At 32.6% G+C, this 72089-nt stretch overlaps 7 protein-coding genes and 1 long non-coding RNA gene across 14 annotated transcripts in view; 1 reads left to right on the plus strand and 7 right to left on the minus strand.

The window, feature by feature from the left end:
* Nucleotides 1-1011: 1011 nt before the first annotated feature.
* On the minus strand, nucleotides 1012-2357 carry LOC140978918 (NAC transcription factor 29-like). The gene is made up of 3 exons (XM_073444155.1): nucleotides 2183-2357; nucleotides 1769-2073; nucleotides 1012-1671 (listed from the first exon to the last, which is right to left on the minus strand). Exons 1-3 carry the CDS (start codon nucleotides 2355-2357, stop codon nucleotides 1012-1014), a joined length of 1140 nt encoding a protein of 379 aa, XP_073300256.1.
* Nucleotides 2358-12570: 10213 nt separating this feature from the next.
* Nucleotides 12571-14123, minus strand: LOC140978781 (protein PHYTOCHROME KINASE SUBSTRATE 2). Its single transcript, XM_073444004.1, has one exon. It carries the CDS (start codon nucleotides 13933-13935, stop codon nucleotides 12667-12669), a length of 1269 nt encoding a protein of 422 aa, XP_073300105.1. The 5' UTR covers nucleotides 13936-14123; the 3' UTR covers nucleotides 12571-12666.
* Nucleotides 14124-27348: 13225 nt separating this feature from the next.
* Nucleotides 27349-30999, plus strand: LOC140978966 (probable hexosyltransferase MUCI70). Of its 7 annotated transcripts, XM_073444266.1 has the most exons (8): nucleotides 27349-27473; nucleotides 28033-28292; nucleotides 28623-28709; nucleotides 29005-29354; nucleotides 29597-29808; nucleotides 29925-30181; nucleotides 30269-30447; nucleotides 30531-30991. In XM_073444266.1, the coding sequence occupies exons 2-8, from the start codon at nucleotides 28073-28075 to the stop codon at nucleotides 30579-30581; spliced, it is 1356 nt and encodes a 451-aa protein (XP_073300367.1). In that variant the 5' UTR covers nucleotides 27349-27473; nucleotides 28033-28072; the 3' UTR covers nucleotides 30582-30991. The 7 variants fall into 7 exon arrangements, with proteins under 7 accessions (XP_073300367.1, XP_073300366.1, XP_073300364.1 ...); XM_073444265.1 differs by having other exon boundaries at nucleotides 29925-30447; nucleotides 30531-30994; XM_073444263.1 differs by having other exon boundaries at nucleotides 30269-30994.
* Nucleotides 31000-31316: 317 nt separating this feature from the next.
* On the minus strand, nucleotides 31317-37274 carry LOC140978965 (cullin-3A-like). Its single transcript, XM_073444258.1, has 2 exons — nucleotides 36751-37274; nucleotides 31317-33496 (listed from the first exon to the last, which is right to left on the minus strand). The coding sequence occupies exons 1-2, from the start codon at nucleotides 36912-36914 to the stop codon at nucleotides 31456-31458; spliced, it is 2205 nt and encodes a 734-aa protein (XP_073300359.1). The 5' UTR covers nucleotides 36915-37274; the 3' UTR covers nucleotides 31317-31455.
* An 895-nt stretch (nucleotides 37275-38169) lies between these two features.
* On the minus strand, nucleotides 38170-39168 carry LOC140978968 (probable glutathione S-transferase). The gene is made up of 2 exons (XM_073444268.1): nucleotides 38772-39168; nucleotides 38170-38695 (listed from the first exon to the last, which is right to left on the minus strand). The coding sequence occupies exons 1-2, from the start codon at nucleotides 39081-39083 to the stop codon at nucleotides 38351-38353; spliced, it is 657 nt and encodes a 218-aa protein (XP_073300369.1). The 5' UTR covers nucleotides 39084-39168; the 3' UTR covers nucleotides 38170-38350.
* An 18748-nt stretch (nucleotides 39169-57916) lies between these two features.
* LOC140978969 (probable glutathione S-transferase) lies at nucleotides 57917-58966 on the minus strand. Its single transcript, XM_073444269.1, has 2 exons — nucleotides 58575-58966; nucleotides 57917-58394 (listed from the first exon to the last, which is right to left on the minus strand). The coding sequence occupies exons 1-2, from the start codon at nucleotides 58884-58886 to the stop codon at nucleotides 58056-58058; spliced, it is 651 nt and encodes a 216-aa protein (XP_073300370.1). The 5' UTR covers nucleotides 58887-58966; the 3' UTR covers nucleotides 57917-58055.
* Nucleotides 58967-65076: 6110 nt separating this feature from the next.
* Nucleotides 65077-66554, minus strand: LOC140978967 (probable glutathione S-transferase). Its single transcript, XM_073444267.1, has 2 exons — nucleotides 66233-66554; nucleotides 65077-65645 (listed from the first exon to the last, which is right to left on the minus strand). Exons 1-2 carry the CDS (start codon nucleotides 66542-66544, stop codon nucleotides 65289-65291), a joined length of 669 nt encoding a protein of 222 aa, XP_073300368.1. The 5' UTR covers nucleotides 66545-66554; the 3' UTR covers nucleotides 65077-65288.
* A 5184-nt stretch (nucleotides 66555-71738) lies between these two features.
* LOC140978926 (uncharacterized) overlaps nucleotides 71739-72089 on the minus strand; it is a 1979-nt gene continuing 1628 nt past the window's right edge. The window contains exons 2-3 of the long non-coding RNA XR_012175661.1: nucleotides 71962-72089; nucleotides 71739-71860 (exon numbers count right to left, since the gene is read on the minus strand). The exon at nucleotides 71962-72089 is cut by the window's right edge and continues 72 nt beyond it. This is a non-coding gene — a long non-coding RNA (uncharacterized lncRNA). The remainder of the gene's footprint in view (nucleotides 71861-71961) is intronic.

Here is a 72089-nt window from a genome sequence, read left to right on the forward strand (position 1 = left end):
ATGACGAGGATAATTTCAACAACTGGTAGAAGTGAGTGGTGAAATTTATTCAGGAGTCCATTTACGAATTGCGACCCTATTACATAGGGAGGTATTTGTTCTATCTTGGGAGTTTTGCCCGAGCTTTCTACTTGTCAATTTATCTTCAAATCCTGTTTATGTTATGATTTCCATTGATCCGACCTTTTTTCATGATTTTATCATGATTACCAGATACCTCACTTGAGACCTGCCGAGTACAAGAGATCTAGATTATCCAGAAACTGAAGGTTGTCAGCCGTGCTTAAGGTGGAGTACTATTGGCTGGTGGTGCTGTGAGGGAAAGGCAGGCTTTTGCTTCTCCAGTCTTTGACCCTTCCATGCATTACAATGACAGCGGTCTGCGCAAACGATTTTTGCTGTGGTTCTATGGTTTATAAGGATCATTAGAGCTTTCTTGGTGTGGGAGAAAAAGATAGTGAAGAAGGTTTTGAAGATACAGAATGCGAAGGAAAAGCTTTCATCCAAGACCTGAAGTTTCCACTTGGGCCTGAGATCATTTTTGGGCACTCTTTTAGCCAAGGAGTTGTGGGATTGTATATTAAGGCTGAAACTATATATTTTTGTATTTTGTTCAGATTCTATGAGATACAAGTCTTGTTTTTTGGGGCTTTATCATCATTTTTTGAAAGGCATGCATGTCAAAAATAAGTGTTCTATGGGGCCAAAAAATTCACATACTAGATTTCTGAGGGGATCATTTATTTTAAAGGCGAACCTATTGAAAGACGACTGAATTACCATTTATCTTTTTAAATAGAATAATTTTTAAGTTAAATATTTATATGGAGCTACAGCCTCGTAATTTTTAACCTGTCAAAAATAATTTGTGATCCTACACGATTCAGATTTCAGTTGTTTTGCATCACTACAAGGTATCGGTACCAAAAAAATGTGGAAAACTAAAAAGAAATGATAAATTTAGAAACAAATGACAGAACCATGCAATGTACTAGTACTAGCTACCACGAGTCAACCGTTACAATTGTTAGTAGAATAGTTAGCAGACAATTCACTAGGACAAGGAGAAGAATCCCACAGCAAATTAGACCTCCATGCATCACCTAAACTCGATGGAAAACTATAGCTAAATCCCATATTCACATCAAATTGTTCCACATGAGTTTGCATCAACTCTTCACCTTGGCCAAGATTTCCTTGTGCATCCTCGGCAAACACAGCTGAGATGTGGTGGCATTGCTCACTCAACGTGCTAAAATCTGTTATATCTGAGCCCGTATCAAAATATTCAAGCATGGATCTCGAGATATTCTCCAGCAGCAAGGAATTTGAAGTGTCATTAATGGTACATTGTGAGACTGGATCAGATGTATCTCCATGAAAAATTGATGCTTGATTTGGTTTGTATTCCATTTGATCATAAACTAGTTTGCATGGTTGAGGAATAGAGAAACTAGCAACGGATAACTGTTGAACGTCACTGCCGGAGAAACTGAATCCAACGGGTGAATATTTTGTTTTATCTGAACATGTCACATTGCTGGAACTGAACTCAATCTTGTTTACAAGAACAGGGTTTGTATCCGATACTGGAGACGCCCAAGAATTAGAGATAGCCCTTTGTGTATTCGAGTTAGCTTTCTTGAAAATCCGACATATTGCCCATGCTTCCTGAAAAAACTAATAAACATATACGTACATCACAATTTTTTTTCATTATTGTCGTGAGAAAAAGATGAACAGCTGGTACAAAGTTTAAGGTTCTTACATTTGCGGGAATGTTTAGTTTGTCCAAATATCTTGTGGATAAAGCTGAGTCTGAGACCGAAGGTAACCGAAACTCATGCATCATCCAATCAGTTTTGATCCCTTTAGCCGCTCTGCCTTTGTAGAAGACAAGGGATTTTTTCAAGCCGATGCATTTCGATCCTTCGGAGGAGTAGATTGGCCTGTCTGTGCCCGTGGCTTTCCAAAATCCAGCGCCGGTAACACGGTTAGGACGCGTACTGTTCCTGTATTTTCTGTCCCTAGGACAGTAGAAGTACCATTCTTTTTCTCCGGTCGCCGCCAACTCTATATATACACAATATTCTTACACAAATCAAATCTAACATCGAAGGTCGACCTAGCACATGCAGGTGAAGAGATATCAAGAATGTGGTCATGTATTTCTTGAACTTACTTGGAAGATCCCATGGATCAAACTTATAGATATCGAGTTGCTTTATAAGCTCGATGGAGAGCGGTTTCTGTTGGATCTTCTTTTTCAGATAAAACCCTACAAGTTCTTCATCAGTTGGATGAAATCTAAACCCTGGCAGCAAAAAATCATCCATTTCGCCATTTCTCTGCGCCATGTTCTTCAAAAATATATGTAGATTCTGAAGCAAATTTGCAGGACAAGAACCTTAAAAAATCTTGTGCATATATGTACACTTTTTAAGTTCAAACCTAATCTAAATGCGAGAGTATTATGCAGTATATGAAGCCCCGGCTTGCATCCCAAGAACCGAAGGATCAGCCGACATTTCTGGTAGAGTTTAAGGAGCTTGTTTCTCTAAAATTGCTCAACTAATATATAAGCTTAAAAAAACTGACTAAATCCCTTAAGAACAACTACCAAGAAAATCACAAGTCAAGAAAATATATTTATTTCAGTTAAATGGGATTCTTGCTAAATTGACTCTTATATAGAAAGTTTATATATAGTTGGAGATTTGACTGGCAAAACTCCTAATCTATGTATATGGATCTGGCAAAAACGAATCTGGCGAATCCGAAATCCGACCCGTCTTCTTTTCATCCCAAATTATGTTCAAAATTGAAGTCTAAATCTTGGAATCCAAAGGAATTTAAAAATAACCAGCCCTTATTAGAATGCAATAATGATTTCCATATGTCAAAGTTTGAGTTTTATTAAATATATTTTAAAGTCAAGACAAAGCAAGCTTCTTAACATATGTTTCGATTTAATATTTCAAATTTTATATGAAAATGTGGACCAAAACCAACTCCCAATGCAAAAGCTCAAAACTATATTCCAATAATTATTAAATCAATATTTTCCCATAATTAAGAATATAATTAATTAATATTTGGTGGAATCAGTCTAAGGATCCACAAATGCCTCTTCTATTCCATTCCCAAGCTTCTATTCCACTGACTTGTCAGATTTAAACAATATGTTTATTCGAATTAAAATAATTGATGAAAGATATATTTGTACATGAATAATTCTATAGATACAACCAAAATATCGTATAACAATATTTACCACAATTATATCGTGATATTTTGCTATTATATGGTGAGATTTTGTTTTTATTTAGTGAGATTTTATATTGAATTTATTGTGAAATTTTGATAAATAGAATTTTTGTATTGAACAGGGTTGGCCAGAAATAACTTCTGAAGGGAATAGTTAAAATCACTAATAATGTATTTTGGTTTTTCTTTTTTTTTTGTTTTAATAATGTAATTTGTCAATACTTGTTTCCATATAATGAGTTTTTAGTCCGAAACCACAAAACTCATCGAATGCTGTTTATTTAGCACTGATGCTCTCATGCGTAGCGATAATAAATATATATTATACACATTAAAATAAATCTAAACCAAAACGAAGGGAAAATAAAACAAAATGACACTCAATATTTTAAAATGAGAGAAAATATTGTCATTTTCTTTTACTTTTATTTATATAGATTTTAATGTATTTATTATATGTTTTATTCTCCATGTATGAGTCATGTAAGAGAGTATCAGTGTTAAATAAGTAATATTTGGTTGATTTAGTGGTTTCAGATGAAAAATGACTAAAACAATTAAATATAAGTTATTAGATTAAAATCACACATTTGACAAGTTACAATATTAAAACTAAATACAGATCCAGCTAATTTGTCGTTTTTATTATTAGTTTGGGAGTACGTCTCTTGTGAGACGATCTCACGAATTTTTATCTGTGAGACAGATCAATCATACCGATATTCACAATAAAAAGTAATAATCTTAGCATAAAAAGTAATATTTTTTCATGGATGACCCAAATAAGAGATTCAACCACCGAATCCATAAGACCGTCTCACAAGAGTTTTTGTGTTAGTTTTTTGTGTAATCTTATTTTAACTTAGCTAGCTTGTTTGGATAGGAATGTGAATTTCTTTTTGTCGTTTATCAATTGAAACATTATCAAAATTATTAGCTTTCTAGCGATACTATCACTTGAATAAAGTAACATAAATATCTCCTGTTTGGAAAAAAAAAAAAGAAAAAAGCATGGATTTGATATATGTAAAAACAAAAAAAACTCCCATCTCATTCCAATGTTTTAATAACAAGGAATAGTAGTCTAGCTATTTATCTCTGAGATGGTCTCACGATTTTTATTTGTAAGATATATCAATCATGCTCATGTTTGGCATGAAAAGCAATATTGTTTCATAGGTGACCTAAATATAATATTATTCTTATAAAATTGACTCGCAAGATCGTAATATGAATACCTTTACGCTTTGCAGAGATATAAGGTGCCATATTAGGATTCTATTTTTTAGTACTATGGCCAAAATGAACTCCTGCCCTCAGCATCTCTTCCAATGTGATGTTCCAAAATCTTCTTATCATTTCCCCTCCCCCCTTTCAAAAAAAGACGAGGAACTCTGAACTGAAATAAATAATTGTTCCGATGGAACCTTTTCTTCTACCATACATAGATTGGCCGTAGATAGACGAGCAAACCATTATTCTTTTCTATTCCTTCTATTTTATTTTTATTATCAAATCAAATGACTGCACTAAATACAGTATAGTCATCCACTTTTAGGAATCATTAAATCCTATAAACGAACGTTATTTATTAGAAATGAATTTTCTAGAATTTGACTCCGAACCACTGAAAGATGCATTTTCACACTTGAAAGATAGCCCAAAAGTTCAAGGGAATGGTTGGATAATTGGTTTATATAAATCCTTTTTGGATGAAACCACAGCGAAAAATGTCATTGCCAAAAAGTTACAAGGTAACATTTTCATTTATTCATAAAATGAGACGTCCCTTTTGAACCAAAATGGATCTTCTTTGATACCTAACATAATGCATGTTAGATTCCTTCACCAACCACAGGTTCGTCTGAAAGTAGTTAACCTTAACAAAGACGTTCACAAGACGTTCTATTTTTACATAGAAATAGATTCGTTCAAGAAGAACTTCACAAGATGTTGATCGTAAATGAGAAGATCGGTTACGTAGAAAGATGAAAATGGACGTGAGCTTTTATGTTAATTTTATTTATTCATCTATTTGAGTGTCAAAATTAAGTTATATATGTAATTATTTATATATAAAATATTGACTTTTAAAGTGGACTCCTTAAAGCACTTGCATGATAAATATTATAATATGAATATAAATCTAGTATTATGTAGCCTGTTTTCAAATCTGAGGCTTGGTTTTCCTCAAATCTTCTTGCTTGTCGGAAAGAAACAATGCAAATTTCCTAAATCCCATGATAAAGTTTGAATTTCTTGTAAACCACCTCAAATTAGTTCAATTAATAAACCAATTAAGAGATATTATTTAATATAGTTATAGTACTAAAATAAATGCTGTGTTTAATTGATTTACTCCGAGTCAAATGCAAAGTCGGGACTAAATTAAAATTAATATAACCAACTCCAAAAACCTAACCCTCATTTGAAGCCTTTGATATCTCTTAGTCTTTGACCTTGGGTTTGCTTCCCAAACATGTGATGTGAAAAACTGTGTCCAAATTCTTCCTATATATTCTTACCATTATTAACTAAATAATAATTCATAGATACATTTTGTGTGTACATGTAAAGATTTTCAAAATTATATATATCATTGTATCATATAAATAAGGATTCTCAGTTATGAATAAAATAGTTAGTAGTTTATTCTGAACTCATATTTCTCTCATCTCCTATATATTCTAATTAAATTTAGAATGAGTCTCATGTGAGACCGTCTCACGGATCCTAATCTGTGAGACGGGTCAACCCTACCCATATTCATAACAAAAAGTAATACTCTTAGCATAAAAAGTAATACTTTTTATGAATGACCCAAATAAAAGATCCGTCTCACAAATACGACCCGTGAGACCGTCTCACACAAGTTTTTGTCTTAAATTTATAACATATTATCAGCGCGAATGTTTTTCTTTTAAGTTGTTCTCTTGAAGATCGCTACTCGTTATTAAATATTTTTAATATTATATCAATTTATGCTCTTGGCGTAGCAGAATCTTTTAATATTTTGTTGATGTTCCTGAAGTGACACGACACAATTTTACACTGATACTTAGCAAGATCTAAGATTGATCTATCAAGTCAAGAATATTGATTTGAAAATTAGAAATCTAGTCAGATCTGTGATTTATGATATAAAGAATGTCTATATTCCTGAAGAATATTAGACTTAGAATTTAAAATTCTAATATCGATCTATCATCTATCAATATTTCTGAAAAACATTGATATAATATGTAAGATTATGAATTTGCTGAAAAATATTGATCTTACATAAAAACATTCATCAATATTCATGATGAATTTGGAAATCGAATATAAGATTTGTCAATATTCCTGATTAATATTATTGTAATATCAAATGTTTCTCTTTCTTGAAGAACATTGATTTGACATCAGTACAAGAAAAAAGACAAACGACAACAGTTACAATAGTTAAAACCCGTTGTCGTAGCCATTTTAAAAACTTTGTTAAAGCCCCTGTGGTTAAAGGGTGCGCTCAAAGACAACGGTTTTTATCAGTTGTTGTAGACACATTTTGCGACGGTTTTTGAAAACCCGTCGCCACGAAAATTAGCGACGGATTTGTGTAAACCGTCGCCAAATATTGGCGACAGTTAGTTCATTAAGACCGTCGCTAATTGTAGCGATGGTTATTTTTTGATTTCCGTCGCTAAAATTTCCAGTAAAATAAAAAAATTACTTTTAATGATGTAATGAATTTTAAAAAAATTATAATTTGAATAGGCTAACAATATTCAAGATCTTAATAAAAACATAAAAATTTATAAAAAAATAAAGGGAAAAAATTTACTTGAAAGCGAAACGGAAATCGTGTACAAAAATTTCAAGTGTTTTGAAATGGTGTGTTAAAATGGATCGAAAGGGGGGGTATTTATAGATACTTTGCAACGGTTTTTGTATAAACTGTCGCTAGTAGCGACGGTTTAGCGAGGAACCGTCACAATTTTAAATTTTGCGACAGTTTTTTTTAAACCGTCGCTATAGGTAGCGACGGGTTTGATAAAACAGTCGCTAAATTTAAAACATGCGACGAATTAAATTAAACCGTCGCTAAATAAAGCGACGGATGTTGTACCGTCGCTACCTTTAGCGACGGTTTATTAAAAACCGTCGCTGTTTTTAAATTATTCGCCAAATTCGTCGCTAAATACGTTATAAATCACTTCTTTCAACAACAGTTTTCTAAAACTGTTATCAATTGTAAAAAAAAAATGCTAATAGACAACAGTTCTATAAACCGTTGTCTTTGACCATAAAAACGCTCAAAGACAACGGTTTTATAGAACCGTTGTCATTGACCCTAAAAATCGTTATCTTTGACCCCCAAAAGACAACGGTTTTATGACGGTTTTCATAAAACCGTTGTCTTTTGCTTAAGAAACGCATCTACGACAGCGGTTTTCACTAAAACCGTTGTCGTATGCTTTTTAACAACGGTTTTAGTGAAAACCGTTGTCGTAGGTGCGTTGTTGATTTTCAATTTTCTTGTAGTGCATCCAAGATATGTCAGTATTCTTGATGAATATCGTTATATATGTAGATTTTTTATAATATCAAATGTTTCTCTTTCTTGAAGAACATTGATTTGACATCCAAGATATGTCAGTATTCTTGATGAATATCGTTATATATGTAGAGTTTTTATATGATGAACACCTACCATTGACACTTATTTGAACACCAGAGGAGGTAGTAGTGATTTGTGGGTTGTGGCGGAGATAGGAGGTGGAGGAGCTCAATGTTACATGTAGCTTAAAAGACAAGAAGTTCAAAGACTCAAAAGAGAAGAAAAGCGATTCACATTCAAATTTAGTTTATAAACTTTTTTTAAAAAAAAATTAAAAAGTTAAAATAAATAAATAAAAATGAGGGTGCCAGTTCAGCTGATGTGTAGGGGATCAATTTCGTGTGTATGTATAATATATGAGTAAGTCTCTTGTGAGACGGTCTCACGAATCTTTATCTGTGAGACGGGTCAATTCTACCGATATTCACAATAAAAAAGTAATACTCTTAGTATAAAAAGTAATATTTTTTCATGGATGACCCAAATAAGAGATCCGTCTCACAAAATACGACCCGTGAGACTGTCTCACACAAGTTTTTGCCATAATATATATAACCCAAAATCGATAATTTTCCTAAAATACAAACCGATAATTTGCCTAAAAATATATGTACGAAATATTTATTTTGAATAATTCACCGGCCAACATAAATTTTTCTCATAATTTTTTATTAAAACATAAACTGATATTTGTTAACATGCCTAAAGAGTACCTACCACACAAATATATAATAGTAAAAGATGCACATATAATGCATGTGTTATTAGCATTTTTAATTTGATCNTATATATATATATATATATATCCACCGTGGATACTTATGTTAGTACCGATGAGATGTCACTCACCTATTGAATAAACAATTTTGATATATTTTATTAATTCAATAAGTGAGTATCACCTCATTATACGAGTATGATGAGTTTGCAGTTTTGAATATCCACCGTGGATACTTATGTTAGTACCGATGAAATATCACTCACCTATTGGATATACAATTTTGATATATTTTATTAATTCAATATATAAATATCACATTATATGAGTAGAATGAATGTGCAGTATATCAACAAGCAAGTTTAAAGTTATATCGGCCCATTTCTTAGCCCATCTATTTGGACACAAATTGGGTCACCCACTTCGCAAGAGGAGATCAGGAAGACAAGTTACTATAAAGACGAGACTGTAACCAATAGATCGTCGAATGTTTTGTTTTTTAAAATAACTCAATTTTATGTATTAAACTATAATAGGAGAGTTCTATTTTTCCCCCGAAAAAAAAAAGAAATACACACAGTAGATGACATGGCACCCCCATGACATTGAGTGGCATAAGTGCTGCATGGATATGAGTCAAAATTGGAGTCATGGGAACCTAGTATGAATAACTGCAATTTTTGTGTTTTTGCATGTTATGGTTAGAAAATGAAGAGGAGGAGGCGATTTACATGTTTATTTCGCGATCGAATTAATTACATCGTCGATCGCTAATTAGAGACGGCTTATAAATAATAGGAATAGATTTGTTTAGCTACTGAGTTGAATAAATTGGTCGCTAATTAAACGAAGATCAAGTTAAATAATATATCAGTCTCTAAGTCACCTAAATTCTTGGTCCCTACTATGAAATTACTTTTAAAAACAGGTTACTTTATTATGAACTGAAATTAAATTTAATTAACGGATACCAAAATAAATAGATATGAAATTATTAACGATCGATCGCTTATTTTTTGACCGAATTAATTTCCGGTCACTATTTCTCTCGTTAAATTCCGTGTTTTTGAATATTGCCAATAACTAGAATCATATGCTATGATGCAAAGATAGTGATGATATACCGTACCGTACCGAAATTATATACCATATATCGTATAGATAATTACGGTATAATAAAATTTTATATCGATACCATACCGATATTTTCGGTGTACTGAAAATTTCGGTACATATAACTAGTATATCGATTATACCGAAATTGTACGATATATCGAAATTTCGATACGGTATTGATATATATCGTTTTATACCGAAAAAACCTTACTTTTTTAAAATTTTATAAATTTATTATTTAAAAAAATTAGATATTTTTTCGGTTTCATACTGTTACCGTATCGAAAAATTCGGTATCGTTACCGTAACGTACCGAAATCTTCAGTATACCGAAAATTCGATAAATTCGATAGTTTTTTGATACGGTAATCTCGATATATCAAAATTCGTTATTTTTTTTCACATTTATATGGAAGGGAAACGAGTACAACAGCATAAAAATAACATATACATTCCATTTTTGTAATATTTCATTATTATTTTAAAAATTAACAATATGATGTATTATATTTTATTAAATAATTATTTTTGATAATGATGGTCAATTGAATAGATTAAATAGGAAAAGGCGAAATGTGGTGAAAATATATTTATCAAAAAATAGTAATAAAATAATCAACTTATTGAAAATAAGAGTTGAAATTATTAAATATTGAAAATAAAAGTAATAAGAATCGTAAACATTGAAAATTAGTGTGTGATGATGTATTTATTTTGAATTATTTCCAAAAAAATTCTATAAATATTCTCTCAATTTGTGAAGAAAACACACAATTGAGTAGACAAAATTTTATAAAATGTGTAGTTTAATATATTTTGTGAGTTTGAGATTTTTATTTTTTATCATAAATTTTTATTTTTAAGCTAACTGATATTTTCTTGAAATATAAACAAATGATCCCTAAATTTTTGTGCCGATTTGACAAATGAAAACGAAATTATTACAACTCCATTATTGACATTAAAAAAAAATATTTGTCCATTTTAAAAATCTTTATTTTGTGGCCAAATTTTGTTGCATACATATCTGGACCATATGGAATTTTAAAAACACAAAAATTGGTATGAACACTTTCATGTTGTGGTTTGGCTTAAGTCAAGGGAATGTGGGCACATTCATAATTCATTGAGTGACATTTTCCCAACCTCATTTATTTATGTTTTTATGGTATTTAGGTTTATTATATTTATGTTTTTATGGTATTTAGGTTTATTATTATTATTATTATTATTATTATTATTATTATTATTATTATTATTATTATTATTATTAAAAAAATTAAAATAATATAATATTTGTTCAATTCCAATATGGTCCCAAGATTTTGTTTGATCGTAATCTTTCTGCACATTACTTGAACCGAATACATTTATTTTCGAAAAATGTTATATCTACATATTGACTTATAAATTATATTTGAAATTACAAATACACTTTGTAATATAATATATAAAAATTTTGTACAAGTTCCATAACTCTTTATTTCATGGCTTCGATCTATTTTTCGTGTGTCCATGATTTTATTTTTATGTATCTCTCAAAATAATAGTTTGTCTCTATCTTGTAATATTGATTTTGGTCATTTTTCATTGGATTAGAAATATGATGACATGACGACAGATATTGCTGACGTGTCCAATCTCATGTTAACATTCATTTGGATGGTAACTAAAATTGTAAAAGAAAAAAAAAAGTGAACGTTGATGGATTAAGACTATGAATTGACTAAAAAAACATGAAAATTATAAGATAAAAAATATAATTTCCCTAATGATTTCCGTCTATTCCAGCATGATCTTTGAGCACATTGCCATCCTGGTACTGGCTGTTCCCCTTACATGGAGGGACCATAGCCATTAATAAGGTGGTTATAGAATGGGAATGAATATGTATACCATCTCATTAGTTAATTTTGCGTGTCACCGTAAAATTAAGCAAAGAACATTCCCTTTTCTTCGATTCAAATGTCTGGACCCATGGCCACTAGATTCAGATGTTTAAACCAGATTTTCCTATAATTCTTAGGTTTCAAGTTAATTCGATATATGATCACATTAAAAGTGCATCAATTCGATTGAGAACGTCGATGTACGTCGGTCCGTTTGCATGTTTATTCTCGGATTATATGTAGATATAGGGGTCATTTTTGATACATGCATGCAAACCATTAATCCAACTAGTGGAGGATTTCCATCCAATCGAGCTTTTGCTAAAACTCGAGCAGTTTCTTGAAAACTCGTTTTAGATTTGAAACTTTTTTGTTTGATATAAATCAGAGCATCCATCTTGAGGTAAATATGATGAATGCATGTATAGTTGCTTATACGTGAACCACAATAGAAATCTTACGTCTCTCTTTGCTCTTGCATGGTTTGTATAATTATTTGAGTTATATTTATTTTAAATCTATATTATCAATTCACACTATTATATATTATATATATTACTTAAATTTTTTACAAAATATCTATATTATCAGTTTTTGTAAAAAAATTTAAGTAATATAATATAATGGTGTGAATTGATAATACAGATTTAAAATAAATGATATTTTGTAAACGAAAATTAAGAAGACTTAAAATTTATAAATAAGTTATATAAATTTAATAACAAAAATGTTTTTAAAACTGAAATCTCATGAAATTCCACCGATTTTTTAAGGATTTCATTTAATTAAATAAAATCTCGTCAATTATCTATCTTATTTTACCACTCTAATTTCGTCCAATTTCATGTCGTCAAAAAAAATATTACGACCTGTGTAATACCATTAACTGAAACAATCAATTCAGAGCCTTGTACTCAATACCATTAACTGAATCAACCAAAAGCTTGGATATGAATTTCCTTAGTTTGAATGTTCTTTCCCATTTGAAGTAACTCGATCGGTAAGAAACTGACATGGAACATGTATATGAAAGATTACTAAGTGTACAACAGGAGTGCGGTTGAGATAGAACGCATGCTTCAAAAGATTGCTGGAACCTTACTCTGTGCAGAGGTATCTGATTTTAGGGGATTTCTTGTGTTTGATTGCCCCTTGTCATGTGATTTATGTGCGTCTCCGGAAACTCTAACAGCTTTCTCACTTTTACAGCCTGAAAGAATACCCATTCGCCGTTTCGGCAATTCTTTGAGTGGGCTGTTTCTTGGATTTGGACCTGGTTTTTTAGGATTTGGGGTGACGGTGGAAGTGGAAGTGGAAGTGGTGGTGGCGGTGGTGGATCTTAGCTCTTCGAAATCCGAAAAAATGGAGAAATCCGCTGCGCTGGCTGTAACAACACTCCATTCTATACTAGCTTCACTTGGGGCATAACAATTTCTAGGTGTTATACAGCCTGACAGACCTTCTGATGCCTGCCTGGAAAGAAAAGAATTACCTTTCGACAGGCTTTCGATTTCAAATAAATCGGAGCTTGCGTCGCTGTCACTATCGTTATTCAAATCACTGCAAATTGAAGGGATCTTGATTTCTTCAGTTACTCCTGGAACAAGTGCATCCCAAGTCAGCATTGATAGCTTCTTGTCCAGGCTCAGGCAGCTCTTGCCCCTTTCCGGAATCGGGGACCCAAATACTTCCAATGATTTTCGCTTAGTAGCATCCTGTTCTTCGACTTGTGTTTGCATTCTAGTTGCCTGATTTCCAGTCTTGGAATTGAACACAGGGAAACTAAAATGGGCCTCTTTCATTTCCGATTTAGGAAACTTCGCACTATAATCATGCTCCGACAGGGATTTCTTCACCGAATGATCACCACTCTTAATGGAACAGTTATCCCTATCAAAATCCCCTATCTCAACAGAATTCTTGTCACTACAAGAACAGTTGCAGCCAATGTTGGCAAGAAAGCTCTTTTTTTTAATCTTTTTGGGCTTCTGCAGGTTCCTCGGACCACTATGCAACATGCTGCTTCCACTGTTGCAGCTTGACTCAGATCGAACACTCGGGGTCGCTATGCGATCCCGATCTTTTACAAGCAACACTTGAACGGGATCATCTTTCTTGGACTCGTGATCTGGTGACTCTTTGTTATCAACCATCGGGCCTTCGTTGAAGTATTTTTTCGCATCAAAAACATCGATTTCTCGATCTTCTGTTGTTCTAATATTCCTTCCGAGATACGCATGATCACGTTTGGAAGCTCGTATTTCGAGCACAAAGGTTTCCTCGACTCCATCCAAGTACGAGGAAAACGAACTGTCCCGGAACTTGGTGCTACTTTCTGAAGCACTCATGTAGTAAAATTTCAAGAAAATCGGATTTAGAGAAGGATTGGCGGGCGCAGGTGAAACGAGGTGTCTCAAAGTACACTTTGGCTTAATTTAAATCACATCACATGCGTGTATATATATACACACACACAAGTACCCTAGAGAGAAGACTGCGCAAAAATGGATAAATTTCTATTGGGATTTGTCATAAATTTTGACATGTTCTTATATGTAAATAATAATTATTTCCGGATTATGAACAATATGAGCAGACCAGACCCGTTCTTAATTTGTTTGTTTTTTTTCTGATGAACTAAAAATCAGTTCATATAAAAATATTTTCCATTTTGTGAACATAAAAACCAGACGGCACATGTCTCTTATATAATTTTAAAAGCATAACCACCAACATCAAAAAGTAAAGATTTGAAAAAGGGTTGAACTTGAAATAGTGAATCCCTCCTATACATATGACGCGATTCGCGTGAAATGGATAAGCCGGGTCGGGTGCTCCACCGAATCTGCTATCAAGATAATGAAGGGAATAAGAACAGTGTGAGATATGGCTTTCCTTGTGACCTGCAGACAAGGATATGAACTCGTGAATGGGCGCCAGAGGGGTGTTCGGCGTGGCCACTCCGATGCTTAAGTCAGTGAATGACTCAACAAAAGACCAATGTAACCAAATGATGGTTGTGATATTGGTGTAAGAGTGTAGGCAGTAAATGAGTAATAAATGTGGGTGTTTAATATATGAATAGAGAGTTAAATGCAAAGAAAGAACCTGATATTTAAAGTAAGAAGGGTAATGATGATCTCGTTCTGTGTGCTATCTACTCATTATAGTAGGGCGGCTGATTATACCCTATATTCTGACATGTCAAATCTCATACTAGTCACATCCAGCCTACCTGATTTTGTCAACCACTTAGATTGGTGTCATATATGGGACAGCCACTCACACTCTATTCTGCTAGTACAATTGAGTGTAGTGCTCATATCGAGGTGGTCTGGTAGAAAATTTCCCGGGAGCTTGCTTGAGAGCCCGAGCATCCAATAGCTCGGGATGAAAACATCCCGATCGTTTAATGGCTTGGCCTCTGGTGACCCTTCTAATAGTTTTATCCTGATTTGAGCTCTGCTAGATATCTCGGGTCGTTTGTGACCCTGGTTTCTTTGTAGACATCACCAATCGTCTAGGATCACCCATGACTCGAGCACCATCCATGACCCGAGACATCCCGGGATATCAACATACAAACATGAAACAACAACACACATGTCTTTATCTCGTTATTTGGATTGACCTACATATGTATAGATACTCATACGTTATTGTGTTTCGTCTCTTATCATATTGATGTGACTTCGTTAAAATGGATGAGCCGGGTAAGGAGCTCCAACGGGTCAAATCAATAATTTATAGTTTTTGGGGAATTTGAGTGAAGAAATGGCTTTAACAGCACCTGCAAACAATGAAAGGAACTCGTGAATGGGCGCCGGAGGGGTGTCCGGCGTGGCCTCTCCGATGCTTAAGTCAGCAGGTTGAAGATGAACACAAGCGATATTTGGGAGAAAATATGTATAATGCTTAAGAGTTCAAAGATTTCAGAATCTATAAATGACATTAATACCTGCTATTTATAGTAGAAGATGAGGTACCCGGACACTATCAAGAGCCCGAGCACTACATGCTTCCCAAGTATTCTTCGAACAATCCGGTCTCCCGCGCAATCATCGTCCGAGCTCTCATATAAGTACCCGGGTAATCAATTGTCCGAGCCACCTCGAGAATTGAACTATACTCGAGTATGATTGATACAGGACGTCTAATATGTCAGAACAACTTGGGCTTGGAGTATCCTATAAGTCATCAGAAGATAGGGTATGAGCAGCCGACTTGCCATACTTAGTAGGTAACACTGGAATCGAGGTACCTACCTCATCATCTACTATAAATAGCAGGTATTAATGTCATTTATAGATTCTGAAATCTTTGAACTCTTAAGCATTATACATATTTTCTCCCAAATATCGCTTGTGTTCATCTTCAACCTGCTGACTTAAGCATCGGAGTGGCCACGTCGGACACCCCTCCGGCGCCCATTCACGAGTTCCTTTCATTGTTTGCAGGTGCTGTTAAAGCCATTATCTTCACTCAAATTCCTCAAAAACTATAAATTATTGATTTGACCCGTTGGAGCTCCTTACCCGGCTCATCCATTTTAACGAAGTCACATCAATATCATCATTTATATTTAGATAATACATATCGTTTTTAATCGTTATTATTCAAATCTTTTTTAGCGTCTGTCTTTGTCTGTCAATATGGATATTAGACATGGTCTCATGTCTACGGACTGGATCTGTCAAATTTTCATGAACTTCGTCATTGAAAATCTTGAAATTGCTTTTTATATAAATAAATGGAGATGAGGGGAGAATGACCTTTAGAGGGATTGAGACATAAAACACTATTTGATTTTGATCGAATCACATGGAGAGTCGACCACTTAAGTAAGTTAATCATCTGTGCGCATGTGAATCTGATAGGGTTATACATTTTAGCCAACTAAATGATCATCGCCCCAACGAGCCCTTGTACTTATTTTAATTTTTAATTTTTTTTTTGTGGATAATAATATTCTTGGAATATAACACTGAAAATGACAATATTGATTTAATCTATTTACTTGTAACAGAGTATTTCACCAATAATACATGTTCATTCATTAATCGGGTCATTTAATCGAACATGGTTGATGCTATTTTTTAATATTAAAAATTGAAAGATTTTTTTAAAAAAATTCAAAAGATTATAATATAGTATATATTTCACAGGACTAGAGGACAAAATAGGTAAGAGGAAGAGAAAGGTTAAATTACGTTTTTTCCATAATCATGTTTATATGTATGTCCTGTAAATGTTATTGCAATAATTTGCATCGCAAGAGTAATGCAGCTTGTTGAAGGATTTTAAGATGATGTTCTTGACTGAATGTGTAACTTCACTTCAAAAGTTATCACAATAACATAAAATTGTTCGAGTCTATATACAAACTTCTAAAAACGTAAGTCAGCCGATATGAAATATCTAACACATCGCGTCATGTACAGGAATGAAAAACTTGAGAGTGAAGTTTACAATACATTTTGTAGGTGGCTCATAAGGATAATCCAACACATAACAGTGTAAGTTTGATGTGACTCATAAAGACAATTCAACACATAACGGTATGTTTGAGTTCTGATACAATGTTAAGATCGTTGATCTGAATCTAAATCCACACTAAAAGCTAGTTTAGAAGATATTGTCCAATTTCATATATACAACTTTCAAAAATTTAATCTAACTAATACGAGACATTTAGCACACGTATCAACTGAAGAAGGCAGTTTACACAGAGCCGGCTCAAGGGGGATGCACCCTAAGCGACTGCCTAGGGCCTCCCGTTGGTGGAGACTCAAAATTTTTTTAATCTTTTTATTATTATTTTTTTTATGGTTTCTCCATTTAAAATCCTAGGTAGGCCTCTCAATTATTTTGTTGAAAATTAGTCAATTTTTTGTACTCTTGTTCTTTCTTCTTTAAAAAAAAAACTCTCTTTATTTGTTAAATTGTTTTACTCAAGTGAGTTAGGTTACTCAAATTGGGTCAACTATCGTGTCGCTTTTTTCTCTTCACTACCATTTAACTAACGAAGAATTTTTCTAACTTGTTTATCTTCTTTATTCACTTCTATTTTTTTTAAATAAAATCGGAGTGAGAGATTTCCATCTACCTAAATAACTCAAAAAAATAGGACTCTGAATTAAGATCATTTGGATCGTGAGACACGTCACATTTACCACTAGATCAAAAGATGTTTCGGGTCTTTTATTAATGATGACAATAACCAATTTATCAGAAACGTTAATTCAAGTATTAAACGGGTCTTTTCGCAATTTCTGTATCTTGAAAAGAAGTACTAAGATGCCGTGTGGCTCACTATATTATTTATTCATATTTTTATCCACATTTTTATTTAATTTAATCTCATGTTTGATGCATCATATTATTTATTTATCAACCAATCATTTATCTTATATCAATCAAATCGTGAATCATTTATCTCACATCAATCAAATCATTGAATTGAAATTACAATATTACCTTTAATAAATAATATTATAAATATTTTATTAATTTTTTTCAAAAAGACAAAACGTTAATATCACATAATCTCAAACTTAATCAAATTAATCAATCAAATCAAACATTATATTAACTATCATTTTTATATATTTTATTATTAAAAAATATTACTTATTTCTATATTATTTGTCTCATACCACGAACCAAACGATATGATAAAGACCAAGAAAACAAATGTGGGTCATGAAATGGATACCTCTATGACCCATAAATGCTCGAAATCAATACAGCTACGGCCTATAAATCCAAATCTCAATTATATCTGAATAGAAATTCAGAAGATGACGATGACACCTTGCTAGGCCATACCAATTGCAAGAATATATATTAAATGCAATAAAAATCTAAGGAAAACTCATTAAATATTTCAATTCAAGAATTTTCTTGGAAATGATATCACAAAATAATCATACTAAAATAATTGATCTGCAATCCTCTGGACTCTGAGACTCCAGGCAAGCCATGCAAACAGATGTTGCTTATGTATCCCATATACATCCCGTGCTTATTTTTCGCCAACTATTATCATTTTCATTAAAACAAGTGATTCAAAATCTGATTCAAGCTGTATTCGAGTGCCAAAGTACTCATTTCGACAAAAAATATAGAAGTCATTGTTGAGTTGGACGAGGATTTAGATTTGAAACTAACTGATCCAGTGGAAGATGAAATCTCAGAAAAATGAAAGATGACAAAGAAAAGTCATGAGAGAATGATATGAAGGTCCACAAGAATAGTATATAAAGGCATCCGCATCTTTTCCCATTAATCCATGTTAATAACTCTCCATCTCCTAAAAAATTATGGGTTCCACGAGCCACATATTCATTACATTAACACTTTCCCATTATTAACTCACACCCACATTCATTTAATATCAACTTTCATTATTTATGGGTCCCACTGTCCACTTACTCATTTTTTTTCTTTTTAATTATTTCAATATCTTTCTAATATTTTTAATATTTTACAACAAATATTACTAAAAATAAATAGTATTATTATTTTAAAAATAACTTAATTCCAATATTCATTAAAATATTATTAAGAAATGAAAAATTTCTTCGGAACATGCCTTAATCAGAAAAACCGTCGCAAATAGCGACGGTTGTTAAAAAACCGTCGCAATTAGCGACTTTTTTAAAAAACCGTTGCAAGTAGCGACGCTTTTCAAGTTGCGACGGCTTACGAAAAGCCGTCGCCACTTGCCAAATAATGCCATTCATTCTAATGAATTTCTTGGCTGCCATGTCAGCCAAAATTAATAACTTCTACACCCACATTGGTACATGAACATTAATGGGCGTTAATAACACCCATTAATGCACCAATGTGGGTGCCCTAATCCTATCAATTCCGGGACAAACAACGTGATTAGCCAAATGTACATCCAATAATATCTCTATATATCCTGCATGGATGCAATGGGTGAGGTCCGCTATCCTTGATTGATTGTTAGTCCTGACCATCTAATGAATGAGTTGGGGACTCATATGATTAATATTTAATGGGAACGTGAAGTTGTTAACTATCGATCAGTTAGAATTATAAGCGAAAGAAACTATTTTTAATGGCAGAAAACAGCGAATAACCAACAACATTTAGTTACACCAGACAAACATTCTTTCTGAAATGATTGAAGTTTATCTGTACGAATGACTGGTTGCTAAAAAATTTTACGCAATTAAAAGCATCCTCATATTGACCACTCAATTTGCAAGAAACCATAGATAACAAGAATTAAGATGACTATTCACTTGGGTGCTGGCCACTTCAATGAAAAAACTTCGATTTGCATTCTTCTCTGTAATAACACTTGTATAAGAAAAGAATCGCGTTCAAAGATTTTGGTTTGTTAGTAACAGATATGACATGTGTGATGTGACAATGAGTATAAGATCATGTATGAAATTTCTTGGCGGGTGATATAGGCCGGGTTTCTTTACCATCGGCCTTGGCAGTTGTTAGACTGAAGTACAGAAGATTTCCCCTAATGACTCCTTGTAATTGCGCTCTCTGGTAGTTTCCTCTTGTTGGCTGCAGGATCCAACTTAAAATAAAGGTTAAAATGATTAACTTTGCTGATGCTGGATAAAAAAAACACAAATACCAAACAAGAAATCATCCACAAATTCAGTGTCTTGAACATTTTTCTTGAACCACAACACTAAACAAGAAACACTAACATTGAAGAATTTTTTATAGCACCGTGTTTGCAGAGTAAAAGCAGATGAAATCAGGTTAAGATTGGCTGCTGATGATTAACTCAACCTCAGAAGAAAAGTTACCACCATCCTCGATCAGGTCCTCAGATAATGCACCTAGAAGCTCTGCAATACACAGCCACAGAGACAGAGAAATAATTGATCATTTGAACTGTTACTGAGCATGATTATAATTACATTGTTCTATATGTAGAGTGTAAGCCTCATTTTTAAGTTGTGTGAACACTCATAACGGCGTGAAAAATGCTGAAAGTACATGGTACATAAACAACTAATATGGTTTAAGTTTGATAACATACAATCCAAGGGAACGTAAGAAAAAATAGATGTTACTTTTATTTCCCTTAATTTTCTATAGATCCTCTCTCTTCCCTTGTTCCAAAGATATCAAAGCATATGCCAATCATTGATTAGTTACTATCTGAAATTCTGTCCCACAAAATTAAATAGTACATTATATAGGGCAAGTGAGAGTTGTGTGATTTCTCGACTGTATAGATTCTAATACATCATCAAGAAGATCATTTTTACACTAGAAAATTCAGGTTCCGATGTTCCAGCAAGTGCAATTAACCTAGCTAGATTTGTCTACCTAGATCTAAGCAATTAGCATATCAATCACTAAAATTGACATAAAATCACATTCTCACGTGAGAATTAGAAGGTGAATGTAAGTATGATGAGATTCAAAGACGCTTCCATTCACCTTATGCTTGGTGGAGCTTAGGTAGAATGCAACAGCAGTAAAAATTGGGGAGTGAGGTCAGTACTAGCCCTATGATAAGGCGGTAAAGAAGCAAGAAACCGATCCTTATACCTAAACATAACAACAATTTTAGAAATCCATACACCAAGAAAGAAATAGCGTACTGCAACCATTGTGCTACACAAAGATGGAAGGGAATCATTGGAAGGCTGGTAAGGGTTATTGCAACAAATTTCAGTCTTACTCTATCTAGATGTGTAGCTTGGGTTCCCTTTGTTTTATATCATTTCACTGATGTGTCAAACATTGACACACACAATTCATTATCTTACGCTAGTACAAATTTACAGACGACGAGTCAACAATCTCATAACTTTTTGCCGCATTGTAAACTGACACAAGAAATTTAATGGCAGTAAGAAGATAGATTGAGAAGCTTAGTTGAGTGGGTGCGGCAATCATGAATGAAAACAGATCCTTTGTCGAGAGGGATTGGATCGACTGTTCCTAAGTAGTAAAAGGAAAATTTGGAGAAAATGGGGAATGACCATGCTAGCCCAAGCTAGTCTGCCCCTTCGAATCTCATTATACACGCCAAAATGACACTTACGAGGAGAAGCTCTTTCAAACGAAAGGAACTATCCCAGTGCATCCAAATTGAATGACCAATTAAGTTACATCAAGATAGTTTCTATCCCAACAAAAAATACAAAACATATGAGAACCGAATCCCAAAATCATGAATCCACAAAAATTTGCAAGCAAACACAATCAACATAGAACAATAAAGATACAATGAACACTAGTAACTTGATTCTAATTCCACTTCGCATGGAATTTAATGATTTATTGTAAGCCATCTCAGACATCTCACTCAACTTAAGGGCCTATATTCGAGAAAGGAAATTGAGAGAATGAATAAGAACATCATCTGTGCATTGAATACTCATTCATTCATCAGTATTACAAACATGTACAGCCGCGTGTCCTTGTGTATTTATATGGATGTATGATAATTAGTTTCATCTAACTAGCTTGCTAACAATTTTATCTATCCGACTGATTACCTAACTAAACTAGTTGACATAATAATTATAAAATTATCAAATACAACTTACCATCCTAATATCACGAAGTTACAGAAAATCATCATCGCAAATTCAAACAACGATTCCCAAATCAACTACAAAAGACAAATGAGGTAATGGGAAAGCACCCAGTGTTAGAATGTGTATACATGGGAGCCATTGATGAACTTCAAACTCAAGAAGATATCAGAATCAATTATTCATTGAAGAAGAATATCTCATACATTTATACAGAGAGTTCATACTAATATATATACATGATATATTTGTCCCTTCTAACTAACTTGACAGCTATCAACCACCAATGTATTTAACACACCCCCTCAAGCTTGTAAGAAGTTCAACATGTCAAGCTTGGTTAAGAGATGGTGATGTTGATCTGAACCCAAGGCCTTGGTGAATATGTCGGCCGGCTGCTGTCGAGTATGGATATGAGAGGTGGTAATTATATGAGAACGAATTTTTTCAAGCACGAAATGGCAGTCTATTTCAATGTGCTTCGTGCGTTCATGATATAGCGGATTTGCTGCAATGTGAATAGCCGCCTAGTTGTCACAAAAGAGAGGAGTGGGCAAATTAAAAATCAAGCCCATGTCTGTTAGAAGACTTCGAATCCAAGTGATTTCACATGCTGTGGTAGCCATGGAGCGATATTCAGCCTCGGCGGAAGAGCGAGAAACAGTGTTTTGCTTTTTTGTTTTCCAAGAGACCACCGAAGAGCCAAGTTTGATCACATATCCAGTTAAGGACTTCCGACTCATTGGACAAGAACCCCAATCAGAGTCACAGTAAGCAGAAAGTTGCAAATCACTGGAGGCAGACAAAAAAATGCCCAAAGCTGGACTACCCTTGAGATATCCAAGAACTCGAAGAGTTGCATTCATATGTGATTGCTTTGGAGTTTGCATGAATTGACTAAGAGACTGAACCGAAAAACATATGTCTGGGCGAGTAATCGTGGGATAAATCAGTCGTCCGACTAAACGTTGATAGGAAACAAGATCAGGCAACAGAGGATCAGAACCATCAGTCTTGGTGAACTGATCATATTCAAGAGTAGTGAGTTTTAAGTGTTGTTCCATAGGAGTATCATATGGCTTGCAACCGGTCATTCCTGAATCGGATAGCAATTCCAGCACATATTTACGCTGGTTCAAACAAATATCAGCCTTTGATCTAGCAACCTCAATCCCCAAGAAATATTTCAAAGGTCCGAGATCCTTAATGTCAAGATGCGCATGCAAATATTCTTTTAGAGCAGTGATTGCAAGAGGATCATCACCCGTGATGACAATGTCATCAACATAAAGAAGAAGTAATGTGATTCAACTACCTTGTCTCTTGTAAAACAGAAAGTGATCATGAAGAGACTGTAAGTATCCAGCATGCTGCATAATGTGACAGAATTTTAAATTCCACTAGCGCGAGGCTTCCTTCAAGCCATATAAGGATTTAAGGAGTTTGCAAGCATGATTGGGCCGTTGTCTTTCGAACCCTTGAGGAATAGACATGTAGATTTCCTCATGTAAATCACCTTGGAGGAAGGCGTTGGTTACATCCATTTGATGTAAGGACCAATTCCTTGCTGCAGCCACAGCTAAGACACATCGAACCGTAACTATCTTCGCAACCGGTGAGAATGTGTCAAGATAGTCAATGCCATATTGTTGGGTGTAACCTTTGGCTACAAGACGGGCTTTGAATCTGTCGATGCTGCCATCTGCCTTGTGCTTGATTTTGTATACCCATTTGCAACCTATGGTCTTCTTCCCCGGGGGCAGAGGAACAATTACCCAAGTGTGGTTAGCTTCAAGAGCAGAAATCTCAGCTTCCATGGCTGCACGCCATTCTGGATCAGAGGCTGCTGCAGAGTAACTAGTGGATGATGTTGTTTGAGAAATACAAGCCAAGAAGGACCGGTGTGAAGATGATATATGATTGTAAGATATATGATCAAGAAGAGCATAGAGGAAATGTTAGAGCATACATAGTCTTTAGTCCATTGGGGAGGACGATGTGATCTGGGAGGTCTCTTGGAGCTGGAAGAGGTAGAGGTAGAAGCTGGAGATACTTCCACCGTGGGGTTAGGTGTAGGAACAGAACTTAGGGGAGCCGAGTCGAGGGAAGGAAAATCATCAGTATCTAACGTTGAGGGTAAGGGAAAAGGAGTAGAATCACGATTGTGGGAAGAAAAAGGAAAGATGTCTTCATGAAAGACAACATCCCGAGAGACAATGAATTCTTGATTGGATAAGTCAAGGAGTTTGAAACCTTTTTTATTTGCAGGATATCCAAGAAAAACATATGGTTTAGCTCCAACATCAAATTTGTAACTAGGGTTGAGATTGGATGCAAAGCATAGGCAACCAAAAACCTTTAAATACGAGTAGTTAGGTGGTTTGTTGAATAGACATTCGAATGGAGTTTTGTTGAAAACAGAAGAGTTGGTGTTCTATCAATCAAATAAGCTGCGTGGAGAGCACATTCACCCCAATATGAATCAGGAATTGAACCCTAATATTTAATAGCTCGAGCAATATTAAGTATGCGTCTGTGCTTGCGTTCGACTAAACCATTTTGTTGTGGAGTGTAAGGGCAAGAGCTGTGATGAATTATGCCCATGGAAGAGAAATATGTTCGACATTCAGTACTGAAGAATTCATGAGCTGTCAGTTCGAATGTATTTTATGGGTTTATCGAAATGATTCGAAGCAAATGCAAAGGATTGTTTAAGTATGTGCAGAGTATCTGATTTGAAGTACATAAGAAAAACCCAAGTGCTTCTTGAAAAATCATCAACCACAGTAAGGAAGTACTTGAAACCATCATGGGTTTGATGTCTATAGGGACCCCCATATATCGATGTGTAAAAATGAAAGGCATGAGGAGATGAAGAGCTAGCTTTTGTGGGAAATACATTTCTGGTTTGTTTAGACATAGGGCATATCGTGCAATGATGTATAAGAGATTTTTGTTTAATAAAAGGCAAGAATTGGAAACGAGACACCGATAAGTGACCAAATCTTTTATGGCATATATCAATATCAAAGTCATTACAATGTGAAAGGTTACAAGTATTTGAAGAAGGGACTGTTGTAGCAGATTTGTGTCTGTTGGCTTGGGTAGATGAAGAAGACACCACGGTAGGAAAGAACTGGTGAAGGTAGTATAATCCATGCTTTTGTCTACCAATCCCCATGATCCTCCCAGTCAAAAGGTCCTGAAAAAGACAAAATTGTGGATAGAAGCTAATGGAACATCGATTGTCTTTGGTGAATTGGGAAATTGATAAGAGATTGAAGTCGAAATCTGGTACATGTAGGACACGGTGTAATGTACAAGAAGGGGCAATATGGATAGAACCAATGAATAAAACTTGAGTAGTGTTACCATTTGGCAGCCTAACAGAGCCAGCAGCGGAGTCACATGGTTGCGAGTTTTTTATGCCACTAGAAGAACCTGTAATGTGAGCATTTGCTCCACTGTCTAAAATCCATTCATTAGCATCATTGACAGTCATCAAACTTGTAAAATTACCTGCAAGGTTCGTTGAGACTTCGTTATCCTCTCGTGATATATGAACTGAGTTTTGATCCAGGAGCTTCAATATTTGCTGGTATTGAACATCAGTAAAATGTCGAGGCAAGGCATTATCCAATCGTGCTTCCTCTTGTGAAGGACGAGGCTGGAAAATTGGCTTTTCAAAGGAAGAATGAGCAGCAACCTTGGGAGAGGAATGATACTGCTTGAATCCTTTTGTTTGAGGGAATCTTTTATGCAGTTTGTGGCCCGGAGGATAACCAATCAAGCGAACCAATCAAGCGAAAACAATTCTCCTTGGAATGAAACCTAATTTGTTCTTCGCTTGCAGAGAAATCAACATTGCTCGACTCCAGACATTGTAATTCTCCGTGCCAATGAGCGGATCCTGAACCAGAGAGATCCCCGGAGCATCCGAGGAATGTAGATAAAGCGGATCACTAAATCCAAATGTAGCGGCGTGATTCGCCATGAAGATCGAAGATCGGTATGTAGTTAGATGCGGAAGCAATGCTCTGATACCATGTTAGAATGTGTATACATGGGAGCCATTGATGAACTTCAAGCTCAAGAAGATATCAGAATCAATTATTCATTGAAGAAGAATATCTCATACATTTATACAGAGAGTTCATACTAATATAAATACATGATATATTTGTCACTTATAACTAACTTGACAGCTATCAACCGCCAATTTATTTAACACCCAGAAGCAGCAATCTCAAGACAAATTACGGCCTTACAAATCTCGCCCTGATAATCAATCGATACATAAAACTTTTTACAAACTCAATCGCGGTGACTCAATTAATAAAACTGTACTAAACCTTAACTGGTTCGTCTTCCATCAATTTTTTTAAAAAAAAGAGCAGGCTTTCACCTCTGGAATCGGATTGAATATCAGCTAGCGTGGGAGCTCCGATCGGCAGCTTCCTGGATGCCCAGTTTGTTGGCTATACCACACATTTCCATTTCCAAGAACTTGAAAATATTATTTTTCCCAGATCGTTTTGAGTGTAGCTCCTCGCAAAAATGGAGAGAAACTCGAATAGATTATTTGCGGAACTGAAAGTGGAAATCATTTGTTGAGAGAGACTCGATTTTAAATTGATACCAAAAAGTTCGATTTGTTTTTCTATTCGAATATTCTAACAAGGATTTAAACCAAAAATTTAAAAATAAAAAATGTAAAAACCAAACTTTAACAACAACAAAATTTATATTTGTTAATTGTCATAATTGTTTTTGTTTAATAGAATAATCGTTTGAGATGATGTACGGTTCAAAATATTTGACTTGTATCATTATCACAAGATATAGTTTTAATAAAACGAAAAGCGTTCGTTCTTATAATTAGTATTTAAGTCAATGTCACGGCTTCGATTCTCATTTATTGCAAATCACGAAATTATCAAAAAGAAGATGGTTAGATGCAATTACAGTACGATTTAAAATATTTGAGTTGTATTATTACTATCACCTAAAATAGTCATATCACATAATTATTGTATTTGAATATATTTATTCAAAAGAATGAAATTATTATATAAATCATATTTTTTTAAACTTTTATCAAATAAATTATAGTATACACATTTTTATGAAATTTATAAAATAAGATTCAATTTTTATTTAAAATAAAGAAAATGGAATTTTTTCTTTAAAAAGGATTTTACCTATATTTTTCACTTTCCGTTTTTGAGTGTAAAATATGAAAACCAAAATTTACAGATCTCTGCAACTGTTCGTGTCTCCAACTCCAACTTCCCTCCACATTATCGATTGGATGTTGAATCTGCAATGAGGTGTGTTTTCTTCTTAATTTCTATAAATTCTTTAGTTTATCAGCTGCAGATCTAATCTTCACGTTAAAATTGATACATTTACATTGTGCAGCTGCATTCCTGAACGTGTTATCGAGATTTTCCAGTTGTTATATGCCGTTGATTTGAATTTTTGATAGTTTTTAATCCGCGGGTCTAAATCTTAGGAATTGATTCAATTTATATTGGGTTTTCAGGTCAAATATTAGGAATTCTATGATCATTTTGGTTGTTTCAAGATTGTATGTAGTCATGATGCGTAATGTATTCTGGATTTTAGGTGCTATTATGATGCATAAAATCTTTCTTAGCTGCTAATTGCAGATGACATGACTGTTAGTGAGGAATTTTCAATCGGTTTATTAGTAGGCTAGTTGAAGTGGAAAGCGTATGTCCCTTTCTGAGAATTTAAACTCAAAATCGAATCAAGCGTCCGTAATTTTAATATGTCAGTGCATATTTTATGTTATGTGTGTGGTTCAAATTTTAGTAACTTATACGCAAATCTTATTGGAACCATCCGTTTTTCATTATTTTGCAGATGAGCATGTTTATTATTGAGCTGTGGGAGGCATGTATTGATGGCTTATTTCAAGAACACTGAATTGCTACCTGAGAGAAGAGGCATTGCAGGTGTGGTCAATAAGTCTCTGGATCAAAGTGAGCAAAAGTCACGGGCTTATCGTCGAGGGAGGAGGTTTGGTCGGATTTCTAGACAAGGATTCTTGTTTTGGTTGTTGTCACTTGGAGTGCTCTTGTTCATGTATTTGGCTTATTTTGGTTTAAAGATGCATTTTCATGGTGAGTGAATGTCTTTGGAACTTCACTGATCTCACCAGCAAAAACTTTCTTTTGGATATAGTAATTTTGATGTTGAACACTTCGTAAAATTGCGAAACATACCCATATGCAAGACAATTCTTATAGTTAGAGGCATGCAGCTGTGGCTACCTGCTCATGATAACGCTAAAGCTTTTAGGTGGTTGAAAACCAAGATGCTTCTCATAAATCAATGTTGATGTGTATGGAATCTCGAGTAAAACAGAACATGATAATGATATGTATTCTATATTTGGAAAATTATTTGTTGAGTAACATTTTTCATATTTTCTTATATTTGTGAATCTGTAGGAGCTGTTTCTTCTTTGAGAGATGTCAAAGAAGAATTTTTGGTGAAAAATGCTACAGAGCAGCCACCTAGGAGGCCACATAGGCAGCGTAAGAATAGTGTGATTGCTTTCTAAGTTTTCCTATCATCTCTCACTAGGAATCTGAAAACTTGATTTTGTTTGGGTAACAATATGCGCATGAGAAATCTGCTTAAAAACTCGTACAAACTAAAGTGTGAAGTTTGAAATGCGATTTTAGCCGCTCGAACAGTACCAACTGTCATATGTAAAATTGAATGTCCGCAGGATCATATTCAACAACATGAATAATAAGTGTATCAAATATGATCCTTGTTAAACATAACGTTAGAATGAATTCATATCTTCATTGCTTCTATTCCCAGGTTTCTCTCCATGTGAGGTACCATTTCTTGATTCAGTTACATATCTCCTCGAGCCCAAAGATAATGTGAAGTTTGCTCACTTCTCCTTGGGGTATATAGAAAGAGAGGAGAAAACCTCATTGAATGAACCTCGGTTTGGTGGGCATCAAACTCTTGAAGAAAGAGAGGAATCCTATCATGCAAGAAATCGAACCATTTATTGTGGTTTTGTGAGCAAGCCTAACGGATTTCCAAGTACTGGATTTGATGTGGATGCGAAGGACAAAAAATATATGCATAAATGTATTGTCGTCGTGTCCTCGTGCATCTTTGGAAGCTCTGATTTTCTGAGAAGACCAACTAGCAAAGTGGTAACAAGTTTTTCCTTTGTCCTCGATGGTTTTGTTTTTTGTTTTATTTCTGAAGAAAACTCTAATAAAATCATATGATATCTTCTACGTTATCGAGTTAGTGGTCTCTTTAGTCTCCATGATTTATGCACTCTGCAGTTCTGCGTTCAATTACAAAATGTGCTTTTAAGATATACAAATCTTATATGGTATGTGGTGCTCTGAGTCTGTCATTTGACTGATGCAAAGCTTAATAACTGCAGATAAGCGAATACTCCAAGAAAAATGTTTGTTTTGTTATGTTTGTCGATGAAGAAAGTTTTGTCAAGCTGTCGGCCGATGGAAATATTCCGGATGAGAACGGATATGTTGGCTTATGGTGGATAGTAATTGTAAAGAGTTTACCGTATGAAGATATGCGGAAAACTGGAAAGGTGCCTAAATTTTTGTCTCACCGCCTTTTTCCTTCTTCCAGGTGATCCTCGGGCCAAAATGTATCTCTCTAAAACATGGATCTCATTTGTTTTGTTTAGAACATCAATTTTAATTTGACTAACGATTTAACTACTTGCTTGTGGATGTTCTAACTAGGTATTCAATCTGGCTTGATAGCAAGTTGCGGCTAAATGCTGATCCCATGCGGATCATCGAGTACTTTTTGTGGCGAGCGGGTTCAGAATATGCTATTTCAAATCACTATGCACGTCATTGTGTTTGGGAAGAGGTGCTCCAAAACAAGCGGCTAAATAAATATAATCACTCTGCTATAGATGAACAGTTTCATTTCTACCAGTCCGATGGGCTCACCAAGTTTGACTCTTCAGACCCACAAATCCATCTTCCAAGCTGTACATATCATTCATATCTCCGTTTTGTTTCAATCATCGTCTCTTTCTTTCTGCTAATTTTTACAGTGAAACTTCATGTTTCCGCAGTTGTGCCTGAAGGTTCATTTATTGTCAGGGCTCATACACCAATGTCAAATTTGTTTTCATGCCTCTGGTTCAATGAGGTTGATCATTTTACATCACGTGATCAACTGAGCTTTGCATATACTTACTTGAAGTTGAGGCGGCTGAATCCCAACACACACTTCTATTTAAATATGTTCAAGGTCCTTTATCTGTTGAAGCCACTGCCTGTGTATAAATTTTTTAATCACATTTCATGCCATCTTCCTGACATTATTCCTTCCAGGACTGTGAACGACGAGCAATCACGAAGTTGTTTCATCACAGATTACCATGAGATTAAAGTCATCTGTACTCCCAATGTACCTTTACGAGAATGGATGAAATGTCCAGTGTTTAGACAAATTTTGTACCTGTATCCGCGGTTGTGAAGTTACTATTCATCCTTCATCTGTTGTAGCAGATAGTGGGTGGATCCTGGATTGTATTCTGCAAATTCTTCATCAAGCTATCAAAGAACACGAGTTGTTCGAGTATGCCAGACCTTTATTTATTTATTTTTTGCCCATAGTACAGGATTCAAGTCTTGCCGCTATATTTATATGTGTTAATTGGGCACAAAAAAGGCTCTCCATTGTTATCCTCTGAGAGGAAGCCATCCCTGCGCCAGGAATTACAAATATTAGTTAAATTTAAAATAATTTCAACGATAATTATGATAGATTTCAAATATACCATATCTCGAGTATTATTGAAATCTATACCTCCATCATTCTTGAAATCAAATTTCTCAATCAAATTTAATATCATTCATGCAAATACATGCGAAATTTCTGAAACGGAACATTGCTTGCAAGAAGAAGCCATAGAGAGAATATAAATGTTGAAATTTAATCCAAAAATTCAAAATGCATACCCCGTAGAATGTAAGTATTTCTCCCAAAACTTATAAAAGTCAAATTGTTGCTCTAAACGCCTTAAAATGCTTCAACCATCAACAAATACTTGAGTCCTAAGCATCACCTATTTCAAACAAAAATAACTCAAATAACTACCTTTTGCGAATAAGCCATCAACAAAGCTAACAGCAATTGAAATTGAACTCAAAAACAAATGTATTATGCAGAAATAAACAATGAAAAATAGTGAAAAATAACTGTAAATATCAGTTACAAATCCACAGTACAAAGTAACCCGGAAAACACCCTTCTTCAGGCGAGATACCGGTACAATCGTCTATCCACAGTATCCCTCTCAAGAAAATCTCGCTCAATAAGGGACTCAATCCGTTTCTTGATCTCCCCAGGATTAGCTAGAAACCGAGACTGCAGTTGTTTTGTAACCTCGGCAATGATATTATTGTGATCCAACACCCTTCTTGCTTTCATAATTCTCACTATTGCAGCCTCGATCTGTGGTTTTCTGTCCTCTTCAACCCTCTGTCGAGTCTCTTGTTTTTCAGGCTCGGATTCCTTTTGTGCTACCACAGTTCCAATCTTCACCTTACGAAGCTTGCTAGTAAACTTGTCATTAACAGAAAATATATCGTCTTCTCCTATGTCCTTGCTCATGGGGTCTTTACGAAGGACGTTTTTACCTTTCACACAAGCTAAGGACTGGAGGCATCTTTTCAAATCAGAAGAGGATATCTCAGTTGCCTGCTCAATCTCTCTATAAGTAAGACTATCAGCACTGTTAAACAGCATTAGAACACACATTTGATAAGTCGAAACATTCAGCTCGTATTTCTGGCCATTTCCAAAGGTTGCTCTAATATCGGCAGTGCCCATATTTGTTTGCCAGGATAATCTCCGGCCAGTATGGGTTCCGAGGTAATATGATCGAAATTTCTCACACAAAGCCAACATTTCAGCTGGTAAGTTGCAGGTAATGCTGGATTGGGTGGGCCATGATCCAGTAGTCAAAATCTGGACCACCAGTGTAGGGCTGTTCCCTAACTCAGAGCCGCAGGCTGTGTAGAACCCTTGCATTGTGTCTTGGGATGTCTTCATGTCTGTAAACATGCCTTCTAATTTTGAAGTAAATTGATAGCCACATTCAGTCTTCAGTTTCACAATCAGACTTCTCTCAGCATCATCAGATACTGTTTTTCCCGATAAAAGACGCTTTGCCAGATGTTGTTTGTAGTACTTCTCAAATACATCTTTTTCCTGGAGGTAGCGGAACAACATCATCACCTTGTCAAGAATAATCTCGATGTCCTCCTCTTTCACCCCCTTCAGTCCTTTACGGAGTTTATCATCCACGAACAATGATATATACTCAGGAGAACGGGGATTCAAGTTGATAAAATATTCAAAAGAAGAACTCAAGGCATTATGGAAGGTTTTGTCATTGCCAAAGGCTATGCTTATGATCTTATCATACTTGTCCCTTTTCTCAAGGAGCAAGTCAACAAAATCAACTGGATTCTTTGATTTCTCAGGGTCGGTGACAAGTTGTTTGCCAGTGTCTCTAATGTGAGATGTCATTACATCTCTAATTGTAGAGAGACCATCGACAACTCGACGAAATAAGCAGTACATCCTTCCCAAGTCCTCAAATTTATCATCACAAAGCATATTTACTAAACCTGAATTTTCCATGTGAACTAGTCTAAGCATATGATTGGCAATCATCTCTTTCTCTACAACATTAGTAATCTGGGCTTCACTATTTGTGTCCAAGTAGTGGGATACCCTCTCAATTTCTTCATTTAGACGCCTTTCAGCTTTCTTCAGGTAGTCCCCACAATCACTGCACTCAATAAACTCCTGAGATTCTGCCCTGTAGAAATCAGCTGAAACATCAAGAAATGGTTTCTCGAAATCTTCTTGGTAGACTGAAGGTCCCAAATCCATAAGCATTTTGATTATGTTTCTCATAAGTCCTCTGTTGATAACTTCACCTGTGCGTTCCCTGAATATTAATTCAAGAAGTGTGTTCAAAAGCCTAGTTCTTATTTTACTGGAGTGAATTACATTGTCTCTCCAAATATTGAGCCCGAGTTCATGAACAGAAGCTCGCTGGCTATTAGGAATATAAGTTCTATCCATGTACATCAATATGTCCCGAATCATCTGCAGTGCTTTATTATGATCACTCCATTTTGTGTTAAGTTCCTCCAGGAATGATCCACCCTGGGCAGCCTCAATACATTTGGACATCGTTTGAAGATGGAACTTCATTGTTGACACGAGTCCTAAATAAAGAAATTCCCCAAATTTATGCAATACCATATTATAAGCGTTTCTGCATCAATAGAAAACCCACAAGTTAGAGAACATCTCATTTTTAGGTACAGAAAAAGCATTGAGCGCATTTAGGAAAACAAAATGAAGGAATAAAGTCTAAAAATAAGCTAAACCTGATTTTGTATTTTCTAATTCTTTTAGTAACAATATACCCGTGAAACATTAATTTTTTCTTATCGACATTTATTAAGTTCTCTCTCTGAGTTCTAGAGTACAGTCTCGTCCAAAGATATATTGTAAGTCAGATAGTAAACGTGTTGAATTTTGGCAAAAACCTCTTTATTCTACATTTGATATTTGAGCTATTCCGGAAAAAGGAAACATAAATATGATACCCAACTAGGAGAAAAAACTAGAATCCCAACTCTCAAGTACATTAGGAATGATTGAGTTCAAACTGGCAGAGTGTCAATTTGAAGTAAATAACAACCACAGTTTACATATTTCTCAACTACCTAAGGTGAATCGTAGAAAACTCAGAACCTACAACACCCGATCTTATGTGAGAGCTACCACGCATGCTCCCCACTTTCTCAATATGAACCCAACTGATTTATCACATGGATGGGACAGTAATGCTTTAAATCAAACTGTTGAGCAATCAGTAAAATGGTCGGAAATTTCATGTTGACAACTCGGGAGCTCAGTAAATGCACAATGAATAATCTGACATATCGCGATGTCAGGAAGTCAGCTTCAACAAGGTCTATTTCCTGATGAAAAAATAATTTAAGAGCTATACGATCCGGAGACTATTTGAAGTAGAGGAATCAGACAAATAGTAGCGGCAAACAAATTTGAAGAATGGATTTGAAATGACACTCATCAAACCATCTTCGTTATATCAATATATTTCAACTACCATTACATTTAGCTAAATTGATAATCAAATTGATAAATGATCGATTTAAAATTTATCAAATATAAATTCATCCAAACAACTGAATATTTGAAATTGTGGATCCTCCATCCAAATGCACCCTTAGATTACACATCTATTATAAGATCAGAGGTTGAACTAAAATCAAATCAGTCTTGTTATTCAATCCATAAACAAGGAAAACAAATTTTAGAAATGACTCATGTAACATACATGCCAATATGATTGACAATATTTTTCAGAATCGATTAAGAAAGCAAATTCAACTTACATAAGAATACGACATATTAGGAAATCTTTCATTTTCGATATTTTTAAATCCCTAAAACATAGTATTTCTTTCCTAATCAGCATAGGAATTAATTCCAAGTTAGCGCCGAACTCTACATCTCTACCTGCATCTTCATTCCAACTTGACATTAGACTATACGTTTATAAAATGAGGTCCTAGATTGAACTAACATCAGTCATATAATTCATTTATGAGAAGTTCGATAGCTCGAAAGAACAAAGTGCTAAGGCTTTCATGTCCAGTAAAGAAAAGAAAAGTTAGGTCCAGAACAATAAATTAAGAATGAGATCACTCTAGCACCCTTTTGTAAATGTTTTTATGCAAATGTTTGAATCTACAGTTGTATATTTTGAAAATTTGTGTTTTTTCAAGACAACAGCCACAAAATGAAATGTGTTATGACACATACACACTTGACAAATGATTTTAATCTTATTTTGAGTAAAGTTCTAATTAAGAACGTCCTAACCCAACGGCCAGTTAATGCTATTGTAGACCTGGAACAAAGGGGTTAATTCCGTCATATGTGATTGGTTGGCAGCAAGGTAAAATATATGTTAATTGTGATCCATTGCAAAGGAGCCGATAGTTAATATTATACCCTCGACAAGTATGACTAGGATAATTAATCATGATACAATTTATTACAATCATTTGTTGATAAGTAAAATATTCGGGAGTCACAATCATTAGTACCGTATATGCTCTATTTCGATTCGGGTCAAGTTAGAATCCGTTTAAAATTGAACTACATGTTTTTTTAGTTCTTTCAGACTTTTTTCTTGAAAAATACGTTGTGTGTGTTTTCTTTCTGATAAAGTTACTGCTATTTGATACTTGTGATGCCTAAAATATGCACTAATTGTTTAGGTAAGCTATCAGTACGGACTTGACTAGGTGGGAGATCGGGAATTGACGATTGTCGATTGAAGAATTCAAAAGTAGGTCAAGATCGAGACAACGTCATGGTTAGTTTTCCACAAGCATTAAGATTTTTGATGTGATATTGTTTCGAGATGCTTTATCTTGGCCGTTACTTAGAATTATTTGGGACATGCTTAGGCATCTATTAACTTCTTGGTTGAAACTTGAAAGTTCTTCTCTTTTTATAAAAGTCAAATTTGTTCTATCCTGTTAAAACGTTCTCGGTTCCATTTAAAAATATGTATAACACGTAATAAATTTTTGGAAAAATCAGAAACGAGAAGTTCCATCTTAACCATTATTTTCACTGGCAAATAAATTTTATTTAGGGCAAGTGTCATGTAAGAACGAGAAATCCTCGGTACTTAGGTATTCTGGTGAAGTTTTGGAATTTTGGACTTGCAATTTATTTACTATAAATTTTTAAATTTAAACTATGTCTAACCAAATAAAATTTCATAAAAAAATTCAAAATGATCAAACACACACTTATCACGTAAATCATATAATAATATATTATCATGCTAATAAGGAAAAGGTGTATGTGCATTGTGCTGACTATAAGCCAAAGTTCCTATCACTCAAACACCTACATGCTCTAGCAAACTATAAGCAACGTGACGATGGACTTACTTCCTGCTCTTTTGATGAGGTAAACCCCCTTCAAAAATGAATATTCAACAAAAACTTATGGTCATAGTAAAAAAACTTTGCAATGGGATGTCACGGAAGCAGATAAGTAGCATATTATTATATCAAGTAATATGTGACTGCAAATCAACAAAACAATTATAATCATGGTGATAACAGGTAACTGCATTAAAAACCTTAAATATTACAGCATAAATTCAAAGCACATGAGTATGATTCAGCTCAGAAACATATAACCATTTCAGTTGAGGGGCAATAGCCAATAAGATACAGAAAAGATTTCAAAGCAAGACCGTACCCAAAATAAAATTGATAAAAACAAACACAAAAAATGTCAAATACCAACGCATGTAAAATCAACTCAGCTGGTTAACAATTATCGCACCGCAGGTAACATAATATTATAAATCTTATAGAAAGTAGGTACAGTTACAGAAGCCAAATCAAAACCAGTAAAGACTTCAAATCACAGATTAATTGGAAAAATATAATAATTCAAATAAACCTGTATAATTCTTCAAAGCTGAGTCCACTAGCATTATGATTATAAATTTCATTAATCGCGTGCTCTAAAATCTTCCAAGTCTTATCTGCATACTTCGGATCTACCACCACCTTATGTTTAAACGCTTCAATCTGAAAATTCCTCTTCTTCTGCCCACTGCTCATCCTTCCGTTTTTTTTCCCTTTTCCGCTAAAAAAAACGCTTTTTTTAAACTAAAAAAACAGCAATTCGAATTCTTGAAATCCGAAATCAAGAATCAATCCACAAGCCAGATTTTGCAGGAAAAAATGAAAAATTAAGAAGTCTGCTCATTTTTCAGCAGTTCAAGAAAAAGAATCCCGGATTTAAGGGTTTGAAATGGGGAGGGGAAATCTAGGAGAAAATTAATCTGTACGACAAGCTAATCCGCCTCAACAAGATTTGGATTTTTGATTGAGAAAAGCAAACTGAAATTAAATGATGGATTGTGGTTTGATGCAAAGCTTTAGAGGGTTTTGCGGTTTTGTTTGGGCAACCATGCTTTGTTTGTTCAATTGTTTGGGTATATTTTCCATAATTTTTATATAAACAAATATTAAAGGAAAATAAATTTATTAAAAATATATTAAGAATGAAGCACGTACTAAGTTTTGTTTTTTCTTTAATTACCAAAGAATAAATATTTTGATCGGATATATTTTTAAATATCATATTAAATATTTTCAATTTTAAAACATGTTAATTTATACTACGATATAATAATAAAATATTTTTTATAATCGATTGGATGTCTATGATGAGGTAGAGTCCGAGTTGATTGAACTGATCAATCTTCAATAGTTCGATTTTTCATACCGATATTTCCTAGAACGAGTCTGTCACACATTATATGTCAAATGTTGTTTATTGACTAATGTTCTTTGCAGTTTACTTTATTAACCCAAAGATTTACTCAATATACATCAATATATAATAACAACGGATTTCATTTAAATAAAATAAGAAGAAATATATAAATATTAGTTTATTAGAAACCCAAATAAAAATAAAAATGTTATTTTTGGTTATGAAATGTGCGATTATATTTTTATTAATTAGATATCATGACAAATCAATTCATTGAAGCCTTTCATTCAATTATTGTTTGCCACTTAATTAAATTTATGTTTCTCTCCTTTAATTTAATGAAAAAAACTTACTCATTAACCTTGTAACATGTTTAACAAGGATAATTTTTTGTAAAATTGTATCATGAATTTACTTTCTCGATCCAAAATAATATTTTTAACATAAAAATTATTCATTTTAAAAGATATATCTTACAAGATTGATTAGTGAGAATAATGAAAAACCACTGTGACACTATTTGTTTTTTTTTATTTTTATTTTTAAGTTTGTATATGGTCGATTTATATATGAAAAAAGTAATTGACTTTAAGCTTTTTAGAAAATTAAAAATTTTATTAAAATTTGAAGCACTGACTTCGCACACACAACACACACACACATATTATAGAAACATGTGAGACAAACAAAGCACCTGCCTAATTCTACTTATTTTCCCCAAAACAAAACACAAGCAAGTCCAAGAAACCGAAGGTCTGCAAATTCTAGATGGTTCTCATTTGGTCTGAAGGAATCGAGCCCTGAAATTCCCGGCCAGTTTCTCCCGATCAGGCAGGTGTTCCTTCACAAAACTCGAGTTGACGTATTCCTCCATCCATTTACAAAGATTCGGGAACTTGTCGTTTGTTATGAGTTCGAGTCCGACCAATTCAGAGATAATCACAGACCAATAGGCGACGAAATTGGCAGCAATATCGACCAGCCCGATGCTATCTCCGCCGAAAAATTTCTTCCCTTTTAGCTCCTTGTCAAGAAATTTTAGCAGTTCTGGTGCTTCTTCCTTGGCTTTCACTTGCTCCTCTCCTGCACCCCAACAAGCCTTCCATATTGCTGGCAAGCACTGGAACATGGAAATTTTTACCGCTTACACCAAATAAAGGAACTCTTGAAAAATAAAGCGTGGTAGAAGAATATACCTTTTCATCAATAAATTTAGCCCAGAAACGCGCCATGGCTCTGTCATAAGGGTTTTTAGGCAAGATGGATGGTCCATTTTTCCAAGTTTCATCAATATATTCAAGAATCACCAACGACTCCGCGATCGGCTTACCATTGTGCAGCAGCACGGGAATCTTTTTGTGGACTGGATTGTATTGAAGAAGCTGTGGGGACTTATTGGTTAGATCTTCTTCTATGTATTCGTATTCAACTCCTTTCAGTTTCAGCGCCATCTCCACTCTGCGGCTAAATGGGCTTCCCCAAGCGCCAAATACCTTCACTTCCGCCATTATAATCCTAGCAAGAACTCTTGATTGAGTTTAATAGTTTGTTAATGTTCAGAGCTCTTTCTGGTTCTTATAGGGAAATTTGACTTGTCGGCTACGAAAGTGCGAATAAGACAATTGAATAAACTTGAGTAAACGAGCGGTGGTGGTTGTCTTGTTGACCTGCTAGCTTCTCCCAACTCCTAAGGCCTTGAGAATGGAGAAACAATAAATACAGTAATAAAGTTTTTTTTTTCTTTTTTATTTAAAAATAGATCTTTTGTGAGACGATCTCACGAATTTTTATCTATGAGACGGGTCAACCATATCGATATTCACAATAAAAAGTAATACTCTCACCATAAAAAGTAATATTTTTTCATGGATGATCCAAATAAGAGATCTGTCTCACAAAATACGATTCGTGAGAGTTTTTATTTTAGATGGGGTTAACCTAAAAATAACTGAGTAGATAATGTATAAATATAATAAATTTAAGAGTTGTGCATTAATTTTTTTCGTATTCTAATTCATTTTATATCTTTGTATTCTAATACAAACTCAGATTAATTAGACTACTTGAAACATTATTATTAATATCTCTTTTAGGTGATAAAATATCAATTCAATATCTCAAACGTATTCATCATCTTTATAATTAATTAATTATCTAAGATTGTATATTGATGACATTACTTGCTAGTAAAATTCATAATTCGATGTTAAGCAATTTTTCTTTAGAAAAATCATAAATAATCGTTATTAAACACAATTATACATTATTAGCATCACTTAGTAATAAAATCACAAATTTATATTCTCTCATCTTCTTATTCTTAAATTTCGTTTTATAAAAAAAGTCACACTTAAACATATTTATATATGTTTGACTACATTTTTTTACAATTTTTAAACAAAACAACGTTTTAGTGAATCTTCAAGTTCAAGCGAGATTAAACGAGTATTAAAAAAGTTTTTAGAACATTGCTTTTTGTTGTTTTAACATTTTATTGTCCAAATACTTTTTTTCTAATGCATTTTATAAATTTTTTGGATATTATTAAACTTATTGTTTTTCTAATTCTATTTTTAGGCAAAAACTTGTGTGAGACGGTCTCACGGGTTGTTTTTGTGAGACGGATCTCTTATTTGGATCATCCATGAAAAAGTATTACTTTTTATGTTAAGAGTATTACTTTTTATTGTGAATATGGGTAGGATTGACCTGTCTCATAGATTAAGATCCGTGAGACGGTCTCACATGAGACCCACTTCTATTACTACTTAAGTATTTACTAACATAGATTTCACCATGCAATGTTTTTTAACTTAATTCAAAGAAAAAATTGCTATTCTCCCAAAGAAACACTTGATTCTATGTTTAATTAAAAAAATATTTTTATCTATCAAACACACACCTATTAGAATTTAGAAAACCATAAACAAAAAATGGTTTATCAAAGAAGTGTAAATAATAATTAAAAAGTAAAACACCGTTGCTCTAAAATCCTTCCAACAAAATTTTGAATTAAAATCAATTAATTGTTATATATATTATATGTATAGAATAAATATTAAAATTTATAAAATAATAAATTATTTAATGTTGTTCTGGTCTAGTCTAGTATAGTGAACCAAAATAAAAGCTGATTTTAGTCAAAAAAAAATTGAAAATCAAAGCTGACGTATGGCATGAGCTCATACCATCTCGTCGTGCAGAAGGGGAAATCGTATATTTGGATGATTATTATTGTTAAATAAATAAATAAATATATATATATATAGATATATACATGGATTCTTGCAACAATTACTTACCATTTCCTTTTAAAAAAAAGAACAATCGGCATATATAAAACTATTTATAAATAAATTTGTGAAAATTTAGTCTTAAACCAATAAACTGATTTTGTTATTGTACCATTTAGTTTGATCGACAGCGGAGTTTTGTTATCTGTAAGGAAATATTGTTCGACAGATATGACACAAGTTATGTAATATAGTATATCAGTAGTAATATAAAATTATAAATTTGTGTTTTATCAAAATTAGGTGATATGTCAAATATTACAACATTTGAGACAACATGCAGCAAAATATTAAAGTTTGTAACACAAATTGACTTTAAGTAAATAGATGGACAAGTTTAAATATGCACAAAAACCTGTGCGGTATAAATACTTGTGTGGTGCTTCAGGGCAAAAATTAATTACTAGAAAACCAAACTGTTTACAAAAACCTATCACTAGTGATTTTCACAAAAATCAATTTCCTCAACACGTTGAGAAAATAAACGCTTTCTAAAAACAAATAACAAGAATAAAAACGTATTCAAGAAAGCAAAAACGTGAGCCAAAAACTTAGAGCAACAAAACTATCTTCAGCCAACTTCGTCACGGATGTTGTCTGACATGTTTCCAACATTCAAGACAACACGCGGTATCTACACTCTTCACAACAGCACGTCCCTTGAAGAAATATTTCTCTGAAATCTATTACGTGCACAAGTGCGTGTATATTTGATCGAGAGAAGAGAACAACACGAAAATCTCCCACTAAAAACTCCAACGAAAATCACCTCCACGAAAAACTAACTCTACGAAAAACTCCTTTCACGAAAATATCTTCCACGAAAAATCCTGCACGTGAACTCTCTGAATTTTTCTCTTCTCTAAGTGCTTTAGCATATACATCTCTTATTTATAAATGTCTCCTCTTCTATTATTTATCTTGACGGAAATCTATAAGATATGATATACAAGAATTCTATTAGAAACAAAATCAATAATACTATATCATGTAAATCATTATCATAAATATTATATCTAGAAGATCTTTATCATAAATATAATATCTAGGAAGGTAAAACTCAATATTCCACATAATCTTATCAATAGAAAATTAAATGTAAGGAATATATTATATCACAATAAAATCTTAACATAATTATCTAGAAAGGCAAAACTATAATTAAATATTAAATATCATATCAACAATGAAGAATATATCTTGAGAAATAAATTTAATATGGAAATTATATTTCCCTTCAATCTCTCCTTTTTTGCCTTTCTGGACAAAATCAAATCAAACACAATTTATCAGTTAAACTCTAGTTAACTCCCCCTTAATATGTGAATTTTTCTCCACTGAATAAAATCAAGTTAGTACGGGTGTTGTTCGTTGTGTTGGCAACACCTGAAAAAATCATTAACAGTTCATTAAAACATAAACACATCAGGGAAAACAGAGACATCAGATAACCTAACAGAGCAGAAAATTTAAACGAGAATGCAAGCAAAACAAGATTCAAAACAAGGAAAGCAAGGTTCAAAACATAGGTTTGAGGTTGAGTCGCATCTTCTCCCCCTTTTTGTCCAAAATGGACAACCAAGTTCTCGTACCAGACCAGATCAGCTTTTGCCCGTAATCACTTACCAAAATTACTGAGATAATTGCATCCAAAATCATTTCAAAATAATTTCCAGAATTGAAACTCACATCGATTTTAACACCACTAAAACATCAAAGATCGCACATATTCAATTTTTCATAAAATCTGGATTTTCATCAAATTTTCTTTGTCGAAATACGCATGTCCTCGTGACACAACAATATTCACAATGTTATATTTATGCATGACCTATTTATGCCAAATGACAGAATGTAACAGAAAAAGAAACATGAAAACAAATATGAGATATCATCACAAATGAAGTGTTTTCACAAATGTTGGCAACATTTTCTGACAACACGCACAATTTCAGAAAAACAATTTTTATTTTTCTTCACACTTGGTGACTTAACAACTTTCTGATCATAGAAGTGGTAGCTCCCACACTAGAAGAACGGTCTTCTTTATGACTCCTCTAGGTAGCTTTTTTCAATTTCTTCTATTTTACCTTCTGTATGAAATTCAGAAGAGGTAGCTCTCACACTAAAAGCACAGTCTTCATTGGACTCTTTTAGGTAGCTTTTTCCCATCTTTTCTTTTGATACAGAGCATATGCATAATTGATTTGTATTTTTACTCATTCTTTTCAAGTCACTTTTCGCATGAGACAATGTCATGGAGTACATGATCATCCTTCAACTATTTGTGATTTAATCAGATTATTAATCATATCCAAGTGTGTTAAGTTTAGATAGAACATGAAATTGTAAGTGCACCAGAAGATTATGCATCATTGTGATAACACATCATATAACAATATGTATGCAAATGCAGTATGTCTAAATCCTAGAAATGCACATGCATGTTAGGTGTTGTCCGAGATGTTGTAACATCTAAGACAACATCTATGAATGTTTAGGCAGAACACATGCTGAGAGATTTCTTAAGGTTGGAGAATCGTTCAAAATCTAATGCTTTTGTGAATATGTCAGCCAGTTGGTTATTTGTACCAACAAATTCAATTTGAATAAATCATTTTTCTACCAAATCTCGAATAAAGTGGTGTCTAATGTCAATGTGTTTAGTTCGAGAGTGTTGTACTTGATTTTTTGAAATATTAATTGCACTAGAATTATCACAGTACACAACTAAAGTTTCACTTTTAAGCCCATAGTCTTCTATCATTTGGTTCATCCATAAGAGTTGAGAGCAACAACTTTCAGCTGCCACATATTCAGATTCAGCAGTTGAAAGTGAAACACAATTCTGTTTCCTACTATGCCATGAGATCAAATTATTGCCAAGATAAAAACAACCTCCAGATGTACTTTTGCTATCATCTAAATCACCAGCCCAATCAGCATCAGAAAATCCTACCAAATTCGAATTGGTTTCTTGATTGCACCATAATCCTAAGTAAATACTTCCTGCTATGTAGCGTAAGATACGCTTCACAGCTTTTGAATGAGAGATTTTAGGATTGGCTTGATATTTAGCACATAAGCATACACTAAACATGATATCAGAGCGACTGGCTGTCAAATAAAGGAGGCTACCTATGATGCTGCGGTATAAAGTGTTGTCAACATTTTCGAAAACATCATCTTTGCACAATTTTTCACTCGAGCCTATAGGAGTTCTCATGTGTTTGGTGTTCTCATTTGCAAATTTTTTAATCAAATTTTTAGCATACTTATTTTAACACAAAAAGATGTCATCATGCATTTGTTTAATTTGCAAACCAAGAAAGAAACTCAACTCACCAACCATGCTAATTTCAAAAGTAGATGACATACACTCAACAAAATCATTAGCATGCTTTTTGAGATGAAGACCAAAGATTATATCATCAACATAGACTTGATAAATATGAATCTCACCTTTGGATTTCTGAATAAAAAGAGTTTTGTCTACCTCTCCTCGTTTGAAGCCAATTTCAAGTAGATACTCTGTCAATCTTCCATACCACGCACGTGGTGCTTGCTTCAAACTATAAAGTGCCTTCTTTATTTTGTAAACATGATCCAAATGGTGTGGATCCTCAAACCCCTTTGGTTGTCTAACATACACATCCTCACACAAGATTCCATTTAAAAATTCACTTTTAACATCCATTTGAAACAGTTTGATTTTCATATAGCATGCAATAGATAGCAATAGTCTGACTGACTCAATGTACCCTTGAGCAACCAACCTTGCTTTGTTTCGAATGATGTTTCCTGACTCATCAGTCTTGTTTTTAAAAATCCATTTTGTACCAATTATATTATCATGGTCAGGAGGTGGAACCAAAGTCCAAACATCATTTCGAACAAATTGCTCAAGCTCATCATGCATTGCATTAATCCAAAATTCATCTTTCAAAGCTTCATCAACATTTTTGAGTTCAAAATTGGATATAAAACATGAAAATCTAACATGTGAGTATGTAGAGCTCATGCATATAAGTCCAGCCAACTTGCGGTAATCCACTCTCTCTTTCTTTCGAGTTTAGACTTCTCCATGCACACTTCCAATTATTTGGGATGATGGATGATTTTTCTGGATTTTATTTGGAATGTTCTGTCCATCATCTACTGCATTATCATCACTGTGTGTTTCTTCCTCAGATTCAGTGACTTCAGTATCACGTGTTGTGCTAGATGTTGCAACATCTGGGGCAACACCAGCATTTTCCAGTGATATTGGAATTTCCATAAGCTCATTCACATCATCTTCAACTGTTTTCTTTTTGAGATCTGTACAGTCATCAAAAACAACATTAATGGATTCCATAATAGTCCTAGCTCGTAAATTAAACATCGGTAAGCTCGACTATTAGTGACATATCCAAAAAACAAGTACTTATCACTCTTTGAGTCAAATTTTGCAAGTTGATCCCTGTCATTCAAAGTATAACAAACACAACCAAAAACATGAAAATATTTAAGATTGGGCTTCTTTCCCATGATTATTTCATAAGAAGTCTTGGTTGAACCACTTCTCAAATACACCCTATTCGAAATATGGCATGTTGTATTGAGAGCTTTTGCCCAAAAACGCTTTGAAGTACTCTTTGAAGCTAGCATCACTCTTGCCATTTCTTACAAAGTCCTGTTTTTACATTCGGAAATGCCATTTTGTTGTGGGGTTTTTGGTGATGAAAATTCATGTGAAATCTCTTTCCTGTCACAAAACGATGAGAATGAAGAATTTTCAAATTCCTTACCATGATCAGTCCTGATCCTTCTCACCTTCAAATTATGGAAGATTGTGATTCTTGTGACTAACTGTTTAAACACCTTAAAAGTGTCTGATTTCTCCCTAATGAAACTTACTCATGAAAATCGTGAGAAATCATCAACACATACAAAAGAATACTTCTTATCTCCAAAACTTTCGACTTCCGTAGGACCCATAAGATCCATGTGTAGTAACTCCATACAGCGTGTTGTCCCAAATGATGGCAACACTGAATGTGACACGCGAGTCTGTTTTTCTTTTTGACAATCTCTGCACACATATGGTATACCAGAAGATAGATTAGGCATACCTCGTACTGCATCGTACTTACTCAAAATTTTCAAGGTTTTGAAATTTGCATGACCGAGTTTTTGATGCCAAAGGTCGAGTTCAGTAATTTTGCATGTTTGCATGAAAGTTCTTCACCTATTTGATAGCAATTATCCGAAGACCTTGTACCTGTCAATGCACATGTTAGTTTCATCAAAAACTTCACAAGTATGTTTATCAAACTTGACAAGCAAATTATCATCACACAATTGGCTTATGCTTATCAAATTTGAATTTAATCTTTCATCATGAAGCACATTGTGGAGCTTTGGTAGTCCTTCAACATTCAATGTACCCTTTCCAACAATTTTTCCTTTAGCTTCCCCTCCATAGGTTACTCTACCGTCTTTTTGTTCAACATAATCAATGAGATGTTCTCGTGATCCTGTCATATGGCATGAGCTTCCACTATCAAAGTACCAATAACTTGCAGTGTTAGTTTTTAAGGAAGTATAGACAACAGTACATTGGATTTTTACATTTGGTACCCAAATTTGTCTTACTGTATGTTGATGATTGGAAGTGTTGCGGGAAGTGTTGGACAACATTCTGGACAACATCTGGCTCGACTTTCGATTCAAGCAGTCTTTCCTGAGTTTAAAACAGTAGGGCCTGATATGACAAGGATTAAAACAATAATGACATATATACATGCGTTTTCTTTTCTTAGGGACGGGTGCATCAGGTTGTCTTTTTGGTGGAGCACTTTTGATTGAGGGCGTGGGTTGTGATTGTGTGGATGTATCAGCTTTTTCTTTCACAAAGACCGTTGATTTTGAAGATTCACCAATTTCAAACACACTGTCTTTGAAACCTAAGCCCTTTTTGTCATCTCTTCCCATCAAAAGTATGGATTCAAGCCTGGATGTGCTTGAATTGAATTTGGTTAATGTTTCGGTCGCTTTTTGAAGTTCATCCTTGGTCTTTCCAAGTTCCAAATCTTTTTTGCTCAGGATTACTTCAAGTTTAGCAATCACAGCTTTTAGTTCGGTGTTCTCTTTCATAAGCGTTGAGTTAAGCTTGTTTCTTTTAGTCCAATCCTCAAACAGCTCTTCATAAAGTTTTTGTACGCCTTCAAGAGTAATTTCTTCATTTTCAGCTTCCACTTCATCTTCACTAAAGTTTCCAGAAGACGTAGATTTTAAGCAGACTGATTTTTCGTAGATGTTGCGGCTAGGAGTGGCAACACCTAGGGCAACACCTGAAGGATTCACTTGTAGCCAGCGTTTTTCTGTCGACAGTGCAGTCAAGGAGGTGTCCATTTAAATATTTATGTCAAACAAAACAAAAACCAGAATCAGCACTTAGTATATCAAGAGTAGGCTCTGATACCACTTGTAAGGAAATATTGTTCGACAGATAGGACACAAGTTATGTAATATAGAATATCAGTAGTAATATAAAATTGTAAATTTGTGTTTTATCAGAATTAAGTGTTGTGTCAAATGTTACAACATTTGAGACAACATACAGCGGAATATTAAAGTTTGTAACACAAATTGACTTTAAATAAATAGATGGACAAGTTTAAATATGGACAAGTATAAATACTTGTGTGGTGCCTCAGGGCAAAAATTAATCACTAGAAAACCAAACTGTTTACAAAAACCTATCACTAGTGATTTTCACAAAAATCAATTTCCTCAACGCGTTGAGAAAATAAACGTTTTCTAAAAACAAATAATCAGAATAAAAACGNTAAACGTTTTCTAAAAACAAATAACCAGAATAAAAACGTATTCAAGGAAGCAAAAATGTGAGCCAAAAACTTGGAGCAACAAAATTATCTTCAGCCAACTTCGTCACGGATGTTGTCTGAGATGTTTCCAACATTCAAGGCAACACACGGTATCTGCACTCTTCACAACAGCACGTCCCTTGAAGAAATATTTCTCTGAAATCTATTACGTGCACAAGTGCGTGTATATTTGATCGAGAGAAGACAACACCACAAAAATCTCCCACTAAAAACTCCAACGAAAATCACCTCCACGAAAAAATATCTCTACGAAAAACTCTTTTCACGAAAATCTCTTCCACAAAAAATCCTACACGTGAACTCTCTGAATTTTTCTCTTCTCTCCGTGCTTTAGCATCTACATCTCCTATTTATAAATGTCTCATCTTCTATGATTTATCTTGACGGAAATCTATAAGATATGGTATACAAGAATTCTATTAGAAACAAAATCAATAATATCATATCATGTAAATCATTATCATAAATATTATATCTAGAAGATCTTTATCATAAATATAATATCTAGGAATGTAAAACTCAATATTCCACATAATCTTATCAATAAGAAATTAAATTTAAGGAATATATTATATCACAATAAAATCTTAACATAATTATCTAGAAAGGCAAAACCATAATTAAATATTAAATATCATATCAACAAGGAAGAATATATCTTGAGAAATAAATTTAATATGGAAATTATATTTCCCTTCAATATCAATGATAATAAATTTGAATAAAGAAAAACTCTATATTAATGGACTAACTTGTCAAATTTGGAATCACTAAACCCATAAAATACTATTTATTTAACATCGGTTATATCACACCGAAACGTGAATAAAGCTCATATTTGTTAAATTAAAATTAATGTGATAAAAAAGACATTGAAAAATAAAGCAATACGACCCACTATACTTCAAAATGGGAGTAAAAAAATTTGTCGTTTCTATTTATTTTTGTTTATGTATATTGTAATTACGTGTAGGATCGAGTTGAGTGTTTAGAAGTGGAGTTGAATAAATACTTGATACAAATTTGTTTCGTTTGCTTAATTTAGCTGGGTTGGTAGCTAAATTATATATTCTCGATTGTACATGTCAGTTGACTAACAAATAAATGCGGAAAAATGTCAAACTGACAGATTAGAACAAATCATCAACAAGATTGACTAAGTAAATTATAAGGTAAACTGAAGTGTGAAAATGCATATGTATGTCTATGATATTTATAGACTCAAACTCCTACGTCAGACATTCTTCCATTTGGAAGGTTCACATTAGAAGACTTTAGATTATACAAGTGATATGCAAAATCCTAGTTCAGTTTGGACTTAAACACTATCAAATTGAAACTGTTAGAATATCTTTGTTGATAATAGACAGTATCCAAATTACTAGAATTTAGAAAATCAATTAACAGAAAATGGTTTATCGAAGAAGAGTAAATAATAATTAAAAAATAAAACACTGTTGCTCTAAAATCCATCCAACAAAATTTTGACCATCTGAGGCTTGGAATACAATTGAATCTGATACGTGGCGTTGTTTTACCAAATGTTTCCTTAGTGACTTTCGCACACATGGAGATTATTGATTTCCAGCCTATATACCATATTCAAATTACTGAACTAATAAAAGGAGGTATTTAATTTCCAGAATAAGAATGAATATAAGGTTTCATCTATGGCAATTTTACAAAACATAAAAGGAATTACAAAAGATATACCAGGGAAATTAAACAACAGAGGATTTACTTAGGGCCACCTCAGAAACATAAATTCATAAAAAATCACCCATTAACGCCTTAAACGCCATCTCTTGGCTAAGTAGGCTAAAGGGCTACAGCATGAATTTATGCTTCCTGGTTAAACTCAAACCTTGTGTTTACTATTTCTTGGTTCGTCTTTAAACCTTATGTCCAACCATTAACCCTTATATTACATCAAATTCCAAAATTTAAATGAAATCTTTTATCATTTCAATTTTATTCCAAGTTACAAATAAATAAAGATCATGGTTTAGTAATGGGATGATTTAACACAAATGTTTTAGCATGTCATTCAGGCTAATATATGAAATATAACTATTAAAAACTGTAAATAAAAACAGAAAATAAAAACAGTAAACTTACAGAATTGTAATCAGAAGAAGAAACTTTTATACAAAAGGTTGAAGCTTTTATTAAGAAGGGTTGTTTACAAGAGAGGAATAGAGGGGAGCAAACTCGACCGTGTCCTTCTAAGAACACAGACATAACATATATATAGATGAAAGAGCCGGACATCAACCCCGGATTTCAACTAAAAATATAAACAGTAAATTGCTTTATTAAAGCAAATAGTAACATGGTTACAAAAGTCAAAAAGTAAATAGTGAGATTCCACTAACTTGTGCTTTTCCATCAGCTGTCGTGATATGCCACTTACATATAATTTGAAATATTAAAGATGTCCTAATCATCTTTAATATTATCTTTTAATGAATTTTTTAGATTTTCAAAAATGTCATTGATCTGAGAAAATTGAGGAATATCATCCTCTGGATCTTGAGCATCTTGCATATGCATTAGATGAATAAACTGATTTTCACTTGATTCGGATGCCATAGACTTGTCAGATTTTGAATCAGAACATCCAATATTCTTGTAGAGATCTTTCTTCATCTCTTCAATGTAGATTTCTACCATTTTCTCTTTGGAGTAAATTTCTGAATATTTTTGAGTCAAAATTTTAAATAGACTCAATGTATCTTTTTCTTTTTCTTGTTGATGCTGTAAATCTTTCAGGTATGAAGAAATTTTTTCTTCCATTTGATGAAGAGTTTCGGAGCCATAAAGCTGTCCAGTTGCTGGATCTTCTCTTAAAAGTTTATCCCAAAATTTAGTAGAGCTGACTCTCCATAGACAAGGGATACCTTCATCAATATAACCAAATTCTGGCTGCCATCTCCAGATCCATGGGATTCCAAATTCCATGAAGAAGAGACATAGAGTCTTCCCATCAATCCAATGTTCAGAAAAGGATTTTTTAATGCTTGGTGAAACATTTAACCAAGTATTCATTGGTTTTATAAAAACCTCAGGCAAAATTTTTGCTGATGGACAAAAAATCTTCCACCATATGAAGAACCAATTTGGAACAGGATAATGAAAAACATTTTCGCAAATTTTTAGAAACCATGTATGTTTCTTTTTCTCATTTTCATAAAATAGAGTTTTTATTAAAACTCTCTACATAATCCCAAAAATTAAATTTGAAACTCATTTTATGGGTATCAGAATAAAATTCTTTTTCAATCAATGGAGATATACCCCATTCTTCAATAGATATTATCTTTTTGATAATAAACTTGGAGAAGTTATAACTTCATTTTTGCTGAGTATTACTGAAAAAGTGAGTTATATCAACACTTTTTGTGGATAACAGAAAATTTTCATAAAATCCTCTTTGTTTATAAGAACCAAATACATATGATGTATTTGTTAAATATCTCTCCATGATAGTCCACGGAGTCTTTTCCCATTGGATATCATTTTCTTCTATAAGAAGAATTAATTCACGATGTTTGGTCTCTGTATATAGAAATCATTATCATCTTTTTTCATGATATTAGCATATGATACTGAAGATTGAGAATCTGTATTAGATTTCTGCTTCTGTTTCAAAAATTCTTGAAACTCATTGTATAACTCATTATTTTGCTCAGTATTACTGGCTGATGAACTAGATAAGTTCTGGGCTATTAGCCTCTACTTGCCATGCTGTGCTATTATATTAGGGGGTTTTTCCCTACCACCTCGCCCTCTATAAGAGGACTCTTCTCTTCCTCGAGAATACATATCTGTAAAGAAAGACATTAAGATAAATATACACGAGTTAAGAAATCAGGTAGGTGATTATCTTCACTTTTTTTGTAAATAATTTCAAAATCAAAAGGGGCTAAATGAACCTGCCATCTTGTAAACATTTGCTTAGACACATCATGTTTAAAATCTTTATTAAACATAAATTTTGCAGATTTACAATCAGTTTTTATAATAAACTTTTGATTATATAAATCATCTTGAAATTTTAAAATACATCTAACAATAGATAAGATTTCTTTTGCTACTGTAGAATAATTCTTTTGGGCATTATTCCATTTCCCAGGATAAAAACGAATCAAATATTCTTGTTTAGTTTGGGGATCTTTTTTGTTTCAAAATTCCACCAAAACCTATATCAGAAGCATCTGTTTCAACAATTTTATCCCATTGGGGATTTGCTAACATAAGACAAGGAAGATTTTTAACCTTTTCTTTTATAATCTGAACAGCCTTAGTATGCTTATCTGTCCAGGGTAAAGGATTTTTCTTAAGTCTATCATATAAGATAGCAAAATCTTTAGTACGATTTTGAATATAAGGAGAAATATAATTTAAACTTCCTAAAAATCTTTGTAACTGAGTTTTATCAGTTATAATATCAGGGAATTTAGAACCAAATTCTATGCTTCTTTGAATAAGAATAATTTTTCCTTTTTCAATCATATGTCCTAAAAATCTAATATTAGTTTGAAATAAAATTATTTTAGATTTTGAAATAACAAGACCATTGTATATAACAATATGTTTGAACATTTCTAAATGTTTAAAATGAGATTCAATATCATTAGAAAATTTTAGAATGTCATCAATATAAACAATTATAAAATTGCTATACTGATAAAAAAAATATCATTCATAATTTGTTGAAATTCTGAAGGGGCATTTTTAAGTCCAAATGGCATTACTGTCCATTCATAATGTCCTACAGGAACATTAAAAGCAGTTTTATATCTATCAGATTCTTGTATTTGAATCTGCCTAAATCCTAATTTTAAATCAAATTTTGAAAATATGATTGCATTGACTAATCTATCTAATAAATCTTTTTTTATTAGGAATAGGATGCCTAATCCATTTTAAAACCTTATTTAAGGGTTTATAGTTTATTACTAATCTAGGTACTCCTCTTTCTTGCTCAGAATGTTTATTAACATAGAAAGCAGTACATGACCAAGGAGATTGAGAAGGTGTTATTAAACCTTTTTCTAATAAAGAATGAATTTCTTTCTTACATAACTCTAAATATTCAGAGTTCATTTGACAAGGTCTAGCCTTGGTAGGAATATTGATTTCCTTAAAATCTTCTTCATATGGAAGAGAGATTATATGTTTCTTTCTATTCCAAAAAGCATTTGGAAGATCATTACATATTTCTAAAGAAAATTTATTATAAATAAATTTAATCTTATCCTGTAATTTAGGATTTTTTAATGTTTCATCTATAGTTAGAATTTTAACTTCTTCTTTTAAAGAATTAATTTGAAAAGTTTTTCTATCAATCTTTTCTTGTAATTCATTAAGAATTCTATGAACAGGTTTAGTTATAAACTGAAAAGAAATAGGATTACCTTGATAAGTTCCTATGATACCTGTTTCATCAACATGCTTTAAAGGATATATTTGATAAATAAAAGGTAAACCAAGTATTAATTGGCTAGAAATATCTTTTGCTAATAAAAAACTGGTTTGAATACAGTTTTTATCTTTGCAAATATAAGCTTTAGGTAATTTATAATTTATTTCTAAAGGTTCTCCTCCTGCATGAGAGAGAGAATGAGTAGTTTTATGAAAATATTTTGTAGGAATTAATCCTTCCTGTATAACATTCAAATCTGCACCACTATCTATCATAGCAATGAAATTCTTCTTATAAGAATTATCAATTAACAAAGTAATATTTGTATACCATTTTTGAGATATTATCGTACTCAAAACAGATAAATGATTATCATCATTAAATGAAATATTTTGATTAGTATCAATAATATCAGATTCTTCTTTGTTATTTTCAATAACAGAGATACGATAACTTAAATGAGTATTATTCTGATGTAAAATTTTTATTTGTTCTTTAAAATTATTAATCTCTTTTACCAAATCTTGTATAGTAACAGGATTCTGTTTACTATATTTTTGTTGTAAAAGATTTTTTACTTCTTGCATATAATAAGCTTGTTCTTGTTTAACAATTATATTATTTCCACTACTTGTTGAAGCAGTGTTTTCCATTTGATCTATTATAGTAGATTTTAATATCAGATCCTTAATCATTTTAAGAAATTCTAAAAGAATATTATTAGTTAAAACATTAATATTTAAATCTTTAAATTGAGACATAAGTTTATAAAACTCGTCATTTTTATTATCAGTATCACTTAGATGATTGATACAAGATTCTCCTTGTATACAATTATCACATTCTTCTTGATCTGAAGAACTGTAATCATTTTCTAAAATTTCTTCTGAATTATAAGATTCTAAACTATTATCAGATTCACTATCTGAATTCTGATTAGAATCCATTATTATTTTATTGATTTTATCTTTAAGATTTTCATCAATATCTAAATTATTAATTTTGTTTTTAGCCCAACATTGATTAGCATAATGTCCTGGCTTTTTACATTTTCTACAAATAATTATTTTATTTTTAGCTTTATAATTTTCAGCTTTCCGTAATTCACGGCTTTCTTTTCTTTTCTTCTTTCTATCTTTTTGTCTATCAGACAAATGTCTTTTCTTCCTATAAGGTCTTTCGTCTTTATCTATTATTTTCTTTTTACCTTTATTAGGTAGGTCCATACCAAATTGATCACAAAATTTACCTAATTGTTTTCTCTCAAGTAAATTCTGTCTTTTAATTTGATTATTTAATTTTAATTCATTACAGAGAGCTAAACCCTCTTGGATACAAATACTTATTAATTTTCCATAAGTATAACTATCATAAGAAATATTTATATCATCCTTTCTTAAGACTTTTCTAATTCTTTCTGCAAAGAGAAAGGGTAAACCATCTATAAATTTGGCTTTCCAAAGACTATTATTACAGTCTGGTATCTCATAAATTCGAGATAAAAAAGTATCTTTATACCATCTAAAATCAGTAAGTGTTTTACATTTTAGATTACTTAATAAAGTACGAATTTGTTCACTATTATCAGTGTATCTACCAGTAAAATGTTCAATCATTGTTGTTATTAATGAATAAACAACATTCTCTACTTGAATATTATCTTCAATTTTTATTGAATTGAAAATATCATTTTTCTGAAATTCATTTAAATAATTATCCCACCAACCTTTAAGTTGGCCAGTGAATCCTGCTATAATCATTCTAGCAATATTTTTTTCAGTATTACCTGAAGTTTTACACACAGTACTATACATAAGCATTCTGTGAGCAGTATTATAAATTTGTTTATCACTAACTCCATCAATATTCCATTCATATATACTTTTCCCATTATAACTATTAGAGAAAATATATTCTTGTTCTTCAACAAGAACATCCATGGGAGTAGGTCTATCATAATAATATTTAGTTTGGGTAGGTTTATCTGCCCATTTTATTTTATTAATTTCTTCATCAGAAAAATTATTATGATTAACAATCTCTTCATTAAGAGTATTTAAATTAAGATTTTTAAATTTTTCTTCTAATAATTTTTCTAAATCAGAAACAGAAGATTTAAATTTAAAATCTTTAATTTCTGGAGGGGATTTAATAGAAGAACTAGCAATAGAAACAATATTAGTTTCTGGTTCTTGTATATGAACATCTGGTTTAATTTTATTAATAGCTAAAATAATTTTATCAATACGATCTTTAAGAGAAACTATTTCTTCTCCTATTATCGTAAGATATAAATTTGTATAATTCTGTTTTTCAATTATTTGATTAATATGTTTAACAGTTATTTGTAACATATCATTTTCAAATAATTTTGAAAAAGCAGTAAAATTCAAAACTTTATTATTCTTTTCTATAATAAAAGATTGTTGAGGAGGATAAACAGATCTTTGAATCTGTCCAGAAGGAAATTTATAATTTCTTTCAAGAATAGAAATATAATCTATAATAAATGTTTTAAAAAACCAAGGAACAAAATGAATTAATCTATTTTGATTTTCACAGTATTTATAAAATTCTGTGACAATATATTCAAATTCTTCTTCAGAGAAACTTTTAAAATACCAATCTCTGAAAGATTTCCATTTGGGTAAATAAAATTCTGCATTGATCTTTGCTCTAGCAAAAGATCCTTTAGTAAAATCAATTTTTGGTTTACTATCCATTAAATAGTAAAATTCATTTCTGAAACAGTATCAGTTTCTTTAACTTTTTGAAAGTTACATTGATGAACAATATTATTTTGATTAATAATTAAATCTTCTGCTGAAGATTCTACTTCTTCTCGTATTTGAGAAGTTGAAGCTCTAGAAGTTTGTGGAATATCCACCATATAATCTAGAGGTGAAATAAAAGAATGACTAGATCTTGATCTAGCATAAACAGAAGAGGGTAATAATCTTCTTTGTTCATTATTAAACTGTATTTGAACAGATCCTTCATTATTTTGAATAACTTGCTGTAAATTCCTATTTATTATAGGATTTCTAGGAACAGCTTGTTCAATTATTCAGTTTTCTGGAAATTCTATTTCTTCACATTTTATAGATCTACGGGTTGTGATATTAGATCTATGAAAATTAGTTTCTATTAGAATTGTTTCATTTAATTTCTTATCAATTCTTTTACACATAGGATTTAGCGTAAACAATGGTTTATAATAAATACGATAACAAATACATATAACTTCTGTACCAGGAGTATAATTATAACCATGAGTTTTAACATTTAACGTTAAAGAGTCTAAGATATTTATATCAGACAAAGATAAAGATAAATTTGGATAAACATCAAAATATACTGGACCATGAGCCAGACTAGACTGAATTATTCCCATAAGGGATTGTTTCCAATTCAAATTTTTACCATCTCTTAAAGCTGCTATAAAGCTTTCTGGTAAACCTTCTAAAGTTAAAGGTCTAAAAGCAATTTGTATTAAACATATATGAATAAATCTATAATTTTTCCTATAAGACAAAATATCTTTATTATTCAATAGTCTAATAACCATTTCTTCATTATGAAGAAGTACTGATGATTCTGTAGTTTTTACTACCTGTTTAAAACTTATTTTTTCAAATGTTCCAATTTATGGATCATTTTAGATTCTATTTTAGGAATAGTCCATTTATTTAATAAATCTAAATTTTCAGGTAAATCATATTCTTCATTTAAACTGTTTTTAACAGTTCCTTTCATACTGAAAATATTCATTTGAATAAACAGTGTTAAATCATCTACCAAAACTATTTCCAAGCCATATATAATATATATAATAAATAATAAAACTTATAAAATAATAAATTATTTAATGTTGTTCTAGTCTAGTCTAGTTTAGTCTAGTCTAAGTAATGGGAACCAAAATCTAAGCTGTTTTAGTCAAAAATAAATAAATTGAAAATGAAAGCTGAAGACGTATGGCATGAGCTCATACAATCTCGTCTTGAAGAAGGGTAAATCGTACATTTGGCGGAAGTTTCGAGAACGAATGTGACTGACGTAAGTTTCACAATGACTCATGGATTATTGTTATATATCTATATATATATATATATATATAATAATAATAATAATAATAATAACTCATGGATTATTACAATTAATTACCATTTCCTTTTTTAAAAAAAAGAACAATCGGCATATATAATTTTTTAAAAAAATAAATTTGTGAAAATTTAGTCTTCAACCAATAAATTGATTTCGTTTTTGTACATTTAGTTTGATCGACAAGGGAGTTTTGATATGACAACAACATGCCAGTATTTGGATGACAATTATAATGATAAAAAATTTAAATTTGAATAAATAAAATCTATATTACCCTAACTTGTCAAATTTAAATAACTAAATCTATCAAAATTTATTTAAAATAAATCATGTACACATAAATATTGCTCATATTTGTTAAATTAAAATTAATGTGATAAAAAAACGTACAGAAATAAAACGACCCACAGAATTTCATAATGAGCGAAAAAAATTTATCCTTTCTATTTATTTTTGTTTATATATATTTTAATGTATATAATATAAATTTTATTTTCACACATGATCTGTCTCAAATAAATCATAATCGATAAATTTAATGGTTTACGACCAAAAAAAAATCTAAATTATCCTATCAAAACCAAACTTATGACATTATAATTTAAAAAAAGGAAGATAATGTTAAACAAACAAGGCCCCATTCATGAAACATGAGAGCATAGAGGTGTCGTTTTATTTTCCAAAACAAAAGCCTCCAAAAACATTATCACAAGGACATAAAGCAAGAACCCAACTTGTAGCATAAACAATAGCGGATGGCTCTCATTTCAGAAACTGTTTGCTGATATGCTCAGCTAATTCATCGCGATCAGGCAGATGTTCCTTAACAAAGCTCGAGTTAACATAATTGTCGATCCACGCACATAGATTCGGGAACTTTTCGCTTGTTATGAGTTTGATTCCCACCAATTCGGTGATAAGCACAAGCCAGTAGGCAATGAAATTGGCAGCAATATCCACCAGCCCAATGCTCTCTCCCCCGAAGAATTTCTTGCCTTCTAGCTGGTTGTCGAGAAATTTAAGCACTTCTTCTGCTTCTTCCTTGCCTTTCACTTGCTCCTCCCCTGTGGTCCAACAAGCCTTCCAGAATGCTGGCAGGCACTGCAACAAAAACATTTAACCAGTTGACATCAGATTTGTTTTTTAATCAATCGAACCACTAAGCTTTAAGGAAATCGATCAAAAAAACATACTAGTCATAATGAATCTATAGAAAAACAAACTAAACGATCCGAATAATGAAAACAATAGAATTCTATCAATGAAAAGAAAAACTATTACCTTCTCATCCACGAATCTAGCCCAGAAACGAGCCGTGGCTCTGTCGTAAGGATGTTTCGGCAAGATGGATGGCCCATGTTCCCAAGTCTCATCAATATATTCAAGAATCACCAATGACTCGGCAACTGGCTTACCGTTGTGTAGGAGAACAGGGATTTTTTTGTGGACTGGATTGTATTGAAGAAGAAGTTTAGACTTGTTGCTTAGATCTTCCTCTATGAATTCATATTCCACTCCCTTCAGTTTCAGCGCCATCTCGACTCTCCCGCTAAATGGGCTTAACCGAGCACCAAATACCTTCACTTCCGCCATTGCAATCTCAGGCTTGACTTTCTGAATGTATTTCTGTGGTACTTTTTTCCTGGTTTGGGATTCTTTCTTATAGGGACATTAATTTGACTTGTCGCCAATAAAGTGTGAACGGATAAATATTTCTCAACAGCCTAAACTTTTGAGTTTGTGGCAGTTGAGAAATATTTATCCCACACTACATTTCTTTTATATTATATGATGCAATATGTTGTTCCACTTAGCATCGGATGGATCACGTTAAGTTGAATAAGTCAGCTAAGATTTTCGTCATATCTACGAACAGAAACCGATACAAAAGTCTAAGATTGTAGTGGACTTAAAATATATGAGACAAACAAAGCGTTAAACATGGGAACACAATTTTTATTTTTCTACACAAAACAAAAGCATCACACATTCCCACATGGCAAAATGAGAAAGAATACCAACTTTTTGCAAGGATTCTAATATGCTCCGTTTTAGAATAGGTGTCTGGCGAGTTAACTTATGGTTTGTGTTTTATTGTTTTTAATGTAAATGATTTTTATTTTAATAATATTTCACGGTTTTATCCAATGATGACATTATTTTATCTGTATACATATGCATGTTGCATAAATAAAGTTCTTGAATATATAAATGGTACAATGAGATTTGTCTCGCAACGTAAGCTCATGAAACTCATTAGGAAGTGTACTGTATATTTTAAACAAGTTCTTAGTCGAATCAACCGTATAAAATAAAGATAAAGTTTGCTTGAACTCGAGACTAGCACTTGTGATGTAAACGTCAGATTTCATTGTAAGGCATTAAGATATCCATTCATACAGATGGATGATCATTTGATCATTCACTGAACAACTCTCCCCCGGACTGTCCAAGTGATTCTCACTTATCGAGTGAAATAGTATGTGGTTATGGTTATATACTATTAGTCCTTTGACCTGGGGTAATGTAGAGACTCTACATACTAGCATGCACTTTGATCAGTTTACTGACTCCATTGAGGGACATCAGGTGGCGAGGTTGGGTGTAGTTTCGAAATACGTAGGAGCAAATATACCGTAGTAAGAAATTCACTGTTTTCCTATAGTTGGAGATATCATATGTAATCTGATGAATTAATAGTGCAAGGAATATCTGGTCAGAGCAAGAAATATACTTTATGAAAATGTGTTTTCCTAGTTGCACATACCATGTCACTATTATTCCTCAAAGATACATCACATCATTATCAAATCCATATGCAACTTTCGATATACCAATGATTAGAGATTCGATAGAGATATATGTGTTGGAAGGACCGTATTGTACACTAGCCATGACTTAAAGTTCTTGCAGGTACTATCATCGATACCTAAAGAATTATGGAGATGATGCTACTAGACACTCTTACCATGATCTGATGGGTGCAATCATAAATGAGTTCTGACATTCTTGATCAATGAGTTGATGAAAAAAATGAGGCTAATTAAGGTAAGCCCGAGTAAGAATAAATGTTATTATGAATCACATGGAGATGTGAACCCACAACTTGTTGTATCCTTGAACCATTGAGGGTCACACAAGTATCATATTTTGTTTTCCAGTTGAGAAAGTCAAAGTTCAAGGAGTTGAATTTGACGATTATAGTTTGATGAAGATCAAACAAGATACTTATAAAGTAGTTTATAAGTTGATTCTATAAGATGAAAGAAATAGAAGTTATCTTAACAGCTAATTGAGGAAGGAGAGTGGAACTGCGTGTTTTGGTGAAGGAGTTCACCAAACTAGCACCTATCAAATATGGTAAGTGAAATTTTTTATCTTCGAAATTTTCATTATATGAACAAAACTTGTATCCTTGATACATCACACTTTATATGGAGATATAAAGATATGTGCATATATAATATTAGTATATCATTCATTATCAAAAGTTTATAAATACATGATATGATAAAAATATGAGAATTTAATATAATGCAAATTAATTGTCCTGGTGAGACAATGTTTATGAATCCTGATGGGAGAGAGAATCCATATGTGATCAGGAATCAATCTATATAAATATTTTATTGAGGGTCATATAAAATAACAAAGTTTTTTTCGCACAAAAAAAATTCCTCCTCCTCATCCAAGAAGTTTTCGCCATCACAAGAAATTTGGTGAAAAATTTCGGCCAACTTCTTCCACCGCCGCCGCGTCACGCCAACGTTGCACCGACTCCGGATTTTGGAAATTTGGACGTTCTAGTCTCAACGCAAAATTGTTTGTGATTACTAGTGGAATCCAAACAAGGAACAAAATTTCTGATCATGGACCTAATTTGACGATCAAAAGGCGGAGATCCGTTCGAAATGAGATACAAGAAAAGTCACCTCTGCTGATCCTGCATTAATTTGGAGTCCAACATAATTTACTCATGGGTATACAATCTAAACACTATACGACGTCCAAGGAAAGTTTTGAGCGTCGAAACTAAAATTTCAAAATTCTCGCTAAGCCTTGAGTGCGAAAAATCGGTACACCAACACTCTCATAAAATAAACAACGGACGACTCTCATGATTTAGCCGCTCTGGCCTCTAGAAACCGAACCCTGATAACCTCGGTCAATTTATCGTGCTCAGAAAGATTTTCCTTAAAGCTCGAGTTGAACTTCGGGAATTTCTTGTTGGTTAGGAGTTCGATTCCCACCACTTCGGTAATGATCCAAACCAAATGGCAATACAATTGGCAGCAATATCGGCCAGCCCGATGCTATCTCCCTTGAAGAATTTCTTTCCTTTCAGATCGTTATCAATAAGTTTTAGAAATTTCTCTGATTCTCCCTTGTCCTTCTCATGCTCCTCCGCTGGAAACCAACAAGCCTTCCACAATGTTTGCATCATATTTTCCGATATTCTAGTAATACGGGTGAACGAGAACAAATAACTAAGTGTCATCAATATATCCAAGAATCAGCAGCAATTACTCGCCTTACCATTGTGCAGCAGCACAGGATTTTTTTTGTGAAGTGGATTATACTGAAGAAGTTGAGGAGGGGACATATTTTTTTGTCAACGCCATTTCCACTGACTTCCGCCATTACAACTCTAGGATATTAAATCTATATATATATAAAAGCAGAGTTGTCTGCTATTTTAAGTAATTTTCTGCCTAAATAAACATTCCGAATAAAGGAAATTATCGAAAAATGTGGTAAAATATATTATAATAAATGTCTAAATATATTTAATTCATTATTAAAATTGTATATTAATATTTGTGTATAATTACTTGAAAATTGAATCTCTTCTAAGAATTACAAACAAAATTAAATTAAATTTCAAATTTCAAATCCAAAAATTAAATTACATTCTGGGAATTATAAACTAAATTCAAATAGTTATTCAAATTTTAAATACGAATTCTGGAAATTTGAATCATGCTTCAAAAATTGTGCTCTGAAATCAATTTATTAATTTAACATTAATGTTTTTTAATCTATAAATACATATATAAATTTGCATCATATATCATCACAACACACAACAGCCAGATTCCAAAAACTCTGCCAAAAAAATACAAAACCGTTGTCAAATTCATTTTGTAGCAGCTAATCTTTCATACCCTAATGGCACCTTTATTCAGTTATGTTCGTGAAGTTGAACCTTCAACCTGGCAGTGGGCGTTGAAACTACGTCTGGTTCGTTGTTACGATCTTCCTCCATATGGAAACAATGGACCTACTTTCGAATGCATCTTCCATGATCATGAGGTAACAAATTTATATATGTATTTGATATTGAAATCATGTAAACACGTGAAATATAATATATACATTCTCCCTATTTTTTTAGGGTTCGCTCATACATGCAACAATAAAAAAAGGCCTCATACAGAAAATGAAACCAATTCTCCGAGAAGGTCATCTTTTTGCAATTAAAAATGTAATTGTTGCAGAAAATCGTCTGAAATACAAGACAACAACACATAAATATAAACTCATATTTATGAATAAAACTAATGTCTGCGAGATTTTCGATGACACTTTCTCATCAACTATGTTTGAATTCAAGAGTTTTAGAGATTTGAAAAATGCAGATGTCATCGATGAGAATGAACTTTTTGGTAAGCTGATTTTTTTCGTTTACTAATGGATCTGTCACATTTTCTATCATTTTTATGTTTACTTACAAGTTTTTTTTTATTTCTTTCTAGATGTCATTGGCAAATTAATAGCAAGAGACTTACCTCAAAATAAAGAAATTAGTGGACGTTCTACAAAACTTATTGATTTTGTCATTGAAGATTTAGAGTAACCACAATTTTACTTATTTTCCAATTTTATTTGTTCAAATAAATTTTTGGCATTTGAAAATCTATATTTATTGTTTGTTAGAAACAACAAATTACCATGTACTTTGTGGGAAAATTTTGTTGATGAAATCATGGCATATTTGGGCACTGTCGGTGATGAACCAGTTGTTGTTATTCTTCAAATGAGTCGTGCAAGACGATTTAGGGGTGAAGTGCGAGTTCAAAGTACGTTTTTTGTCACCAAAATGATAGTAAATGGAAACTTAGCTGAATTTCTTGAATTTAGAAACAGGTAAATAAATTTAGTTCTTTTTGTTTATAATATAATTTATCTTTTGTTGTTACTGAATTTTTTATAACTTTTCAAATTTAGGATGACTTCTGATTGCAAGACCCCAACAAATTCAATTAGCACTATTTCAATGCAATCTACCCCAAATATCATGGATGAACTTTCGAATGCGAAGGACATTTTCAGGACCATAGAACAAGTTTCAGATAATAGTGAGGTATATTTTGTTATATTCTTTTTATTAATAAGTACTTGCTTAATTTTTTTGTCAATTTCCAGGTTGGGAGTTTTTGGGTTTATGCAAGAATTGTTTCTGTTGAATCTCATGGAAGTTGGTGGTATTTGTCATTTAAAAAATGTTCCAAGAAGATGATTGTGGTGGGTGATAAATTTTACTGTGAAAAGTGTGATAAATTTGATACTACAGGAAATATGAGGTATGTTTTATGCAAATTTGGGCACTGTAGAGGATGAACCTTTTTCTGATTTATTTAGCAAAAATATTTTTAAAAAGATTTGTTTTCTAGGTTTAAGATTCAAGTTAGAGTTGTTGACAGTACTGAAATGCAATTTTCTTATTTTGGGATAGAGAATCTATTCGACTTATTGGAAAAAATGCACTGGAATTGAAAACTGAAATGAAAAATCAGGTTTTCATTCTTTGTATTTCATGATATACTTAAAAAAAAATTTTAATAAAATATTAATCATACATATAATATTTCAAGGTACGGAATTAGTGGAAATGCCGAAAGACTTTGAATATTTAGTGGATAAAAATATTATATTCAAAGTTCAAGTTAGATCCAATCAAATTCGTGGATATAATGGGACATACACTGTCATTAAATTGATTTCTGACACTACTGTTGTTGAAAATTGCTCTAGAGAATTTTTTGATAGTCAGGTATGATATTGTCTATTACTTGGATTTAATTATTTAAATTTTAATATATGATTGGTTAAAAATTTTAATTTACTATAGGAATCTAATTTGTTTTCAAAACTCAGCAACATCGACTCGAGAGATGTTGAGGTAAATATCCCAAAATTAAATATGTATTCCATACGAATTTAATACATATTCAAATTAAATTATTGTTTTTAGGATCTGTCGTCGGGAGATGAAGTCTCCACACCTATAAAGTCTACAAGCGAGGAAGTTCCATCAAAAGATGTAATAAATGATTCTATGTTGAAGAGAAGACTTATTGATGATTTCTCATCCACTGCCCCAGATAAAAAGTTCNTTTCAGCCGAAATACAAAAATGGCTCTTTTATTCAGTGTTTCATTGTTAAGATCTATATGTATATGAAAACAATAAACATTTCACTTTGATAAAAAGTCACGTTATAGAGAAAGTAAACAAATTATCATGCAAATTAATTTTAATAATTAATTATATAAAATAACACTCCGTGCATCGCACGGGTGGAATACTAGTGTTATTAAAAAAGAAAATGTCTTTCCAAGGGGGAAGTTTCGAGAGGGAGGAAAACATTTATTGATCTAAATTTCACACAACTTATAGACCAAAATTACTTAAGCTGTTCAGAATATATTTTTCAGACAAAGGAGATACATATGTGCTACTGCTTGGTTCGAGGATATTATTTTTTGTTTTTGTCAAACACTCCGGAGATTATCCAAATATCAATAAATTATTTCATAACATTCTCATTATGGAATGAAACAAAGGTACTCAATACGAAACACTCTTAAGATGAAAACTGAGTTAATTAAATATGCGGGGAAAAAGGCCTAATTTATGGAATGAGACGACACAGAAAATAAGCGAGAAATTGCAACAATTCTAGTTTACTCCAGCGACTTGAACGATCGATGGCTATCGTTTAACTTGACTGGTCTTCTGAAACCAAGTCCTGATATGTGCCGCCAACTTATCCCGATCAGGCAAATGCTCCTTAAAAAAGTTCGAGTTGACGTATTCGTCCATCCACGCACACAAATTCGGGAACTTATCTTTTGTAATGAGCTCAACTCCCAGTGTTTCAGCAATAATAACAGGCCAATACGCAACAAAATTGGCAGCAATATCAACCAGCCCGATGCTATCTCCTCCGAAGAGTTTCTTGCCTTTTACCTCATTGTCAAGAACTTTTAGCAATTCTTCCGCTTCTTCCTTGGCTTTCAGTTGCTCCTCCCCTGCACTCAAGTAAGCCTTGCTACATGCTGGCAAGCACTGAATTATAACAAGTTATTCAGCTCACATCTTATGGCACTTGCTTGCACACAGGAGAACAGCGGGACATATTAAAATTCACAATCTTAATTCACTGATTTACAAAAAAAAAATTTCGATCTTCGTCCTTTTATCACCGAAGTATTTACACGTCTTTATTTTTCGACGATACGTATCATTTTTCCGATGGAACATCAGCCATCCCATGAAAAATGACTAAAATTAGAAGAAAAAAACAACACAAATAATGTACAAAAGATGATAAATTGACAGATAACTTTGACAAATAACAGTCTGACTAAGACCTCAACGTATTGTCAAAACCAAGATAAACTCAACTGAATTTCTGATCGATGGAACGGCCAAGATTTTGAAGAGATCGAGTCAACACTAATTTATTTTCGAAACAGAAAAAGATATATAAACAAACAAACAAACTTGTGAATTTATAGAAAACAAACTAATCCATTCAAATAAGGAAAATAATCGAATTCACTTCAATAATCCCAACACAAAAGTAAAATAGAAATTTCCTCCCATAAGCTCAATCTTTTCTGATCTTCTGTTNTATATATATAAAACAGTACCTTCTCATCCAGGAATTTAGCCCAGAAACGCGCCACGGCTCTGAGGTGAGGATCTTTGGGCAAGATGGATGGCCCATCTCCCCAAGTTTCATCTATGTATTCAAGAATCACCAACGATTCGACAATCGGCTTACCATTGTGCAGCAGCACGGGAACTTTTTTGTGAACTGGATTATACTGAAGAAGCTGAGGGGACTTATTATTCAGATCTTCTTCTACGTATTCGTATTCCACACCCTTCAGTTTTAGAGCCATTTCAACTCTTCGGCTATACGGGCTTCCCCAAAAACCAAACAACTTCACTTCCGCCATTACAAATTCTCGCTCAAATTTAATCAAAAAATATATGTTTTTATATCCAAAAAATGAAGGCATATTTTTATGTAATGTTTTAGAAAGTAATAAAGAAGAAATAAATTGGTCAAAGTTTTGATTTTTTTCATATTTTATATTAGATTTATGTAATTCGTATGATGTCTAAATTATTTTTTAAGTAAATAATTTTTTAACATAGAGAAAAACAAAATGTTATTGATTGCCACGATTTAGAAAACGAATTATATTTATAATGTAAAAATGACATCTGTAATAGATTTGACTTTTTGAATAGTCACAATTTTTATGAACAAACACTTGTTCAATTTCCAAATGTTGCACTAATTCGTTTTAGTTTATTATTTTAATTAATAACAATCAAAATAATAAATCTGAATTAATATTAATTATTTATGATCAAGTGCCGACTGCCGAGGTGCTTATTTTCGACTAATAAATATTATAAAAACTTACAAAAAAAATACGAAATAAATAAAAAAAATACGAAATAATTAATACAAATTATCTACAACGTGACATTTAGGGGTGGTCAATTTTTTTATTAACCGTCCGAATCGTCTGAACTGAATTGCACCGCACCGTTTTTCCTAATATTTTATATAAACCAAGATTAAAAATAATAATCTATGCGGTGCCGTTATTTTTTTTCCAAGAACCGCACCGCTAAAACCGCTTGCCATAACATGGCCTAGCGTTATAATAATTTGTAAACGACATATTCAATTAAAGAAATTGTCATTCATTATATCTCAATTTTCTTCAAAATTATTATTTTTACAAAGAAAACTTATCTTCTTCTTAATTATTCTTTATATTAGTCTTCTATTTGAGTATTTTTCTCTTTTACCACAATATTTTGTTTGACCTTTGAAAGTTAAAAAAGATAAAATAATGCAAAAATGTTCTGAGTATGTTGTGTTGTTAAATTATTAACTCAGTTTTGAATTTTGATTATTTTTTTATCTAGTTTTATCTTTGTATGATTTAAACTATATTTTATATTTAAAAACACTATATTATTTTTTTCAAATAAATTAAAATATATGTTCTAATATTTTTCATCCCTATTCAGGGTCTTATAGCGAAATCCGACTTGTCAGCTGAGAGAGTGTGAATAAAAAAATTTGAATTTCAATTAGGAAAAAATACTGTATTGAATAATGAAAAAAGTGTTTGGTCTCATCTTTCAGGAAAACAAAATTTAATCAAGGTTCAAATTATTTAATTGTATTGTGCTATAACTTATAAACTAGTTTTTTTTATGCTCGATATGGATCTTTATCTGATAGATGATAGCAAAAAAAGAAAATATTTTTAAAAAAAGTTCTTCGTTCAGATTTTTTTAAAAAAAAAAACTAGTTTTTTTATGTTTAATTTTTAAAAAATAAACAAGTAGAATAGTAGATCTTCTTATTTGGGAGTACTTGTTCTTGGATAAATATTATACTGGAAAATACTTAAACTTTTTTTAATGAAAAAAAATACTTATTACAGTCTTAAAATTTTACCAAATTCTCATGACAAATTATATATTTTACGTAATTCATATCCGTATTTTATTATTTTAGATTTAAATATTAGTTTTTCATTATTTATTTTAATAGTTGTACTACCACAAACTATTTTTTTATGTTACTATAATTTATTAATTGTAATCTCACATATATATTATCAAATTTTAAATCTTACTATTTTTTAATTATTTTTTTGTAATATCAAGTAACTTAAGCAACTTTTTTGAAAATGAAAGGAATATTTTATTCCAAAAGTCTATTAAGATTTTATTTCGATTTTGCACTTCTAGACAAATCTTATAGATTTGGTTTCCTAGATATAGATAATCCTATTATTAGGAATTATTTATTTAAGTAGGAAACTTATCTATAAGATATAAAGTATTTGCTTTAAATTAGAGTTTGATTCCTATTAAACTCTAGTTTTACTTGTTGATAGGTAAAAAGGATCCTTGAAGATTTAGGTAAAAGGAAGTAATTAATATAAAAGGAGAACAATCATTGAAGAGGGGCGACACAAGGAGAGAATATTTGACTGACGGCTACAGGAGCTCTGCTGGAATTAATTCAGTATTGAAGATTTGCGTGAGGAGCTTGAGTGTCCTGTCTACCATGTGACCGTGTTGCCGATTGGTGTTGCCAATACTCAAGAACAACACTGACGCAGAGTGTTGATCGAAGAGTGGTTTCGTTTGGTTTTATTGCAATACGTTGTTATTTTATGCATCTATTTTTAGTATTGGTTTATTTTGATGCATGTTAATTCCTTGGAGTATTAAGGAATTTAGTTTAGTTTTATTTCACTAGTATTGATTTTGGTGTAAACGATTTACATATTTTTCTAGTGAATTTTTTGCCATGAGGCTGCGCACAAGTATTAGTACTTGTGCATAATTTAACTCAAGTGTCTACTTGTTAAAGTTATCTTAGTGTGCTAAATAATTAATTTCCGCTGCCGTGTAGACAACACCGAGCACAACACTGAATTCTGATATACTAGTTTTAAATAATTATTTCCTGTATATTTATGCGCAACAATCCATTCAAGTGGTATCAGAGCCAACAATTGATAACTAAGTGATTGATTCTGTAATTCTGCTGTTCGTACAGGAAATATACTCATAACTTGATGGATTCACTAGCATCAAGCACTGCATTTAGACCATCAGTCCTGGATGGTTCAAACTATGCCCTTTGGAAAGTCAAGATGAGGATGTGCATCAAATCTATCGGAGAAAGGGCTTGGCAACGTGTCTTAGATGGATGGTCCCCACCGAGGACAGTTGATAAGGATGGTGATAGCATAAGTAAACCAGAAAGTACTTGGTCCAATGATGAAGTCCAAACCTCGAACTTCAATTCGAAGGCACTCAATGCTATATTCACATCTGTTGACATCAATATGTTCAGTCTCATAACTAAATGTATCTCTGCCAAGGAAGCTTGAGATATTATTCAAAAGCACTGCGAAGGGTCAGAAAGTGTTCGCAGAACCAAACTCAGGATGTTAACCTCAAAATTTGAAAACTTAAGGATAGAGGAAAACGAGACTATTATGGAATATGATCGAAGATTGTGTGATATTGCAAATGAGGCCTTTAGTCTTGGTGATCCTATGTCAAATGAAAGATTGGTTAGCAAGGTTATGAGGTCCCTTCCTGAACACTTTAATATTAAAATCTATGCCATTGATGAATCCAAGGACACCTCTACACTTAATCTGGAGAACCTGATAAGTTCTCTCAGAACATTTGAGATGAATCTAGACCTACAGAAAAGAAATACTGGGAAGGGTGTTGCTTTACAATCAACTGATGACTTGGTAAATAGCCTAATTCAAGAGGCGAAGGATTCTGATCTTGGTGAGGAATCAATTTCCTTGATTATAAAACAGTTTGGTGATTACTTAAAAAGAATGAGAGACAAGAAGAAGACTGTGTCGACATCAAAACCTCTTTCTATTCCTTTTGAAAGGAACAAAATATCTGCACCAACGCAAGGGAATTTCAGATCAAAGAATGAATCATTGGGCCGACCAGAGACAAAGAAACTTGATTCTGTCCAATGTCGAGGATATTCTGGTTTTGGTCATTATGCAAATGAGTGTGCCAATCGACTTCGCAGAAACAAAAAATGGCAGCCTCCTTAAGTGACGATGATTCAGATGAAGAATGTGACTTGAAGGAAGGAGAAGACTGTACCTCTCTATCTGTCATCCAGAAAGACATTTGTAAGCTACAGGTCAATCCTTCTGGTGTTGCAACACTTGTCCGCAACACCGTGCCAAAATCACTGTGCCTTAATGCCAAATCAATAGAGAACACCAATGTGGAAGAAATCCTGGAATCTGACCAAGAAGAACTCACTGTTGAGATTGTGCAGATGATGTACGAAGAACTATATGGTGACTGGCTCAAGAGGAATGAGGCAAATTCAATACTGACATAAAGAGTAGTGTGACTCGCCTTGAAGTTTTGCTGAGCAAGAAGGATCTTGAACTTTGTCAGATCAAAGACAAGCTTGAGAAGACATCAAAGACTCTCGATAAATTCAATTCAAGCTCCTCTAAACTTGACACAATGCTATACTGGAAAATACTTAAACTTTTTTTTAATGAAAAAAAAATACTTATTACAGTCTTAAAATTTTACCAAATTCTCATGACAAATTATATATTTTGCGTAATTCATATCCGTATTTTATTATTTTAGATTTAAATATTAGTTTTTCATTATTTATTTTAATAGTTGTACTACCACAAACTATTTTTTTATGTTACTATAATTTATTAATTGAAATCTCACATATCTATTATCAAATTTTAAATCTTGTTACTATTTTTTAATTATTTTTTTTGTAATATCAACTAACATAAACAATTTTTTTGAAAAGTTTAGACTTATCAAGTCATTATTTATGATGAATCGATAACACAAGTATTTTTGCTTTTTATCTCAAAAACTTGATAATAAAATTATTTATTCAGTGACTCATGAACCGAAATTGGATGGTGATGTATGCCATGACCTCAGCGCCATGTAACGTATATGTTTGACACATGAATAATGGTAAAGTACAATAAAATTTTGTTAGAGTAGATGTTTTGGCTAAAAAATTTATCGATTCAGTTGTGATTAATAGTATTTATTTTAATATGATTTATGTTTCATGGTTTCATTTCAGTTTGTCTGTATACTCATGTAATCGACATAGATAACGTCATTGATTATACTCTAATACAAATTCTACTAGACACTCTTACCATGATTCGATGAGTTTAATCAGAAAATGATTTCTGAAATTCCCATGATCAAATGTTGTTGCATGGAATTAGACAAATTAGTGTAAGCCCGAATAAAAGAAAACGTCCTGAATGCGTTTATGCAAATTGACTATATGCAATTGACACGTCTTTCTCATTTTTTGGACTTAGTTCTCCTGTCATATGCAATGTTTTTTCTAGTATTTTGTGCTTCATGGTCATTATTTGAATGCGTGTATTATTTATCATACCTACAATAGGTAGATAACGCGCAGGTTTTACCCAATTTTTCCAGCTTTCAACAATATTATTGTTAATTACACCCCATCGTTCCCCCAAAAACATAGAATTGACACAATTTTATGGGACACACCCACAAGAAACTCCTAGGCGAGTGGCATTGAATTGATTATGCTTTTGATATGTTGTGAAAACTCATGTCTTGATGGAGTGCACGCATCTGTCTTCAAAAGAGAAGACCAATGTTTTGTTATGGAGGGGATACCTACACAATACCTACAACAATTGATTTTAAAAACATTAAATATAATAACCAACTGAAAAACAATAAACAAAAACAAATGGCTAAAATATTGAAAAATCAATGTAAGACAAACCTGCTTGACAAAGTTATCGAGATGTCTCAAACAATAAGAATTGTGACTACCAGGGAACACAGACTGAATAGCTTTGATCAGTCCAGGATGTCGGTCAGAGAAAAAAGTGTGGCTATGGAATATCATGA

This window comes from Primulina huaijiensis, chromosome 6 (assembly GCF_012295235.1).
Source record: "Primulina huaijiensis isolate GDHJ02 chromosome 6, ASM1229523v2, whole genome shotgun sequence".
Taxonomy (NCBI): Eukaryota; Viridiplantae; Streptophyta; class Magnoliopsida; order Lamiales; family Gesneriaceae; genus Primulina; species Primulina huaijiensis.

Coding starts and splice junctions, on each gene's coding strand:
- LOC140978968 (XM_073444268.1), bottom strand. CDS start 39,083: ATGGCGGAAGTGAAGGTATTTGGCGCTTGGGGAAGCCCATTTAGCCGC. Junction 38,696..38,771: donor CTAAATTTATTGATGAAAAG/GTATATTCTTCT, acceptor TCCATGTTCCAG/TGCTTGCCAGCAATATGGAA.
- LOC140978966 (XM_073444259.1), top strand. CDS start 28,073: ATGGCTTATTTCAAGAACACTGAATTGCTACCTGAGAGAAGAGGCATT. Junction 28,710..29,004: donor TAGGAGGCCACATAGGCAGC/GTAAGAATAGTG, acceptor TTCTATTCCCAG/GTTTCTCTCCATGTGAGGTA. Junction 29,809..29,924: donor CGCCTTTTTCCTTCTTCCAG/GTGATCCTCGGG, acceptor TGTTCTAACTAG/GTATTCAATCTGGCTTGATA.
- LOC140978967 (XM_073444267.1), bottom strand. CDS start 66,544: ATGGCGGAAGTGAAGTTGTTTGGTTTTTGGGGAAGCCCGTATAGCCGA. Junction 65,646..66,232: donor CTAAATTCCTGGATGAGAAG/GTACTGTTTTAT, acceptor GTTATAATTCAG/TGCTTGCCAGCATGTAGCAA.
- LOC140978965 (XM_073444258.1), bottom strand. CDS start 36,914: ATGAGCAGTGGGCAGAAGAAGAGGAATTTTCAGATTGAAGCGTTTAAA. Junction 33,497..36,750: donor AGCTTTGAAGAATTATACAG/GTTTATTTGAAT, acceptor CTATTGATGCAG/AAACGCTTATAATATGGTAT.
- LOC140978969 (XM_073444269.1), bottom strand. CDS start 58,886: ATGGCGGAAGTGAAGGTATTTGGTGCTCGGTTAAGCCCATTTAGCGGG. Junction 58,395..58,574: donor CTAGATTCGTGGATGAGAAG/GTAATAGTTTTT, acceptor TTTTTGTTGCAG/TGCCTGCCAGCATTCTGGAA.
- LOC140978918 (XM_073444155.1), bottom strand. CDS start 2,357: ATGGCGCAGAGAAATGGCGAAATGGATGATTTTTTGCTGCCAGGGTTT. Junction 2,074..2,182: donor TGATCCATGGGATCTTCCAA/GTAAGTTCAAGA, acceptor GTGTATATATAG/AGTTGGCGGCGACCGGAGAA. Junction 1,672..1,768: donor AACTAAACATTCCCGCAAAT/GTAAGAACCTTA, acceptor TAGTTTTTTCAG/GAAGCATGGGCAATATGTCG.
- LOC140978781 (XM_073444004.1), bottom strand. CDS start 13,935: ATGAGTGCTTCAGAAAGTAGCACCAAGTTCCGGGACAGTTCGTTTTCC.